A 72,089-nucleotide genomic window follows, 5' to 3' on the forward strand; every position below is an offset into this window, starting at 1 on the left:
AGCTCAAATATGGTGTTTTGTATATAAAAAAAAATGAAACATTCAACTCCAAGCATTTTGACGCCTCACTTGTTAAAATCAAATGAAAAATGTAAGCACGATGGCAATTCATATGCAGATACCCCTAAAAAAGCAGATCGAAAGAGGTGAACATACAAATTTTGATCACAACATGTGATAGTGACTAATCGACAAAATTCAAACCTAAAATGTAATTGAACACTTTTTGTGTGCATCTTCTATTTCATATAATTTTGTATTTGAAGAGCTTGAGTAAGTGTATTTTCCTAAAGGAAATCACTGTACCAAAATGCTCTGTCGGTTTCACCAATTTAGGTGTCAGATTGTTATCATTAAACTTATTTAAGATTAAGTTAAAAATGGTTCATTCAAACGTATTTGTTTAAAGCCTTCCGGTCTGAAAATAAACATATGAAAATCACTTGGCAGTCAGAAATCCACTCTCTCTCTATGACTTTAATTTGTCTAACATATTCTTAATTCTCATCCTATGCAATTATACAAACCATAGATTCGGTAAGCGATAATAATGTTAGCTTTTGGTTTTACACTTCTGGTAATTTCCAGTCATCATCAAAACGATCATTGTAATCAATGTCTGGCTCCTCCTCTTCATCCTCCTCCGTCTACGGAGTAACTTTCTGGAGCAAGTCAATGAGGAAAGTGGGAAGGATAGGGCCACTTGACCACACCGGATCCATGATACCGAAGGCTGTCTTATGCCACCTTTGTCCAGGATTAAAGAGGTAGCGCACCAGAAGATTGGCTAGTCAGATCGCTTGAAGATGGTAAGGTGGTACCCATGGTTCACACATTGAAAGTGTGAAATAAGGTTGCCTCTGCCAGGTGGGAGCAAGGAGAAATCCACCTTGGATTTGGTCATCAGTTGCTCGCCCTCTCCCACCATCTGTTTCAGCATGATGCTGCGAACGCCATTATGATAGACTTCTCCCGGGCCTCGCTATACATTTTAGGCATGTGAATGCTTCAATGTCATCTGTCACCTCTGGCTCCACAGACTACCCATCACCAAGAATTGTGAGGAAAAAACACTCAACTTGGCATATTGTAAAGTCATATTCTAAGATTTTAGTAGTGTTTGTTATGATATAATACTGAGCAACTTATTAGATTTCAGTAAAATACTTCTGAAATCATGAAATCAAACAACTCTCACCTGAATGCTATGTGGTATATGGGGTGGCTTTTGTAGATTCTTTAGGGGTCCAACTTTTCCCAACCCATTAAGGCACTTTAATTGTTACATCTTCCCCGGTAAACACATACCGTCCAGGTATTTTTGTATACAGTATATGAGCTCCCGTTGATTCTATATAAATGCAAGTTAATTGACATTGACAACCTGGCAATACGTGACAGTCCGTTAAGAAAGATACTACATTGTAGAATGGATTAAGCAAGGACCAAGGGGATCAAGAAAATGTGTGTCTGGATTCCTCACCAAAGCTACCTTGTACCCAAGTTTAGCAGCGCACTTGAGGTAGAGCACGACCCTGGTGTCCGTCTCCTTATACTGGTTAGACAGTCACTCATGGATATCGCGCCATTGTCTCTTGGAACATATCATTGTGTAAACAAAAGGAATGTAAACAGAAATCACATTCTCTGAAGCTTAAGTGATTCATGTTACATTCTTTTTGTTCACCTAATTATTCATCCCAGGAGACAATAAGCTCTATCCATGAGCTGCTGTCTAACCAGAAGGACACCAGGGTAGCGCTCTACCTCGAGTATTCCACTATTAAGCTTGGGTACAAAGCAGCTGTGGTAAGGACACCAGACACAGACATTTTCTTGATCTTCTTGCACCATGCTTACTCCGTCACCCTCACTATCCTCCTTGATAAATGGACTGTCGAGCATTGCCAGATTGTGAATGTCGTTGAACTAGCATACAGAATAAAAGGGAGCTGGCTACTGTACCACAATACTTGGACGACATGTGTTTACAGGGGAAGATGTAACAAGTGCCTTCAAGAGTAGGGGCAAAGTCGGACCCCTAAAGAATCTACAAAGCCACCCATGTACCATACAGCATTCAGGAGAGAGTAGTATGACATTGTAATCTCTGCAATATTTTACTGAAATGTGGTAAATTGTTCAATATTACATTATAATGAACACTGCTGAAATCTTACAACATGACTTTGAAATGTGCCAATGTTTTTATCCCCCACTTAAACCTTGGAGATGGGTGGTCTGTAGAGCCAATAAGAGGTGACAGAAGACATTGGAGCATTCACATGCCTAATGTATGACTATTAGAGCTGGAGAAGTCTATTTACAGCAGCATCATCCAAAGCAGATGATGGGAGAGGGCGAACAAATGACGACAAACTCCAATGTGGATTTCTTCATGCGCCCACCTTGCAGAGACAACCTTATCCCACACATTAAATGTGTGACCCATCGCCTTGCCATCTTAAAGAGAGCTGACCAACCAATCTTCTGGTGCTCTGTGTATGACTCCTTTGATTCTGGACAAGGATGGCAGAAGGTAGCCTTTGTTATGATGGAGCCAGTGTGGTCAAGTGGCCCTATCTTTCCGACTTCCCTCATTGACTTGCTTCAGAAAATTACTGAGGAAATGAAGGAGGATGAAGAAGAGGAGCCAGACATTGATTACAATGATCGTTTTGATGATGACTACCGGTATAGAAATTAAAGAAGTGTGAAATGAAAACCTGATATATCGCATAACCGCTTCTGTGGTTTGTACAGTTACACAGGATGAGCATTCAGAATACTTTTTAAGAAAAGTGAAGTCATATTGTGTTACTTTATATTTTTTCAATATACGTTAATTCCATACTTCATGAAAAGCATATACACATGTCACAAACGTTGAAATATATAGATGATGACTGGCGGCGGAGGGAACATACCCAATGTTCCACCCGAAGGGTTTGAAATGCTATTGAGGGATGTTATAAGTGCGGTGCGGTCCTAGGCCTTAATTCTGTCATTTGTCACGTGGAAATGTTTTCCCATGGGAGAACATTACAAGAATGTTCGCCCATGGGCGAACATAACGAATGTACTTCCATCACGTGACTTATGTATATCATTATGTCTTTTGATAATAGCTTGAATATTGCGTCTTATATCAGACAACTTTTAACAGAATTCGAAAGGAAACTTAATTCCAATCAATGTGAACTTGAATTGAATGCATACAGGATGGAAGCACAAAAGCGATTCATATGCAAATATTTCTAAATTAAAGTAGCAGCAATCCACATTGATATACAGTCCCTATTCACAGGCTAGATTTCCGGCTGTCAAATGTAATGTTTCTCTTTTTGTTTTCGGACAATATACTTTAAACAAATACATTTGAATGAACTGCTTTTTTAACCTGAGAATAAATGAAACCATTTTGGCATCTAAATTTTTGAAATCGGCTCGACATGTTGACACAGTGATTGTTTTCTTGAATATATCCCAACTCAAACTCGTTTTAAATATAAAATGAAACGAAATTGAAGGCGCACAAAGAGTGTTAAATTTCAATTCAAGTTTTATCTTTGTCCATTAGTCACTTTTAAGTGTTGTGATCAACATTATTATCATGTGTCACCTCTTTTTAAGGGTATTTGCATATGAATTACCACAGTGCTTACATTCTTATTCTATTTTACCAAGTGAGGGGTGACAATGCTTGAAATTAATTTTCTCTTCAGATTTTATTTAATGTTTTTGATACAAAACAAAAAAGGCCTATTGATTGATTGATTTTGATTGATTTTATTGTTCCACATTTCAAAACATCAAACATGATACGATCGATTGAACATAAGATTGAACATAGCGTCGTAAATTACAAAAAATACAAGAGAAGACAATTTAACAAACATGAAATGTGGGGACCTACTAAAAAGCAAAGCTTGTAATGTATAGGTCCCTGTATATATGAAAGTGTTGGTCTTCTTAAACAACCTAGAAACGAAAACTATGAAAGGAAGGAAAGGGACGTAAAAGAAAAGAGAGCAAAAAGAGCAAAGGAAAGGAATAAAATATACGAAAGCATAGCGAAATACAAAGTAGCCGCCTGTAACGCGTTAACAAGACTCCTTGTCACCCGAGCAACACAGTTACGTAACTGTAAGAATGCGCAAAAACGCACATGATACATAATGATCATTAATTCAGGAATAGCCTTGACATAAATGACTCAGTAAAAAACAAACAAAAGGCAACCATGGAATACATATGATAAACAACGAATCTGATAAAGAAGAGGGAGTTCAAATAAAATTGCATGTTGTATTATTAGATATAAGCCTGCACAAGGGATTTTTTTAGTTTACGTTTAAAACAGTTCAATGACAACGATTCAATAATGTCGGAGTCAAGGCTATTCCAGAATGTTGGACCTGTATGTACTATTGTTTTAAGAGCAAATGCAGTTCTCACGGGAGAAAAGTGAAATGAATTTTCCTGTCTTGTAGGGTAGGAATGTATAACTTTATTTTTTACAAACATGGGAGTGAAAGCATAAGGTAATTCGTCTTTAGTTAACTGGTACATAAATATCCCAAGGGAGTAAGAATATATATCAAAAATCTTTAAGAGGTTATTACTTTTGAACAGAGGGCTTGTCGGTGTTAAATAATTGGTACAATTGATAATCCTTACAGCTCGTTTTTGTATTCTAAAGATAGACTCCAGGCGTATTTTGGAACAATTCCCCCAGGCCAGTATGCTATAATGAAGATACGGCAATAACAAAGTCGAATATAAGGTACGTAATATATATGTGGGGAAAACATGCTTAAGCTTCTGTATAACACCCAAATTTCTTGATAATAACTTACATAAATGATTTGTTTGTTCCTGCCAAGATAATTTACAATCAATTAAAAGACCAAGAAATTTAACTGAATTTGTCTGTTGTAAGTTTACTCCTGTGATTGAAATTGAGCCAGGTAAACAAGTGATTGTATTACTAAACACCATAAAATTAGTTTTGTTTAGATTTAGAGATAGTTTGTTACTTTGAATCCAATCATTGACGTGATTCAACTCAGAGTTAAGCATATCAAGTAACTCAGTAGGATTTTTGTGCGTCAAAAAAAGACTTGAATCGTCCGCAAACAAGAGGAAAGAAAGGAGTGCTGACGACCTGGGCAAATCATTTATGTACACAATAAAAAGAAGTGGTCCCAAAAGGGAGCCTTGTGGAACACCACACGTTATATTTGCTGTGCTTGAATCAGAATCATTAATGTGTACAAATTGTGATCGATTTGTGAGGTAATCTCTGAACCACTCCAAGGCGCTGCCACGAATCCCGTAATGAGACAGTTTGTACAGTAATATTTCATGATCAATTGTGTCGAACGCCTTGGAGTGGTCCAGAAAAACTCCAACAGTGTGAGATTTAGCTTCGATAGCTTGAACAACTTTATCTATTAACAACAAAACAGCGTGAGTAGTCGAATGTTTTTTGCGAAAACCAAATTGAGTGTCTACTAAGATATCATGGTCATTTAAAAACTTGATAGTTCGGGATTAGACAACTTTTTCAAGTACTTTGGAGAATGATGATAAAAGAGATATAGGTCTATAATTGCCCAGGTCGTCCTGTCTGCCTTTCTTAAAAACAGGAATAATCTTGGCAACTTTCATTTTACTAGGAAAAACACCAGTCATTAAAGACAAATTGAATACATGGGTCAAAGGTGCGGCTACTTCATAAATGATTTGTTTAAGAAGAAACATTGAAATACCATCATAGCCTGAGCTTTGTTTAGCTTTAAAATTATTTACAATATCAATGACATCCAATGCATCTACGGGCGTGAAAAATATAGAACTAGGATTGGGATTCACAAGAAATGAATGAAATGTTTTTTCCGTTAAAGGAATATTTCTGGCCAAATTTGACCCAATATTTACAAAATACGTGTTGAATGCTTCAGCAATACCACGGGAGTCATCAATTATCGTTCCATTTTGTATTATTTTATCAATTCCCAGTTTCTTTCCATCATTCTTTTTTAATACATCATTTATAACTTTCCAAGTAGACTTGATATCATTTTTATGGATTTGAAATTGTGCAGAAAAATAATCTTTTTTTGCTTTACGTAGCACAGAAGTCAAAGTATTTCGGTAAGCTGAGTATTTACGTTTTGCTTCTTCTGTACCACTAGACTTATATCTATAAAATAAATTGTTTGCCTATTTGGGCAATGATCTAAAGACAGAATTGTTAGTCACTTTTGTGAGGTATGCAATTTGTCATGTATGTAGCATGAAATATTTGGGCCATTTCCAGAGTAACAGCACTTAATTTTTCATTTTTGGGACATTTCTTGTATCAAATTTGCTTTCATCATGTAAATGACAATCTCAATTGATTCCTCATGCTGTGTTTCGTCTGAAGAAATGTTTTATTTGGCCCTGTATGTTGTGTATAGTTCAAAAGTTGAACTATTTGGGTACTTTTCTTGTATCAAGCATTTTTTAATCATGTAAATAACCATCTCAATCGATTCCTCATGTCACATTTACCCTGAAAAAATGTTTTATTTTTCCTTGTATGTTGGAAACTTCAAAAGTTATAGAAACTAATGATTTTCCTCGCAAATCCAAGATGGCTGCCAATGACCCCCATGTGACACGATTTTCACTTGGAGACAAAAAGAATCAAAAAGACGCCCTAAGGGATACAAAAAGGAGGGTGCACGGGACCCCCAACCCCAATCCTACCAGACTGTTAAGAAAAAGAGGTTAGTTTACTCATGATAGGAGATATGAGATTGTCATGTATATATGTATATAGACTACTTGGGAATATTTCTAGAGTAAACGACACTGGTTTTCCTCACATGTTTGGACTTTTCTTGTATGTAACTTGCTTTAATCATGTAAATAACTCTCTCAAACGATTCCTCATGCCATATTAACTCTGAATTACTGTTTTATTTGTCCCTGTATATTGTGTAATTCAAAATTTAAACTGTTTATGTATTTTTCGGTGAAAATGACACCAAAATGTGCATATTTTTAGGCTTTTCTTGTTTCAGACTTGCTTTAATCACGTAAATAACCATTGCAATCGATTCCTCGTGTCATGTTTACCCTGCAGAAATGCTTTATTTATAATTTTATGCTGTGTAGTTCAAAAGTTATGGAAGATAATGATTTTCCCTGAAAATCCAAGATGGCTGCCAAGATGGCCGCCAATGACCCCCATGGGACACGATTTTTTCTTGGGAACAAAAAAATGCATTAACTAGACACCCTGAGCGTTACAAAAAAGTAAGTTAAAAAAATGTGTTCGGGGGGTGCATGGGGACCCCCCATTCCTACCAGACTAATGCTGGTGTGTGAAAATTGAAAGTATATCGTTTTGAAAATAAGCAAACCTATGTATTGAATAAAAACGTCAGAAATGCGTTTCTCAATGTGTAAGAATCGGCTCTTTTCTGGAGTGCCAGGGAAGGTGGCCGTGTGAGGGTGAAAAGGATTACAAATATTCAAGGTGAATTAAAGTATGATTTACACAAATACTTTAGCAATTTCATGGGTATTAAGAATACAAAAGTAATTGAAGGCACACTATAAAAAGGACCAAAGTTAAGTTCCAAAGTTACCCCATGAGGGTACAGTACCAGGCAAATACCAGGATTAAGTATAATAAACGGGAGTATGCAGATATTAAAAAAGATAACTTCTGCTCCTTACAATTCAATAATGTGAACAGCTACCTGGATTCAAATTTCACATATTACAAATAGATTATGAGGGAAATAGCTGAATACTCGTTAATTGTTGCTGAGGTTTACATAATCACATTCAAAATGAAAAACATAATTTTATATATAATGAAATATTTCGCCTATTATACATGCATTTCGGAACTGATTTTCAAGTTGATGTTACTGGTATAAAAGTGTGAACAGATCACCTCCCCCCCCCCCCAAAAAAAAAGCACTCATAGCTGTATACACCTAAAGCCGCCATTACATTGGTGGCTTTCTATTCCTTTCACCATCAGCGACCATGGTGCCCTTAAGAATAAAATACGATTCTGCAATAACATCGTGTACCGGAGAATGACATTGTGAACTGGAGAATAACATTGTGTACACTGATAAGTGTACGGGCGCGTTTGAATGAGGACTGTTACATAAGTGGCGTAATTACAGCTGACATGCTACATAATAGTGTGTACAAAATGCCAACCTCTGATTCTAGCAACTGTGTAGGAAGGTGAGTGGAGTTCAAACCAAGAAAAAAAATTACGATGTATGTGGAAGGAAGAGATAAAGGCGTACTCGATGTTCACACTCAACCAAAACTATTGTCCTTCCGTACAGTACCACACATCTGCAAAGGGATTATAGAACTTCAAAATGAATTAAATTTAGTGTACACAAATACTTTCACAGATTTATGGGTATCCAGAGTACAAAAATATGTGAAGGCACATGAAAAAGATGCTGTGGACTAAAACCCTCGCGGTTTCATTAAATAATACAGACTTCGTGTGAGCTTTTCTTAGAGGTGTTCTGTTGCTCAGAATGAAAACAAATGCCAACATCAAAACTTATCTTATCTCACAAAGACATTTCACTATCATCAGCATCCCAGCATAAGAATAAAATACAATTCTGCAATAACATTGTGTACGGGAGAATGACAGTGTGAACGGGAGAATAACATTGTATACGATGTGAGTGTATGAGCGCATTTGAATGAGGACTGTTACATAAATAATTCCGGCGTAATTACGGCTGACATGCTACATGTGTGTACAGAATGTCAACCTCTAATTCAAGCAACTGTGCAGGAAGGTGAGTGGAGTTCAAACCCCCCCCCCCTAAAAAAAAACAAAACAAAACAATGTATATAGTATTACAATGAAGAAAGTAGAGATAAAGGCGTACGTGCTGGTCACACTCCCCACAACTATTGCCCTCTCTTACATACAACACACCTGACAAGCTACTCTCCCTTCCTCATCCTCACAGCTGGTGTGCGAAGGTTGAGAATATTTACTTTTGAAAATAAGCAAACTTATGTATTGAACAAAAAGGTCAGAAATGCGTTTCTCAATGTATATGAATCAGCTCTTATCTGGGGTGCTAGGGAAGGTGGCCGTACTATGAGGGTGAAAAGGGATTGCAGGGCTTCAAGGTGTAGTAAAGATTAGTGTACACAAATACTTTGACAAATTTATCGGTATTAAGAGTACAAAATTATGTAAAACTCAATATAAAAGAGATAACAATCAGGTTTCACGGTTGCCCCATGAGGATGATATCAGGCAAGTACCTAGATTGAATATGATAAACTGAAATATGCAGGTGTGACAGAAAAGTAACTTCTGTCCTTTATTACAATTCACTTTTGATGTGAGCAGTCTTCAAATTTCACACATTGCAAATGCATTCTAAATTTCATACACACAGATTATGAGGGAAGTAGGTGAATACTCGTAAATTGTTACTGAAGTTTATATAATCACATTTCGGGACTGTTTTGTAAACAGATCATTCACCTACCCCCCCCCCCCTCCAAAAAAAAAAAGAAAGAAAGAAGGAGAAAGGACACTCATAGCTGTAATACGCATACAGCCACCACGTAGGGCCTATAGGTGGCTTTCACGTTCAATTCACCATGGTGGTCTGTAGACTACAACTTTGATTCAATATTGTATGGTCGCTTTCGTGCTAGCTCCAGTGGATATCTGACCCCATTCCTTGTCATTTCTGACCCGGAACGGTGTGTGACCCCAACGGACCTAGTTCCGGGTCAGTTCTGACTCGGATGTTTTAAGAGTGTATAACATAGGCATGTATTCGACTTTACATGGTAGATAATGGTTAACAAATACAAAATTATACATGATGGATAACGGCAAAATACAAAGTTATGTCTGGAGAAAAAAAAAAGAATTGAGAGGTCCACTGAAAAGCATGCTTGTAAATTGTGAACCACTCAAATGATTCTTGTGAACATATTTGTTTACAAAGACAGGACAGAACAAGACAGGAGAAACACAACGATATTACATGACTTGACAGAAGGGTATACCAATGAAAGTAATAAAGCACAAAAGAATAATGGAAAGGAAGGAAAGAAAGAAAAAAGGAAATGAAAAGAAAAACCAACACCCTGAACATCGGGATCGAAGAGGGAATTGAGGTGCTGCAGAGCTCGAGCAGCTGAGCAAAATGTGTACAAATAAGATAATGTAAAAAATACACATGATGAATTCGATGATTGACGATGAAATAAGGTTCGTTATTACGAAGGTTTGTATGATGCAATCCCCTCGAGTAGTAGCCCTAAGTAGTCCCCTCGAGTAGTTTGTTTTAGAGAAAATGTTTAGTTTGATTTGATTGATTATGTAGCCTTCACCCTGGATATAATACTTTATTGTCTCGTATTTTCCATCATGACCAACATTAATATCAAGATTTAGGATAAACGAACCTTAGGAATAACGAACTTTTTTCATTTCCACATTAATTAACCTTTAGAATAACGAATCTCGTGCCATTTTTGGATTAACAAACCTTCGGAACAACGAACCTTATCTCACTTCCGGAATTGCCAACTTTCGGAACAGCGAAACTTCCGAGGAACGAACCTTCGGAATAACGAACCTTATTTCATTTTTGGATTAAGGAATCTTCGGAATATAGCGAATCCTAGGAAAAGCGAACATTCGAAATAAAGAGCCTTGGAGTAATGAACCTTTGTATTAACGAAACTTTGGAGTAACAAATAATTGTAACTATAGTGCTTTCAAACTAAACATGAAAGTAAACACAACTTTTTTGATTGTTTTGGTATTACACAAAGAAATATGTAAGTGTACCCGGATGCACCTCGTGGAGCATTTGAGCTGTGGAGCTCCATAGTTTATGAATATTTTGATATATTTATAAATATGCATTTATGGGAATATAATATATGGATTATGTATGAGCTGTGGAGCTGTGAAGAGTGACTCTTGCAACGGATTGTATGGCTGGTGTGGAGTGTATTTTGTGGAATCGTGTATTTTTTGCACGTTGATACGAAAGGTAATTATTACGATATTATGCAAATGCGTATGACAGTAACGTATAAGCATTATCAATTGTAGTGAACTGTGAAATGATTAGCGTGTGAATGGGTGATTTATTGTGGTTCATGTCTTATTTCATGGACGATTAAACGAGTCAAATTCAATCGTGGTTCTCTAAAGGCAAGAATATTGTACTCATATTCGTTAACTCCCCGTTTCGCCGTTTCGTATTTCATTTTGTCTTTTCCGTGTTTTAAATCTTTGTATGCGACTTCTGTTGTTGTTGTTGTTGTTGTTGTTGTTTTTGTTATCTATTCAAAATGCTGAACTTTGACGAAACCTAAAAAAATTAAAATGTTGTACAACACATTCTTAAACAAAATTGATGAATAAATAATAGCCGCGATACGTTACAGTTGTGTTGATATTTATCTCAGTATCATTGTGTAACGTCCGATATGCTTATATCTCGAAACATAATTGTATAGCTTATGATCGTGTGGTTTGATATTTTTTGGAAAGAGAGGGATAGAGAGAACGAGAGGAAGAGAGAAAATTGTACAAGGTACAAGTACAGTACAAGCTTGTATGCATGAAAGAAAACACTGCGATGTAAAATGCTGTTGTGAAATATCTTTTTGTACATCAAAAGGATTACACGATATTACAAGATACGTTGTTATAAACTGTAGAAGCCACGTACGACTTCCCTTGTAAAAGAGTAAGAGATGTATCATGAACATGGGAAATATCGAAACGTAGATTACACCAATTGTTTACTTCCTTCTTTTTTTTCTCGCGTAATTTGCTGTTAGTTCTTAGATTTCCGTATCATCCGAAAGCGCCACATAGGGTTAGATTTCCACACTATGCATATAGGATTCATTGGTTTCATGTAAAATGCCGTGACCACGAAAGAGAACTCACACGTCTTAGTCGTATCTTTATGAGCACTCGTTCATGCCTCATAATACAGCACCTTGGAACTCTATTGCTCATTGGGTACTCGATCATTATCTTACGATCAACTTGTTTACTCATTTACACATAATTATGCCTGTAACGATATCACATTTCCGTAGTATCGTGCAAAACATATAACGACTCCGCAATATTATCGCACAAAACACTACAATCTGTTACTTCGCACTTGTAAATAATGCAAATGAGTTTGTGTGTCTACATGTTTGCTTTTCCAACATTGTGTAGAAAACTGACTTAAATCTCGTACGATGAAACGATGAACATGATTAAGTAATGAAATGCTGAAACGACGAAATGATTACACGATGAAAATGATAAAATGATGAAACGATGAAATGATGAAAAGAAGAATATTACTGTCCTAATTCATTCTGACTTGTGATGCCAAGTACTCACATCGTAATGATATTACGTCATGCAAAGTCATAATAAGATTTCCATGATTATACTGCAAACGAGCACAGCTCCACCACACCATGAACTCCACATTGACATAAGCCTTGAAGTTCATACGATATAATATGTCAAGTCATGAACATTCATACATCATACAGCATCTCTGGAACTCCACTGTTCCACGACTCCGCTACTCGGCGGGTACGTGATCATTATTTTATGATCTTACATCGTCTTTACACAAAATAATGACCGTAATGATATCAAATTTCCGTATGTATTATCGTACTATGCGACTCTACGATCTAACTCCACCATTACCATTAATTCACTTCAGGTGTCTCGCTCTCCACAGCTCCACAATTCCCTACTTACATGTATGATGCCTAATCTTACAATCATACATAATTCATATGTATATGCATATACATACATATAATTATTCATATTTCTCAGCTCATTCAAATTCATACGCTAGGTCATCTTGGAGCTCCGCTGCTCGATGCATAATTTGCTATTGGTAATGTTTAATCCTATATACGTTACTGTCATATATTTAAATACTCGTATCAACTATCCGTATCATCGTGCAAAAGTATACGACTCCATGACAACATACACTCCACACTATAGCCATGCAGCAACAACAACAAAAAAGTCTAACTCTCCATAGCTCCACAATTCACTATCAAAAGTGCTTAATCCCATACGTTACTGTCATGCCTATTCACACGCTAATCATCTCCAGGTCATACATTACATCATATACACATTTGCACATACACCATGTACTGATATCAAATACCCTTCCATATCGTGCAAAATCACACGACTCCACAACATACACTCCACACAAGCCATACAATCGGTTACAAATTTAAAGTCACTCTCCACAGCTCCACAGCTCAAACATAATTCATATATATAATATTGACATATATGCATATTCATACATATTCATGAATTAAGCTCATAAATAATAAATATTGATAATGCTTATTTCTTCGTATGTATACTGTCATATGCATTTGCATAATTATATTCGCATCGACCTTACGTGCAATATACACAACCCCACATGCGCTCCATACAAGCCATACAATCCGTTGCAAGAGTCACTCTCCACATCTCCACAGCTCCATAGCTCCACAGCTTATACATAATTCATACAATGTTAACATAAATGCATATTAATACATATTCATGAAATCCACTCATTAATATTCATATGCTAGGTCATCTTGGAGCTCCACAATTCACTACTGATAATACTTAATTCGTTATACGTTGCTGTCATACGCATTTGCATAATACCGTAATAATTGTATGGTATAACGTGCAAAAATACACGACTCCATAACATACATTAAACACTAGCCATACAATCCGTTGCAAGACTTACTCTCCACAGCTCTTCAGCTCATACATAATTTATATAGGGCCTATATTTACATAAATACATGTAAGTACATATTCATGAATTCAGCTCATTAATATTAACGAGCTGTGGAGCTCCACAACTCCACGAGGTGCATCCAGGTACATGTATACTACTTGTGTATTATATAATATATGTATACATAATCTTCATTACCTCCATGACCTCGTTGGGAGCACGATGACGGCCACCGTGGGTTTCACGTCTTTCTTTGCTGTGGAGTAATTGTCAGGCAGTAGGGGTCGCTGCTACACACACATACACACACACACACACACACACAAGACCATACACACATGTTATATATTATATATATATATATATATATATATATATATATATAATTATATATGATATAGTTTATATTACTTGTCATATCTCACAATAATGATTTAATATACTGTGTGCGTAACAGTATGTGCAGTGTGTGTCTATGTGCAAAATGGATAAATGTACGTATGATGATGATGATGATGATCCACATCATTAGTATAGCGCCATATAAAAATCTGTTATAGAAACGTCATGAAAAGGCGCAGTGTGTGTGTATGTGTGTTAAAGACTAAAACAAATACTGGCATAATAGACCCGGATCAGCGATTGGAGAGACAAGTCAGGCCAAACAAGTTTCAAGTTCAAGGTCTGTTTATTTCCATGTAATACACCCGTTTTCTCTCAAGGTCCAGCTGAATGAATACAGTGCCTGCCATTCAAATAGCAAAACCAGGTCCTGTGGGTTTCATTTAGAAGCCCATACAGGGGCAGTCTGTATCAAGCATTCATGGAGTGAAGATGTGTCTTGTCTATATAGCCAGCCTCTTTAACAGTATATCTATATCAGGCCTATACTTAGTGCTACGCAACGATTGATGATTTGGAAGCAACAATGGACTCAAACAAATAAAATTAAGCATTTTGATTTTATCTTATAATCAAAACCGACATAATGAGATTCATCGTAACTATTGATAGACATTTTGTCTGAAAAAAAAAATGCGTTGGAAAGCCTTATGGGATAGTAGTTCCTTGGCGAGGGTTACTATGGGTGGAAAAGCCCAATATTAGGATTAGTCCCTGGTCACCGCTCGAAGTCCGGCAGCTCCAGCCCCTGCTGCAGCGGCTGTACTGGCGGAGACAGCCCCGACAGCTCCAGCCGACTGACAGGCAGCAACCACCCCGCCTGCAGCCATGGAAGCCACCCCTCCCCCGTTAACCATGGCCGCTGCGGACATCATGCTAGCAGCAGTAGATCCAGCGGCGATACCTGAACCTGTAAAGCCGACTGCACCTAAAGCTACCGGCCCTCCAAGAAGCACAGCACCACCGACCGCAGCGCCGAACAGAATGTCAGAGAACTCGAGGGCATTATTCCTGAGGGAAATGAATGCAGAGAAAATATCAAAAGCAAACGTACGTTAAATTCATCAATATGAAAATATTAACAAACCCGGGAGGGGGAAAATTATACACCAGTTTGGATGACTCTTTCAAAAAGACATTTTTTAAAGTTCGGATCAAATGAAGCATATACACCCTCACAAATTCGCAAAATAATGCACACGGTCACGGCTGCCAGGCCTCTTTTCTATTGAAATACATTAAAAAAAATTAAACTAGAAAAGCACTCTTAGAGCCCAAGGCGTCTGCTAAGCAGCTCACATCCTCCCACATTGTGATTTGCATCCTATATGAAAGTCCTTCATTCATACTAATCCTCACTATTATTATCATTATTATTATTGTAACCCTCCCTTGGAGTAGGGTGGGGCTAGATGAAGAATGTTTGACGGGAGTTGAGTCTGTAAAATAGGAGGCGTGGAGCGAAGAAAGGTTAAGAGGATACCGACGTCGGACGAACTGCCATTTATTTACTTAACTTCAACTTCCAACCGGAAGTAAACAAAAAACACAAAATAATAAACAGCAAATCAGCCGCCGTATATGTATAAAGAGTGCGGGGCAAGAATAAAACAAACATATTATTATTAAACACTCTCCTTACTGCCGACTCAAATGTTAAAACACAAAGGAAGACGGTCACTTGTGATGCATCTTTACCTCGAAGATGTTCAGTACCACTCATTAACTATCTTAATTCACTACCTTACTACCTAACCAGCGCATTGGACTTCCCTAATGCTCGTGTACTGTTACAATCTACTTTATTGCATTGATTAAACCATTCTAAATTCAATTATTATCATTTCCCGTTATCCTTATTCGTTATTAATGCGTATATTATTATTACTAATAACCATTACCGTTGTATACTAAATTATGCAACTTGATGACTTCATAAAATCACCTAGTACAAAAATAAACAAACACATGATTCACCTTATTAGCTCGTTGTATAAATAACTTTACGATTGTATTTTCTAACGCAAAGTTTAATCAAACAAACTATCCGTAATTATATAAAAACTGCTTTCCCTGAGTCGCCATATTAACCCAAACAATGCTAGAACAATTTGTTTATTTACTTTAAATGATTGGTTTGCCTGGGTACTATAACTACTCAAGTTTCCAAACAAATACCCGACGTCCGTGTCACTTGACATCCATGCCAATTTAATGGGCTAAAGCTATACGCGACAACTAACAGAAAATAAACATATATGTACAGCAAAGTGACGATAATAACAGGATATTCATCGATCGTAACACAAGCAGAAAAGGGGAAATCATGCTCATATATCTGATTGTAGACGTTTACTCCTAAATCATCTACATAACCATTCAACAGAACTATACAACTGCGAACAAGCCGTCACATTAAACACGTCATTGATGCAACCTTTTATCGTACCATAACATTAAATTCGCTAGACAGCCACATACATTACATTACACATGTACTACGATTACGACGACGCGTTAACTCAAAACTTGTTTCCCCCTTGAAAATGAAAACAACGTAAATTGAACGCGAACAGAATCGGATTCGACTTCTGCAGTCAAACAAAGAATTACATAGACCAAGGAGGTACTAGGCGAGCCCGTTGTTCTCTACGAGTAACCCTTGGCAACGCCTGTGATCCTCTTCGTCCCTCTCTCCCACTCTTCCTCTCTGTCTGTCTGTCTCTCTCTCTCTCTCTCTCCGCGCGGCATACGGTACTTTAGGCAAGATTTACAACATGAGCAAGGGGGGGTGGGTGGTCAGTCCCAACCTCTGTGTACAACTACTTCCACTTAGGCTGCGTTCATGCGAAACTAGAATTGCGTTTCTAAACACGTTTAGTCGCTAAACGTGTTTAGTTGCGTTGCGTTCATGCGATTTTTCCATTTAAACGCGTTTCAAAACGCCGATCTGAAACGCGGAAAAAAGGGCGTTTTGAATCATGATTCTGCCAGAATCACGATCGCAGAAGCCGCATGAACGCAACCGTGATTTCAATCATGATTCTATGACGTCATTGTGCGCTGTGCGCATGCGTGTCTAATGGGGTATCCCACAGCTTCTTGTTCTGTTCGCGCGCTTGTGTACGTCTTATGAATCGTGTGTGTCGGTATCAAACTTGCATTTGTTGGTTTACATCAACGCCACACACCGATTCTATGCTAGTATATAGCTGTTTAATATAATAATACATGTAATTACTCTCCGATTGAGTTGATAATAGTAGTGGCTGCAGCGCTGTGTCTACCAAGGGAAGCAATTGGAGAGACGAAGAATTAAGATTTTTCGATCTGTGGGCAGAGCCTGAATGCCACATCTTATTGAAAAGTATTCACCGAAATATAAACGTAAAGGCCTATAATAAACTGACTGATCAGTTGGCATAAGGTGGTCTGGCTCGAGTTGCAGAGACAAGGTCAAACTGCGCAGTATGCTGCGCAATGGCAAAGAATGAGCAGCGCCAGAATCAGCGTCGCGAAAGTCCGCATGAACGCTCTTCCGCTGAGACCGTGATTTGAAACGCCGTTTTGAATCATGATTCATGTTTGTGATTCTGGCTACGAAATTCGCATGAACGCGGCCTATCACTCACATACCTTTGGAATGATGCACGTCGGTCAGACCCAATGTGCGGATAGTCTATCCACCGCCTTACTCTACCCTTAGGATTGACCGTATGAAACTTTAAGAAAGCAGTTCGCTGGCGTACGTGTAATACATTTATAACATTATTATGAACTGACTCCACAGAGGATCTAGTTCTACAGTTAATACCTCGTACACATCGAATATTATGACATAGAGTGCACTTTTCGAACACTTCTTCCCCTTCAGCAACTTCTACTGAGACTAACTTTTCCCCGAACATCGGTACTTCGAAACGTATCGATAGGCTACATCACGAACCTTGCGAAGCTTCGTCTTGGTTCGACACCTGCACGTTAATATTATACTGTACACGAACTTTCACATAGATGATCGTCATTTCATCCCTCTACTCATCTACGTTTCCCAGTTAAAATGCATATATTCAATATCAACATTTACAGCCAAACTTAGCTGGCTATCACTTCGGCAGGTCTCGGCTCGTAGACTACCCCTTGTGCACTCCTCTCAGCTGAGCGGAACGCACCTTTATTCTTCGCGAACAGTGGATTACTTTCATTCAAGTATAAAACAATGTGATTAACAAATTTAAGACGATTCGCCCATTGTACAGCAATAAGGCATCAATCACCTGCGTCTGCCCTTTCAAATAAAAGAATATCATGCACTTTTAATTTGTATACCAACCGTCGAACGAATAAAATATTCTCTCATAGACTCAGAGTGCGAAATATGTATAACCCTTCGAGTACCCATCGAATATGTTCTCTCGCAGAACTGGCGTTCTGCGGCGAGCTGATACACGACATATATCTAGTCGACGAAAATTATCAAGACACTCGTCAACTTTTGAGAACTAACTTTTCACTTAAATACCGGGCTTACTATCACACACAGGCATGAAAGACTGGGTTCAAAACCATCTACGAAGTCTTACAACAGTAACTTGCATAATCAATTCATAAATAAGTAATACGAAAAGTGTGATTTTACTTGTAAAATAGGAGGCGTGGAGCGAAGAAAGGTTAAGAGGATACCGACGTCGGACGAACTGCGATAAGTCGCCGAGTGGTGTTCCTGACTTCCGGTTTGGGGGAAAGTTATTTGCATATTTGAAAGAATTGGTTAACGCTATAATTAGCATAAAATAAAGGCTGGCAAGAAGGGGTCAGGACCTCGCTTGACCACGTGACAAGTTTGCAAAGGAAGGTTCCAGAACCCCGTGAACCCGTGATCCACATGCGCGGGAAAGGGAAAAGAGAAACTTAAAGAATACAATATTCTTGTCACCAGTCGTCTGGTTACATTATCATTATTATCATTATCATTATTACTATTGTAATCATTGTCGTCATCATTATTATTATTATCATTATTGGCTTCCTTGACGATCAAGAGATACCCTCACGGCCAACGGGCTATCGCTGCCTCAGTCGTACATGTAACTTCTCTCGAAATTCTGGCCAACTACAGCTCAATAACACTGAGGGTAGCAAAAGCAAGCGCGTCATCTTGTGCTCATGATTGACCAATATCAGTCAAGAAAGAAGACAAGAGACCCGCGGGTCTAGCGCTCACCTGAGTATCGCAAGTTCACCTTTCACGCAGTCACTAATCTAAATTATTCACAGCTCTTCCAAAATTTGACCAGGCACTCTCAAGTAGAAGATGAAAATGTACAATAAGGTCCCATTTTTTTAAAGATTCCTTAATTTGGGGGGATTGGGGCCCCCTGGGGCCCTCTGGGTGGGGCATGGTGCTCATTTTGATAAATTGTGATCCTGATCCCCTAGGGATGCTACTTGCCAAGTTTGACGAAAATCCATCATGAGGTTTTCAGGAAGAAGATGAAAATGTACAATTTAGGCCCCCATTTGGACCTTCCCAACCACCCCCCCCCCCTCCCCGAGGGGCACCCCTGGATCTCCTATGAACAAACTTGAAACTACAGTCATTAATGTACTCACTCATAGTATTATCTTAGCTCTATAACTTCTGATACTAGAGAAGATTTTAAAAGATTCCTTCATTTTGGGGGTGTGGGCCCCCCGGGGGCCCCCTGGGTGGGGCATGGTGCCCATTTTAACAAATTGAGATCCTAACCCCTTAGGGATGCTACCTGCCAAGTTTGGTGAAAATGGGTCATGGGGTTCTCAAGAAGATAAAAATGTACAATTTAGGCCCCATTAGGATCCCTCCTCACCCCCCCCCCCCTCCCCTGGGTCCCAAGGGGGGCACCCCTGATTCTGCCATGAACAAACTTGAAACTACAGTCATTAATGTACAAACTCATAGTATTAACTTAGCTCTATCACTTATGGTTCTAGAGAAGAAGATTTTTACAGATTCCTTAATTTTTTTGGGGGGTTGGGCCCCCTGGGGCCCCCTGGGTGGGGCATGGTGCCCATTTTAACAAATTGGGTTCCTAACCCCCTAGGGATGCTAGCTGCCAAGTTTGGTGAAAATGGGTCATGGGATTCTTAAGAAGAAGATGAAAATGTACAATTTAGGCCCCATTAGAACCCCTCCCCACCCCCCTCCCCTGGGTCCCAAGGGGGGCACCCCTGATTCTGCCATGAACAAACTTGAAACTACAGTCATCAATGTACTAACTCATAGTATTAACTTAGCTCTATCACTTCTGGTTCTAGAGAAGAAGATTTTTACAGATTCCTTAATTTTGGGGGGTTTGGGCCCCCCTGGGGGCCCCCTGGGTGGGGCATGGTGCCCATTTTAACAAATTGAGTTCCTAACCCCCTAGGGATGCTACCTGCCAAGTTTGATGAAAATCGGTCTTGGGGTTTTCAAGAAGAAGATGAAAATGTAAAAAGTTTACGCACGACGCACGACGGACGACGGACGACGGACGACGGACGACGGACGACGCACGACGCACGACGCACGACGCACGACGCACGACGCACGACGGACGCCGGACGAAGGGCGATCGCAATAGCTCACTTGAGCCTTTGGCTCAGGTGAGCTAAAAAACGTATAACGACGTAAATAAGCCAGCTCACAGTTAGCACCAGTCTGCATGCAATAACCTCTTGAACCACACATGGAATATAGAGTCTATCTGAAGAGCAGTTGAGCACAGCCAAGCAGAAAGTGGTAATTTACATGCAAGTGCTGCATGAATGTCTTTTGTTGATTTGGTTGAAAAGAATACACATTCACCTGTACATTCCAAATATGCACCTGGTTCATATAAATGAATATTTATAACATAGTCTTCATAAAGACGTTCCATTTTTTTTTTAATCTCTCAGTAACACTCCATTCAAGAGAAAAACTGCAATGACCTTTATCCGCACATGTTCAGATTGTACCTGTGAAATGGCTTATTCATACTACTACTACTACTTCTACTACTACTACTACTACTACTACTACTACTACTACAGACTACTCCTACTACCGCTACACTGCAAAAAGTCGGGTGTATAAAACACTGAGATTGTCGTAAAATCCCGGTGCTAATTTGTGGTGTTAAATTAACACTTTGGGTGTCACTTCAAAATACAAAACCTTTTTTTTTTTCAGATAGGTAATTGGTCACTGTTCTTCTTGTTGATTTTAAACTTCAACAAGACAAATGATAACTTTCCGATGAAATACTTGATTAAAAAATGAAACAAAAAAAAGTTATGAAAACATTTACACCACAGTAACATAAGTTGATGTGGTCTCCTATTGAACATTTGGCGGTTGTTATACCATTTACATTAACACCAGCAATATTAAATCAACACCATGATTGTATAGTGTTATTGTTGAATTAACACCAGTGCAATGTCAAAAATATCACCAGCTGCAGTGTCAAATTAGCACCACCACGTGCCAGGTGAACACTTTTCATACCATCACAACATATTATTCTCCACACCTGTCGGTGTGGTCCTCTATGGATTGACACTTGAACAGTGTTCGGTTTAACACCCATGGTGTTAAATCCAAACGCTACTCTTTTTGCAATGTACTAATAATAATAATGATAATAGCAATAATAATGATAATAATAATAATAATAATAATGATAATAATAATTACAATGATAATAATAATAACTAGAAAAGCACTCTCAGAGCTTGCTCTTGCTCTTCCCAAAGAGTTTTTACTCCTCTCCACCACTGGGGAAAAGTTCTTTAGGCTCTTCCATAGAGATCAGTGATTTCCACCCATAGGTATACATGCTGAAAAATCGCCCGATTTCCCAATATAGAAGCCTTTGCTACGTCATAAACCCTCAGCTGCACGGCGCGCCTCGCCCTAGCAGATACTAGAGCACGCACTTTAGTGCGCGCATGCAAACCTCAAATACGCGCAGCCTAAACTCCCAAGTTCATTGACCCTACCTACCAAAATATCAAAAATCCTTCATAAATTTCCCAAAAATTCTCGGATCACTACCACAAAGTTAATCGTTTGGCACTTGTGCCATTCTCAACCTTTCTTGCAAGTTTCATCCCAATCCGTTAACTACTTTTTGAGTTATTTTGCACACGGACAAACTAACGAACTAACTAACGCACAAACCAACGGTAACGAAAACATAATAGTGGGGGCGCAAGGGATTTTTGGTTCAAAATTTTCCGAAAGCACCAAAATTTGGCACACATGTAGCCCAAACCATACTATTTCGATTTTTGATGGGCGCCAAGAAGGGCGCCCTCTGGGGCGGCCATATTGGCAAAAATCCAACATGGCCGCCATATAGGTTTAAAGGCCACTTGCATTTGAAAACATAAAAGGGTTACAGTCATTTAAAAAGTCAGGTTGAGAGGTTTTCTGGGTCAAGGAATTCGAATCTGAAGTTGTTTTTATGGTCTGAAGTCATTTTTTTTCTTGTAAGGTCATCTTAAGGTCATTTAGGGGTCAATCCATTGTATTCATAACAGTTTATTGAAAAAAATGGCTTGCCCGTGGTCAATATTCCAGGAATGCCAGCCTTAGTAATAGAATTGCATTTGTCGACGGCTGATAAAAGGCGTATTTCTTGTGAAGGGCGCCCTCCGGGGCGGCATATTTGCAAAAATCCAATGCGGTCACCTACGTTTAAAGGCCAGTATAACAATTAAAAACCTTTAAAGTGTTACAATAATTTGAAAAGTCAGCTTTAGAGGTTTTATGGGTCAAGGAATTCGATTCTGAAGTTGTTTTTATGGTCTGATGTCAATTTTTCCTTATAAGGTCTCCCTAAAGGTCATTTGGGGTCAAACCATTATATTCACAATAGGTAATTTAGAAAATGCCTTGCCTATAGTCAATATAGGAGGAATGCCAGCCCTTCTAATAGAATTGCAGTTGTTGAGGGCTGTGGGAGAGGGAGAGGTGGGCTTTCTCACGAGTAACATCAATATGCATGCTTTCGTGTTATTAAAGATTTCAAACACTAGGTATACACTCATGAAGTATAATAACAACCCCTTTCTGAGAGTAATTAGGGTTAACCCTATAAAGCCCAAGGGGGGGGGGGGGGCACATTGTGCCCCCCCTACCAGATTTTCCTTTACCACTCCTTCGCCCTTAATCCGATTTCACCCAAATTTGGTGACTTTTCCTAAAATCTTATTGCGAACATTTTGATATATAATTTAGTTATATTTGATGTTGCTGGTTGCCATGGCAACCACAAACTGACAACCATGTCAGTCAGATTTTGCATCTTTTTTCTGTTCCCATTTCATTAAACAGCATTACAGTGTATGAAATGGGTGTTTCTTGGCTGATATTTGCTGAAGGAGCAAAATTTTAAGTAATTATGGTCCTGGAAAGTTTTTCTTATTATTTTCTTTGTTTTTATGTGACAAAGGCATAAAACAATAGATATAATAGAGATAATTGAAAACAATAATATTTTCTAAAGATTGCCCTTCTATTTTGTGTTATTTTGATTCCTTCACCCAAGTTATGCCTCTAATATCATTAGTTTATCATATTATCAATTTGCAATCTCAAAGTTCCACTATTATGCCAATATGAAATGTCATAACTATACATGTACCAATCCCAAACATTTCATCTCAGGTCTCATTATGTATTTCTATATGCTGATATGAATAGCGCCCCCATGTGGTGACCTTGAGAAATTTCAATCATAACAAATAATAAGATTCTACTTGCTTATCATTTGTGGCAAATATGAAAATGATTGATCTATATTAAAGACATATAGCCTATATATAATGGGGATAAAGAAATTATACAGAAAAATCATGTTTTAAGCATATTTCCTATGTATTTCTTTATATTTTGGTAAATAGCGCCCTCCATGGGTGACCTTGAGAAAATTCAAATGTATGGTCATGTAGAGTATGAGTTACTCTACCCATGTGCCAAATATGACGATGATACATCAAATAATAAAAAAGTTGTATGGGGGGGGCACAATGTGCCCCCCCCCCCCCCCTTGGGCCTGCCAGGGGTCAAAATAGCTTGGGCTTAATAGGGTTAAGGGATCTTACTCAGATCCTTATTTCACAATTAAATTTGAAGACTTGGTAACCTTTCAATTTCATTTTTAATGATTACTTACGGTAATTTTTTTTTCTGCATCATTTCAATTATGGCCTGTTATAATATGGCTACACAAGCTTTTAAGTGAGGTTCTGTCCAAAGCTATGGAATATCATAGTTCATGTCACAATCATTCCATTAATTATTTTTACATTATAGGCGCTAAGAGGAAATGTCCTCACCGACTGGTCATATTTGCGGAATTCTTATTTGCATTTGCTTTAATGATTAGAATTATGGGTAATGCCCTTTCAAAAAGTTTTCAAGATTTGATTATTGGATTATTATTTTCATCTTCATTTGCAAGGAATGCAATAAAAACGTATATAAGAAATAGAATCTTATTGCTACCTAATATATTAGTTTAGCAATAAGGGGGTGGGGGTACTCTCTATATTACCAGCGTCCTTGACGTTGTCACTAAAAAGAGAGGTGTTTTGATTTCTCTGTTGCAGTTCAGGGATCCTCAGTTATAATAGATATTCATAATTCAGATTTAAATTCAATGGAATAATAATTATGAAGATCACTCCTAATCTAGATGAAAAAAGATAAAAATCTGTAGTGTATAAGAGAGTTTTTAGTACATCAGGTTGGCATCAATTTGCTATTTTCGAATTTGTGTTAGAAAGTTCGATTCTAAAGTCCTTATAGGAAATTTTATGCGCCTCCACAGCTAAAATTCTATGCCGGTCAGAGAACATGACGGTACTGGTGACGCCATGTAGGGAACAAGCATATAATTTTATATTTCACAGGTGCCACAGTGGACGCAAATTGGTATGATATCACTAGACTTTATAAGTTGTATCTCGTTGGTCTGAAGACTATAGGTTGCAACTCTACTCTCCGCAACATCTCTACGACGCACGTCTCCTGGAGACGAGCCCAATCTCCAGGATTCGCAGGAGAATCGGACATTTTCGATTTTTGCAGAGACTACTTCCGTCTTCCAGCTTGTCTCCGAGACGTCTCTGCGAAGTCTCCATCACTGTGGCCATGTCGTGGGGACTAAATTTTGTCTGCAACATCTTCGAGATGTCCCCGCATCTTGTGGAGACCGTAATAACATAATGGCGACGAAAGGGAGAAGTTGCTGAGAAAAGACATCTCTGATAAGTCCCTGTGACTGCAAAAGCCGTGCCAACACCCCCGTGACTTCCAAGCAAATAAGTTGTCCCTTTGTTTGAAGACGTCTTGGACGTCGCCCTAGAAATCGCGTTAGTTGTGACAGCGAAAATATTTCTTCGAGACGCTGGCATTGCGACAATGTCTTCCTCCCGTCAGATAGGCCCTCAATCCCCCCCCCCCCCACTTTAAGTTTGCAGCAATATCAAACTACTGACCATGGCTCGTCTGACACCTGCTCTACATTGTGCATTTTCACCTTCATTCATTCATTCATTCATTCATTCTTTCATTATTTTTTTTTCCATTTCCATGTTTTCCACCTCCCAATACATGCCTTGAAACAGCTGTGGTGCAGAAGAATGAAATTTGGTACTGAAGCATTGCGGAGAGTGGCTGATAGTACTACTGTAGTAATTGCCATGTACCTGTGCCATCTTTCCTCCAACTCCACTCCCTGAAGTCAGGAATCACATCATGACCCATGCTGTCATGATTCCAGTAGAAACTCACTTGCAGCAGCACTCATCTTCAAAATGTTGATAGCGTCGCTTGAGCAGATAGAGTGGTTTCTGATGATCTGCTCCCACGTTATGACGAGATGATGCCTACCCTCGTTGACGCTGGCTGCCCCATAAAACTTGTTGCTCATCAGTCCTTGCTGGACATGAGCATGATTATTAAAGTAGTTAATGTGTCAGTGCGTTCTGGTTTGCTGACCCATATTACTTATAGGCAATTTCCATGCCACATCAAAGCAAGTCTGAAGTAATGTCGCATCCTGCCAGTGCCTGATGTTGGGCTCTGGAAGAGAGGTACGCTGTACAGGAAAGAGCTGAAAAGGCCTTTATCTTTTCAATACCACGACCCAACCGTAACTCCCTCAGATCAAAGGGATTAAAAAAAGCACACTATATACCGAAATGTGATGTTATGCTCATCCGTGCGATTGTATACTGTTTTCAGAAAATGCTTTCAGAAGACATTATGTCATCCTTTGTAAGGATATCTTTGCGTAGATCGCATCTAAGTTGTTGGAAAGCTGAAGGGTTGTGAGATCACAATTCCTGTTGAATATTTCAGTCTCGAATCAGGTGCTCAGGATGAGTTATCCGTCTCATTTATTCTTGGATATGTGTGCGCTGATAAATGAGGGCAGTTCTTTATTTTTCAATCTTAATTTTCAGGAAGCCGCTATGCTCTTCCAATCATAATTTGAGATTTGAGTGGTGCCATCACCATCACTTGTCAGAGGACTGCACAGTGTTGCAGCGCAAAAATGTTAAGATTATTTTCTTCAGGATCAGTATCCCATACAACATCAATAGGTGTTCAGTTTCCCTAGTCATTTGCCCTTTCAGTAAAGAAACGGTTTCGTTTGATAAAACGAGAATAAAAAAAGATAAAAAACCTTCAGCTGAATTGTCTTCACCTACTCTTGTAAGATACTGCCATTAAAGGACTTTAATGATCGAATTTAGTTAACTGCCCCTAGAATACTGGTCTGACCTGGATTGAGGAGCTCGATTCCCTGGAAGCTTCGGCCATTGCTTCCTTCACTGAAGAAGCAGACGCTGTCTTGTCAAGGGAGAGCAGGCATACACCAATTTCACCAGGAGGAGAATCATATCGCTTGCCAGCTGGAAAGTTATATAATTGACCATGAAAAGTGACGAGGTGGCTCAGTCGGTATGGTATGGCTTGCGGTCTAAAGACTTGTGTTCCGGCGCGGGTTCCGGAATCCCACTTATCTCAAGTCTATTAGCTTAGCAATGGTGTGTGTTGTCATACCGCCCCCTCTAGTAGAGGCACAACACGCTACACCTCATCACTTGGATATAAAAAGGGGAAGTCCCTTGTGTGAAAGAATCACAAACCCAGACACATGAAAAGATCCCGAATCGGCATTCCGTTATCGGAAAACTCAAGGTGCATAAACCGGTAAAGTGGTCCACCCCAAGTATACAACTGACCAGCATACGGGCTATCCAGCTATCTCGTCAGAAGGAAAAACGAAGACAAAATAAGATTAGGCGTGTTTATTACCCTCTTTGCCATTGCACCCTGATTTGGCACCTTGGAATAGGATGGCGGCCGTATTTAAGCATGTATATATATATATATAAACAAAGAAAGGAAAAACTGACCAGAAACAATTGATACATAGTGAAAACTTTGAGCAAAGAAAATGAGAAAAGAAAATGAAACCGATGGAAGACAGTTTTCTGTGCTCAAAGATTTCAATGTAATTATATAGTATATATACATATATATATATATATATATATCTTAAATATATATTTTTTTCATTTATTTGTCATAATTATTATTGATAATATTGTAGAGGAATGGAACCGCTCTTGGCCCTAATTGACCATTGAAGGAGTATGAAAGAGATGACAAATGGGACAAAATAGGGGTACCAGTGAATTGCAGTTGAATGCTCACAGACGCCATTTCGAAAAATGCACAAAATGCCTGATTTGACCCATATTTGATCTTGAAAGTGACCATGAATTGCAGAAATGATATTTAGAATCACATTCTCTGACCCCGTAAAATCTTCCACATGGGATTCATAACATTAATCAACCTGTTCAATTTGTAACTGCAGTTGACCTTTAACCCTGATGGCGGCCATATTGGATTTCACCAATATGACGGCCCCAAGGGTTTTTAGTCTTGGCGCCCATCAAAAATCGAAAGAGTATCGTCCAAGGGACCTATGAGCCAAATTTGGTGTTTTTGGAAGAATTTGAACCAAACAACCCATTTTGAGCCCTTAGGCCCCCAACTATAACCTCCTCCCTTGGCGGAGGTAATAAACATAAATACAGTATGGATGTAGACGGTGATCCGGATTAGTATATCAACATTTAGTTACACTCTACTCTTTGAGCCATTTCTAACTTTTCCTGAAATTTTAACCAAATCAGTCGAGTTAATTTTAACAAACAAACCAACCAATGCCCACAAAAATGAAAATGACCTCCTTAGCAAAGGTGTGACTACAGAATTATAATTGATTAGAATCTATTTATAACAAAATCAATTAATCAATTAATCTAACAATCAATCAATACCAACTTACCCTGTGATAAGGAGAAGGAAGATGAATGCTGCAAATTTCTTGTCCATGCTGAATTTCGACACTGCAAATAAAATCCAAGTATAAATGTAGGGCTATAAAAAGGAAATTTCATATTTTCATATTTCGCAATAACAAAAGCCCCTAGCTGACTTTGATATCTCCTCCAGAAGACAGGAAAAATATATATCACCCGAAACATAATGGCAGTAACAAGTCTTACCGTCTGTTTAGACGTACAGGACTAATGATAACAATTCAAATGCCACAATATCACTCTATGTTACTGTTAGATCTATATTTTGGTATACTTACATGATTAAAACAGTTGATGTTGCGTATCGCTTTGAACTGATATATAGATTCTTCTCGCTGCACACAGAGCTCTGACTTGCTTGCGATGGTCTTTACAGTTTGTGCGATAGTCTTTCAAAGAAGCTTGGCATTTAACCAATGAGGTTATGACTTCGTGTCGTAACCTGCAACCACGGAGCTACAACACATTGCAATCTTGCAGTAATGTTCTATAGAGGCCTTAGTTCTAGCAGGGAGGTGGGAAGAGACCAGCCTAGTATGTGACGAAATCCTACGTGCACAGCGTTTCGTGGTACAGTGTACAGACGCCCCCAGGGCTCCGCGAGTATTGTGGAATTCCCATGGATGGGAATTCCCCACTACAAACCCATGATGAAAGCCAGACCCAGTATCAGCAGTGCGCATTGATGGCCACACCATGATCGGTATTGTTGTTTAGAGAACCAGTGGCGTATCTAGGGAAAACGGCGCCCGGGGCACCCCAACCCCAACCCCATCCCGGTAGGGACTTTTAAACAAAGTCCACATGATGCTTTTCAAGCACTTAAAAGGGATCTTTTGAGGGTGATTTAAATGTAATGAATTTTGATAGATTTTAGCGAGCGAGCGCAGCGAGCGAGCCGAAATTTTTGTATTTCAGCTTACAAAACATGGAATTCTTGTCATTTTTTGCTTACCAAATCATACAATTCTAATCAAGATATAGTGACGGCCTTATAGATAACGATTTATACCCAAAAACTGAGGACTTTAGAAAATACTCTAAATTAGTGCGCGCGAGTTAGCTGAAATTTGTATATGTCCTCGTCATCATCACGTATTGTTCTTATCTTTTTTTATATATAAATTTTGGCGAGCGAGCGCAGCGAGCGAGCCGAAAATTTTTGTATTTCAGCTTACAAAACATGGAATTCTTGTCATTTTTTGCGTATTAAATCTCACAATTATAGTGACGACCTTATAGATAACGATTTATACCAACAAACTGAGGACTTGAAAAAATTATCTAAATTAGTACGAGCGAGTGAGCCGAAATTTGTATATTTCTGCGTCATCATTACTTTTTTTCTTATCTTTTTTGATTTTTTTTTGCGCCCCCCTCCCCCGTATGTTCGAAACCGTTGGCGTCCTCTTTTGATCCAATCGGCAATCGCTTCAGAACGAATGAAATTGCAGTCGCTGCTCCGTTTAACATTTTTCCTGCTTAATATAAAATGACATGTGTGAACACAATAGACACTGTCATTTTGTCATCATCACGTTTTGTTCTTACCTTCTTTTTTATACAAATTTTGGCGAGCGAGCGCAGCGAGCGAGTCGAAAATTTTTGTATTTCAGCTCACAGAACATGGAATTTTTGTGTGAACACAATAAACATTGTCATTTTGTCCGCGTCATCATCATGTTTGGTTTTTATCTTGTTTGATTTGGTTTTCTCCCCCCCCCCCCCCCCCACCAATTTCCCTCCGCCCTTCCGGGCGAGTTTTTTTTTTTTTCTTCTTCTTCTTCCTTTCTTCATTTCATCATTCTGTCCGCGTCATCGTCACGTTTTGTTGTTATCTTCTCTTTTTTTAATAAAAATTTTGGCGAGCGAGCGCAGCGAGCGAGCCGAAAATTTTTGTATTTCTGCTTACAAATCATGAAACTCTTGTCATTTTTTGCTTATTAAATCTTATAATTCTAATCAAGATATAGCGACGGCCTTATAGATAACGATTTATATCAACAAACTGAGGACTTGAAAAAATACTCTAAGTCAGTACGAGCGAGCCGACATTTGTATATATTCCGCGTCATCATTACGTTTTGTTCTTATCTTGTTTGATTTGGGTTTTTTGCGCCCCCCCCCCCCCCCATGTTCGAAACCCTTGGCGCCTTCTTTTGATCCAATTGCCGATCGCTTCTGAACGAAAGAAATTGCAGCCGCTGCTCCGTGTAACATTTTGCCTGCTAAATATAAAATGACATGTGTGAACACAATAGACACTGTCATTTTGTCATCATCACGTTTTGTTCTTACCTTCTTTTTTATATAAATTTTGGCGAGCGAGCGCAGCGAGGGAGCCGAAAATTTTTGTATTTCAGCTCACAGAACATGGAATTTTTGTGTGAACACAATAAACATTGTCATTTTGTCCGCGTCATCATGTTTTGTCTTTATCTTGTTTGACTTGGTTTTCTTCCCCCGCCCCCCCCCCCCCTCCCCGCCCCCCACCATTCTCCCTCCGCCCTTCCGGGTGAGTTTTTCTTTTCCTTCTTCTTCTTCTTTTCTTTTTTTTTTCTTCTTCTTCTTCTTCGTTTTTTTCTTTTTCTTCTTCTTCTTCGTTTTTTTTTTTCGGTTTTTTTTGCGCCCCCAAGGAGTGGCGCCCGGGGCACGTGCCCCCCTTGCCCCCCCTTAGATACGCCACTGTAGAGAACTGATGGTTGTTTGTTTGACTAACGCTTGCCGTGAATATAAAAAGAAAGAAAGAAAGAAGGTGAATCGTACATCATTAGCTAAAGAAAAACATGATGTGCCTACAGCAATATGCATGCTGAGAATGCACTATCGCGATAATGGGAGCTCATTATACTGCTCTACTTTGGCAAAAGGAAGCAAATGACATCGAGTACAATTGCTGCAAATGAAGAAAATATGTTTTTGGGTAGGCCCTTCAGCATGGAAATTTGTGATGAGAAATAATGGCGGTATTCGTTGCAAGTCATATGGTGATGCATTTATGACAATTCGAAGAATTTTGATATTCCCATAGAAACCGATTATGATGTAACTTGCTTCCTTTTGCCAAAGTATTATAGATTTGTAGCAAACATGAAAAATCTGGCAAAAGGAATCAAGTGACGATCATTATTGGGGATTCCTTTTGCCAAAGTAATATGGATTTGTAGCAAATATAAAAAAGAACTGGCAAAAGTAAGCAAGTGACAATCATAACATGAGAATGTATATTGCTTCCTTTTGCCAAAGCATCATGGATTTGTAGCAAACATAAGAAATTGGCAAAAGGAAGCAAGTGACAATCATATCATAAGGATGTCACTTGCTTCCTTTAGCCGAAGTATTTTAAATTGTGTGCAAATATAAATAATTTGGCAAAAAGAAGCAAGTGACAATCATATCATGAGGTTGTAAAAGTTGCTTCCTTTTGCCAAAGTATTATAGATTTGTAGCAAACATGTAAAATCTGGCAAAATGAAGCAAGTGACAATCATAATTGGGGATTATCATGAGTATGTTACTTGCTTCCTTTTGCCAAAGTATTATGGATTTGTAGCAAACATAAAGAATTAGCAAAAGGAAGCAAGAGACAATCATATACATGAGAATGTTATTTGCTTCCTTTTGCCAAAGTATCATGGATTTGTAGCAAACATAAGAAATTGGCAAAAGGAAGCAAGTGACAATCATATCATAAGGATGTCACTTGCTTCTGTTGGAAGGTAGGCCTCGGGGCGTGTTAATGTGGCAAGATATTATTTTTGTTGTGTAACAAACTACACACCAAACACACTCTCATCATACAGCCATATTCCAACGTCTTGAGTTGTGATTCGACTCGATTTACTAATTGTAATAACGGGCGTTGACAACAGAATATTTAAGTTTCAATACTATACACGCTTTATTGTCGTGTACATCATTATATCACACGCAGGTGATAATTATAGGGTATTTCCCCCAGAATATGAATCAATCAGTGTATTGGTTATTTACGACTCTCCATGAGCAATCACACCAAATTATATTTGGTCAAAACGTTTAAAAGGAGGTCTTAAAATTGAGGGGACATACATATGATTATAATTATTAGGAGCGGTAATACAAATAAAAGGGTGCATAAGTTACGAACCACCGCGACAGTCCGAACAGAGTCCCAAGTCGCTTCCAGCGTAAAATAGCGGCCACGTCACTCTCCAAAGGGGACCTCAATCGCGATCGCGAACTGCAGTGCGCACTGCCACGATGAACTCCGGGTCGAGATGCTGACGTGTACACGTACTGTCTGGAACGGGACCGGTGTTCGCCGCCTCGTCGTCGCCCGGCACTCACATCAATAGCGTTGACATCGATTGTTAAGGATGCGATCCCACTTGGAGATTCACAATAAATTTACGCTAATTCGTGGTGAGCTGGACATACAGTAGATGAAGTTCATCCTTAGTCATTGACGACGGGGTTGACGATGGGAGGAGATGCGAGATGATGAGCTTTGATGCAAGCCTCATGCAGCGTCCGCAAATATGACAGGAATTCAACTCCTCTTCATAACAATTGTTCCACAACTATTTAGAATTAATGTTGCTTGAAAAATGCACCTCACCGATGTGGTGTATTGTATGAACTCCAAGAATTATAGTACAATGTAAAACTGACTCAATACGGGATGGACTTGACTCTGGAAAGTATAATATTACATCTCCCCTTTGTATCGGACGCAGGAGATCGATGGTCTATGTCCATCTCCTTTGGAGGTTGAGGAGCCAGAGTGAGAGAAAAAGCTATGTCCACGGTTAATGTTAGGGAAAGGGGGCTACGTGGCAGGTATTATGGGATAAGCCTACGTGTACCTTTTTACAGAACCGTGGTCAAAGGACTGGTCAGCAAAAATTAGCTCTTTTGATTCTTCTTTTGCCATCGGGGAGCGTCCGGAGAGAGTAACATGATTATATAATACCGATTGAAATAGCTCCCTCTCTCGGCCGGTGACTTATAGTCAGACTAACGGGGTACGTGCTGCTACAAGGAATCCTCCCCCCCCCCCCTAGTACGTAAGTCCTGACCAGCACTGACGTACGACAAAAGGAAAAATAACTGTATGTACACCGTTTTACTACCTGCCAATAACACAATATCAATACGATGGTCATGTAAACCATTGAGGACGGTATGCAGGTTGTTATAAAGCTAACAAAACTTATTGTAAAATACTGTACATAATATGCTATGAGGTCGATCTAACTGAACCGTGTGTTGGTTCAACGTCCTCAAGCGCTGTCCATGCATTATAGCACGGGCTCGATAATAATACAAACAGATGCACATTTGTAACGGAAAGTACAAACAAAGCATATTGTCAAGTATGACACAAAAAAGTGTATGTCATGTTGCTCGTGTCGTTCTGCGATGGCAGCCCCTAAGCGTTATACAATGTACTACATTTAGAGTATCGCAGAAAGCACACAAAGTAATATACATGTACGATAAAAATACGGAAACTTAAATGTATCTGGTTGCAGTGAATCTGCCCGTGGTAAGTTTTCCTTCTACGGGGGCAACTCTGAGATCACGCAAAAGAAACTATTAGATGATAACAAATTATCACAAAAAAAATCCTGTACAAACTGTATACGGCCAAGGCGTACACATATAACATACATACTAATTACCTAAGACGGTCGCATAATATCCACATTAATCAATTAAATCCGCCTTAAAACTTGACATGATTAAGAGTGATGGCAGACGCCTCGTAACTAAATGAAATAACGTTATCCTAACGATACCACATAACGCGCCGGCCATCTGACGTGGCGCCCCGATCTCGTTTGTCGGACCGGTGGATCCGACTTCGCAGCGGGCGTATCCGACGCCGTCGACATCGCTGGGGGAGACTCGAGTGAGGAACGCGTTGTGTCGCGAGGTACTACTACATCGTCCGGCGCGCTGCTGCTCTCGACATGCGCGACTTTTAAGCGATCGACGCTCACCTGCTCTTTCTTGCCATTGATTTCGAGTGTGTAATGCCTAACGTTGCGTCGTAACACTTTGTAAGGCCCATCGTAGGGCTGTTGCAAGGGCTTACGAACTCGATCGACACGGACAAAAACATAAGAACAAGTGTGCAGGTCTGTCGGCACGTGAGTAGTCGTGTGTTGGGAGCGAGGCGGAGTAGGTGTGAATTGAGACATGTGGTTACGTAATCGAGAAACATAGTCGCTCGGGTCGACAGTGGTCTGCTGAGGAGCAACAAACTGAGCGGGCAAACGCAGTGTCGTGCCGTAGACGAGTTCGGCTGGGGAGCACTTGAGGTCATCTTTTACAGTAGAGCGAATGCCCAATAAGATGATCGGGATATGCTCAGTCCAGTGGGAGGGGTCGTTCTTTGCTTTTAGTGCAGCTTTCATCTGGCGGTGAAATCTCTCTATCATCCCGTTTGCTACCGGATGATAGGCGGTAGTGCGAATCCTAGTCGTGCCTAACAACCGCGTTAATTGCTCAAATAGGCGTGATTCGAATTGAACTCCACGGTCTGTGGTGACCGTTTCCGGCGCGCCGTGCACTGCTACCCATCGTTCGACAAACACTTTAGCTACCGTCTCGGCTGTTATGTCGGGTATGGGAACTGCCTCGGGCCACCTCGTATATCGATCTATACAAGTGAAAACGTATGAATTGCCCTGTGAAGTAGGCAGTGGTCCTACTAAATCGATATGAACATGCGCAAATCGTGCGTCAGGTGTACTGAATGTGCCGAGAGGAGCTTTGACGTGTCTATGAACTTTAGACTTCTGGCAAGGAATGCACTCGCGTGCCCACTTTCGAACATCTTTGTTGATGTTTGGCCACACGAACCGAGAAGTGATAGCTAGTTGGCTGGCTTTAACACCAGGATGAGATAAGCCATGGACTGAGTCAAATATCGCGCGCCTGTGGGATTGAGGAACGTACGGACGTGGCTTTTGGGTTGACATATCACAAATAATCTCGCCACCAGTAGAAATGAGAGGCAAACGTTCGAGTTTAAGGCTAGTAAGTGGGTTTCGCAGCTCTGCTTGCAACTCGTCATCGCACTGCTGTGCTTGTGCCATCGATGCGTAGTCTACTGTTTCAGTCGTGTGGAGCGCGTTTACCGCAGGGCGGGAGAGCATGTCGGCTACTACATTTTCTGCCCCTTTTACGTGCCGAATGTCGGTAGTAAACTGGGATATGTAGTCAAGTTGCCGTACTTCGCGCGGGCTGTGACGGTCTGGCTTAGCATTGAACGCGTAAGTCAGGGGTTTGTGGTCTGTATATACACAGAAGTCACGGGCATCAAGCATGTAACGAAAATGCTTGATAGTCAAGTAGATAGCAAGTAACTCTCGTCCGAAAGTACTGTACCTCGTCTCCGCTGCGTTCAACTTGCGAGAGAAAAAGGCGATTGGCTGCCAGGCCCCGTCAGTCAGTTGCTGTACCACGCCCCCGACTGCTCTGTCGGACGCGTCGACCATGATACTCAACGCTGATTGGGTAGAAGGGTAAGCCAATAGTGTGGCCTGTGCAACTTTCTCTGTGATTTCGGCAAATGCCACGTCGCATGCTGGTGTCCAGTGCAGTGGTTTTCGTGAGCGTGTTGCACGATTCCGGAGGAGGTCCGTGAGCGGTGTCAATGTTTCTGCGCAGTTTGGGATAAACCTACGGTAGAAATTGACCAGGCCTAAGAATGCACGCAGCTGCTTGACCGAAGTGGGCGTGGCGCATTGACGTATAGCTTCAACCTTTTCGGGCAGTGGGCTCACACCTTCGCTATTGATGCGGTGGCCCAAGAAATCGAGCGAATCTCTCCCGAATTCACATTTGCTTGGGTTTACTACTACGCCGTACTCTTGCAGTCTTGCGAAAAGCAAACGCAGATGGCGCTCGTGTTCTTCGTGATTCGCGCTTGCCACGAGGAGGTCGTCTATATATGCATAAACGAATGTGAGGCCACGAAGAACTTGGTCAATAAACCGCTGAAATGTCTGAGCTGCGTTGCGTAACCCAAATGGCATACGCAAAAACTCGAATAGGCCAAATGGTGTGCTAATCGCAGTTTTGCAAATGTCATCAGTCTCTACGGGAATCTGATGATACGCCCTTACCAAGTCTATTTTCGAGAAAACGCGCTTGCCGTGCAAATTCGAGGCAAAGTCCTGAATGTGAGGGACGGGGTAACGGTCGGGGATAGTTGCTTATTCAAGGCGCGATAGTCTCCGCACGGCCGCCAATCCCCTTCAGTGCGTTTGGGCACCATGTGTAAAGGTGATGACCACGGGCTGTTGGACGGTCGCACAATGCCGAGCTCGAGCATGTGTTCGAACTCGCGTTTGGCTACGGCTAGTCTGTCAGCTGTCAGTCGTCGTGGTTGTGCACTAACGGGTGGTCCCTTTGTCTCGATATGGTGTGTGATGTTATGTCGAACGTCGCTCTCTTTGTATACCGGTTTGGTTATGTCACTGAAGTCGGTCGTAAGCATGCATCGGTATGGGTCGTTGTCATCGTCGGCTGTCTTATGTAAGCCGACGGGGTTGAGTCCGACGTTAACCGCAGTCTGTCCTGTGACATGCAAGTTTGTTACTGTGTCTATCAGTCGTCGTTGTTGGACATCGACCAAAAAGTGGAAGTGATGCAAAAAATCGGCACCGAGTATCGGTGTAGCCACATCGGCAATTATGAAAACCCATCTAAAATTACGGCGCAAACCCAAATCTAATGTTAATGAACGTTGGCCATATGTGGCTATTTGGGAGCTGTTTGCGGCTCGCAAGTGATAAGAGGATGGATACTTTCGCTCATGTTTGCCGGGTGGGAACACCGACACTGCGGCACCAGTGTCAATCAAAAATTGTTGTTGCGTATTGTTGTCAGTGACGTAGAAGAGGCGACTGTTGCTAAGGGAACCAGTCGGGGTCGTCGCGCCTACCCGCTGGTCGCGTCGTTTCCCTTGTACGAACAAGGTTGAGTGCATCGATGTGCGTTTGCACCAAATCGGTAGTGGTAAAAGCATAGCTGCTGTGTATTAGCTCCGGGCTGATCACTTGACGCTGCCGCCGCAGCGTTCGCTCCTTGGCTTTGCTGGCCGTGCTGGCCGTTGTGTTGCGAGGGGGTCTTAGCGCCCCTGCCTGCCGTGCTACGGCTGCGACTACGTCCTCGCTGCTGCATCTTTTTGACGCTAAACGTCAGATCAATCAACGCACGCTTTACTTCGGCAAGCTCGCTCGTTAGCTGTGCCAACGTCGCTGGAGGCGTAACCCCTCTCGAATTTCCCCCACTACTGCTAACTGGTGCTATTATCGGAGGGCTAGCTGTCATTGTATTGACACCCGGTACGTGGGCATCAACGATCCGATCCGCGAGCTCGGCCAACTCCTGCAAAGTTAGGGCGTCAGAGGTTGATGCTAAAATTAGCCTGACGTTTTGGGGGAGTCTTTGCAGAAACAGCTGCTTCAGAATACCCTTTTCTAGCGTTTGATCGCCTACCAGCTGCTCCATTCTCCGCAGAAGCTGAGAAGGTTTACGATCGCCGAGTTCCTCCTCAGTTAGGAGTCGCTTAACGCGGCGCTGTTCAGATTCGGACATTCGTGCTATGAGAGTTTGTTTCAGTTTGGTATATTGGTTGGCAGAAGGTGGGTTAACAATCAAGTCACGCACATCCTGCGCCACTTCGGGTGACAATGCGGCGATAACATAGGCGTATTTTGTCTCCTCTTTAGAAATGCCGCGCGTGCTAAACTGTGCCTCCGCTTGTGCGAACCAAATTTGGGGGTCGTTTGCCCAAAATGGGGGCAATTTGATAGAAACTGTGCCTATGAGTGAGCGTTCCTCGGGCTCTTTTGCAGGCAAGGCCGCTGGGGATAGAGTTTGCTCCGCACTTTCGGTAGCCATGGTTACAATCTCTTCACGCAAGAATAAAATCGCCTAACGAGGGCGCAAGGTCCTGACCGGAGTGTTATGTGGTATCGGTCACTGCCGCAGCAATTTGCTACTGAATACGAACTATTAGGCCCACAAACAATGGAGAATAATTTGCAAACTTAACAGACAGCAACATACATATTACGTAAGCATAACACAAAAATGCCAACCTATGTGGTATGAACCTATATAGTAGCAAGAATATGCTCAGATAGTATGGTTCACACTAAGTGCGTGTGTGGTTGTCAACTACTACATGGGTATTATAAAGTCATATTATCAAATGGAGTGGAATCACACCTCTTTTAGATCACGTCGGGGTCACCACTTTGTTGGAAGGTAGGCCTCGGGGCGTGTTAATGTGGCAAGATATTATTTTTGTTGTGTAACAAACTACACACCAAACACACTCTCATCATACAGCCATATTCCAACGTCTTGAGTTGTGATTCGACTCGATTTACTAATTGTAATAACTGGCGTTGACAACAGAATATTTAAGTTTCAATACTATACACGCTTGATTGTCGTGTACATCATTATATCACACGCAGGTGATAATTATAGGGTATTTCCCCCAGAATATGAATCAATCAGTGTATTGGTTATTTACGACTCTCCATGAGCAATCACACCAAATTATATTTGGTCAAAACGTTTAAAAGGAGGTCTTAAAATTGAGGGGACATACATATGATTATAATTATTAGGAGCGGTAATACAAATAAAAGGGTGCATAAGTTACGAACCACCGCGACAGTCCGAACAGAGTCCCAAGTCGCTTCCAGCGTAAAATAGCGGCCACGTCACTCTCCAAAGGGGACCTCAATCGCGATCGCGAACTGCAGTGCGCACTGCCACGATGAACTCCGGGTCGAGATGCTGACGTGTACACGTACTGTCTGGAACGGGACCGGTGTTCGCCGCCTCGTCGTCGCCCGGCACTCACATCAATAGCGTTGACATCGATTGTTAAGGATGCGATCCCACTTGGAGATTCACAATAAATTTACGCTAATTCGTGGTGAGCTGGACATAGATGAAGTTCATCCTTAGTCATTGACGACGGGGTTGACGATGGGAGGAGATGCGAGATGATGAGCTTTGATGCAAGCCTCATGCAGCGTCCGCAAATATGACAGGAATTCAACTCCTCTTCATAACAATTGTTCCACAACTATTTAGAATTAATGTTGCTTGAAAAATGCACCTCACCGATGTGGTGTATTGTATGAACTCCAAGAATTATAGTACAATGTAAAACTGACTCAATACGGGATGGACTTGACTCTGGAAAGTATAATATTACATCTCCCCTTTGTATCGGACGCAGGAGATCGATGGTCTATGTCCATCTCCTTTGGAGGTTGAGGAGCCAGAGTGAGAGAAAAAGCTATGTCCACGGTTAATGTTAGGGAAAGGGGGCTACGTGGCAGGTATTATGGGATAAGCCTACGTGTACCTTTTTACAGAACCGTGGTCAAAGGACTGGTCAGCAAAAATTAGCTCTTTTGATTCTTCTTTTGCCATCGGGGAGCGTCCGGAGAGAGTAACATGATTATATAATACCGATTGAAATAGCTCCCTCTCTCGGCCGGTGACTTATAGTCAGACTAACGGGGTACGTGCTGCTACACTTCCTTTAGCCGAAGTATATAGATTGTGTGCAAATATAAATAATTTGGCAAAAAGAAGCAATTGACAATCATATCATGAGGTTGTATAAGGTGCTTCCTTTTGCCAATTTCAGATTTTTAGCAAACATGAAAAATCTGGCAAAAGGAAGCAAGTGACAATCATATCATTAGAATGTTACTTGCTCCCTTTTGCAAAGTATTTTAAGTTGTGTGTGAACATAACTGATTTGGCAAAGGGAAGCAAGTGACAATCATATCATGAGGTTGTTACTTGCTTCCTTTTGCCATTTTTCAAGCAATTTATTTTGTGCACTTGCTTCCTTTTGCCACCCGAATATCTCAGAAATGGGCCAAAATTATAACTTTTGGGTTTTTCAGTTAAATAGAGCATGCCTCAAATATGCCAAATCAATAAAAAAGTCAATATTCATAAAAAAAGTCACTTGCTTCCTTTTGCCAAAGTAGGGCAGTATACCATCAAACATGAAGAAGGGGCGTACTATCAAATACTAAGTAATTATTTTTATGTTTAATCCAATTGGCTATAGGCCTTTATAGCCTACAATAAACAAGCAAAATTATGCGATAAGGTTGTTATTCGTCACATGTTTAGGCCGTAATGGATTATTATGTGGTTATACACCCATGACTATTTCACATGGCACTACTTGTTATTGGGAAAAATATCAAATGCGTTTAAAATCATGAATATATCATTTGTGTGATATACTTTTTCTTTAGATCTAACAAAGACATTTGATTGTACAACATATTATATGCACAGGCCTACATGACAAAAACTAGAATGTTATAAAAAAGAGGAAACTTTAAAATTGGGCAAGAATTATCTATCAAATTGTACACAATTTACAGATATATCACCAACTCCTTCTTCGCAACAACTTGTCCTTTGTGTGTGGTGTCCTTTCGTATTTGTTGATATAGTGTTTACTTTTGTTTCAACCTGTAATAGTAGTCTTCTACTCTGCAAATGTATATCTCTCCTCTGACCAATGCTGACTATAATAAGCCAGTTCGAAGTTTTGAAAGTTTCGGGCATGAGCAGAAAAAGGTCATTCGTACCAACAGGCATGCTGATTTTGAAATTCGCTGGGATAAGCATCTGCATGTGTTGTAGTGATTATTCATGTAATCCTTAGAAATACTGCTTGCCAGCGCATCCACCCGAGAGCAAAAGTGGTATTTGGCAATATCAATAGAAAGAGGCTATTGATATATTCAATGCAAAATAATGAAATGGATGCTTTCTCAGGTGTTAATTTGACGGATCATTCTGATCATCTGGTCTTCGCAAGTTAATTTTTTGTTTGAACAGGATTGATGGATCTCATGAATTGTTACGTGAAGCTTATGCATTATGTCGCTCTGAAAACTAGTGAAGTGCCCCTAACCGACTGAGAGAGAGAGAGAGAGAGAGAGAGAAAAAAAAAAAGGGTCATTCGTACCATTGTGCCCATGAGCTAACTCCGAACTGGCTTTTATCTTGCATCATTACAATGAATCAGCCTGAATGATGCATGGGTCTCATGATAATCTCTTTTCCTGATTATTTTTTTCTCCTCTCATTTTCTCTCTTTCATGATTTCCCAGCAAATGTAATGGGCAAATAATGTGTAAAGATGAATTTGTGTATTCCTTAATTGTAGCATGCGATGTTGTAGGAAATGAATCACATTGGACTTGACTTGAACTATGTAAATCCATATCAGTTCAGTAGACCGTATACGCAAGACGCAAGACTCCGCAGAACAGGAGTATAGGTCTGCGCGTGGCTTCGGCCAGACATACCCATCACGTGAATAATAATTTTTTTAATAATCTCCTTCTTTGTGGCTGCACCTTGTAGGGAACATGTAAAGACCTCATAAGGGAGACACAATTTTCGGCAACCGGAGAGGAAAGTATAGAACGGTGTGTAATCTTTATACCGGAGCCTCGAAATTTTGGACATCGGACATCGTCGACATGCATAAGACGTGATCGAGTGAGATCAAGGAAGTACAAGGTGTACACGAATGTAGACACCTTCTTAGTGAAATCAATCAAGAAGGTAGACAAGGCGAGCAGTATCTCTCTGACTTTTGGATAGAGCTCTTATAGTTTAGGCCTAACCTCCGTGGTTAGATTTAGCACCCAAAATTTGTTGAACCACCAATATTCAGAAATGTGAAATCCACCATTTTGAGTGCTAAATGTAAGATTTTAAAAGAAAATGTTAGAGGAATGACAACATTCAAAATTTTGATTTACGTACACGTGTATATATAGCCTATAAGCAGTGAGGGAACTGGCAGAACAATAAAAGCACATTATACTGCCATACATGCTGACACGTTGACTTGAAACTGCGAATACATCTGCTACTTTAAATCGATGGTAGGAGAGTTGATATAATAAGCCAGTTCGGAGTTCCACTTTGCGCATGAGCAGAAACAAGGTCATTCGGACCAACAAGCACGTTGGTTTTTAAATTTACTGGGATAAGCATCTGTCATGTAATGATTATTCATGTAATCCTTATAAATGCCGCTTGCCAGCGCATCCGCCTGACAGCAAAAGTGGTATTTGGCAATATCAATAGAGAGAGATTGTCAGTACATCCAATGCAAAATAATGAAATGGATGCTTTCTCAAGTGTGAATTGACAGATCATTCTGCTCATCTGGTCTACGCAAGTTTATTCTTTGTTTGAACGGGATTGATGAATCCCATAAATTGTTACGTAAAGCTTCAATACGCATTATGTCGCTCTGAAAATGAGTGCAGTGCCCCTAACCAACTGAGAAAAAAGAAAGGTCATTCGTACCAATGTGCCCATGAGCTAACTCGAAACTGGCTTATTAACGAATATGAAGGACCAATGAGGGCGATATTTAAAAAAAGATGGAACACAAGAAATGTTATATATAGGTGTTTCAAAAAACATTTCCCACTTTTGATTCTTTATAATTCAAAAACTATATATCAGATAACACTGTCATTGATATGAGTGATAGCTGAATAGTGTACAATTTTGTGGAAGGTGGTTTGAATATGAAAGCACAAATCAGTTTCATGAAATCCATGATTAATTTACACAGTTAGGTTCCAGATTTTGCTCTATAAGAGAGTCCAGAATCTAGACTATGCCTATTTAGATCAGTTGACGATGATGCAATCTCAATAAAAGATATACCAGTATGCGAAATCCACTGGAGTTAAATTCAGGGGGGTGTTAATTGAAATCGTAGAAACTAGCTACAGTGAGTATTGCACCCGAATATGTTTTGTTATATTGCTCAAAAAAACCCAAGAATTGCAACTGATGCTATACGGATAATAAGTCAAATCAAATCAAATCAAATTTGTACGGTGCTGAATTTAACAATTTATACAAAGGTTTGGAGGAGTGAAAACATTTTAAAATGTTGGTTTATGCACCACACTTTTTTAGCGTGTATATAGCTGCACAATTACTCCGACCAAAAAGCATTCCATGTTGACTATTACTATCACTTTGGTTTTTTATCTTTCATTTTCGTTAGATCACGGCATGTGTATTATACTTAGATATAAACTGATTATCAAACATTTGCTGAACTGAATTCAACTCCAGTGGATTTCGCATATATTGTATCTTTTATTAAGATTGTCATCATTGTCCAGGGACCGCGGAACGTTTTTCAGTGTGGGGGGCGGGACCGGGGGGGGGGGGGGGGGGGGGGGGGTCAAGGTCAAGGCCGAAGGCATTGTTTTCGGGTTGTCCGTCCGTCCGTAATGAATTTGTGAACAGCGTAACTAAAAAACCTTTCGAGGTATCCTAATGAAACTTGGCATGTATGTGTATTAGGGGTGAAGTTGTGCCTATTAACTTTTGGGTGCACATGCTCAAGGTCAAAGGTCAAAAGGTCAAGGTCAAATACGTTAAATTTCATTATTTCCACCATATCTATGCAATGCCTGAAGATATTTTCTTTAAACTTAGTGTATACATGTATTACCCAATTAAAATTCTCTGGTAAAGGTTTGGGGTCATGGGGTCAAAGGTCAAAAGGTCAAGTAAAAATATTACAAGTCCACTTCTTTCTCCGTAACTTGGAAATTGTTCGAGGTCTCTTCATGGAACATATACATGTACTGACTGGCAGTAATTATCTAGAGAATTTAGGGTTCATGGGGTCAAAGGTCAGGGGTCAAAGGTCAAGGGCAACACTTCCCTAAAGTGTACTAACTCTATAGAGGGGACCAATCAATGGGAGGGTGGCAAGATGGTTCGGTGTAATAATGTCAGAGGTAAATATGGCAGAGGTAAAAATGGCAGAGGTAAAAATGTCAGAGGTAAAAATGTCAGAGGTAATAATGTCAGAGGTAATAATGTCAGAGGTAAAAATGTCAGAGGTAAAAATGTCAGAGGTAATAATGTCAGAGGTATGATGGCAGAGGTAAAAATGGCAGAGGTAAAAATGGCAGAGGTAAAAATGGCAGAGGTATAATATGGCAGAGGTAAAAATGGCAGAGGTAAATATGTCAGAGGTAAAAATGCCAGAGATAGAAATGTCAGAGGTAATAATGTCAGAGGTAAATACAATACAATACAATACAATACAATCAGATCATTTATATAGCGCCCTTACACAGTCAATGACTGGTTTCACAGCACTTTACACCAACATTCAGTTACAGATTGGCATAAAAAAGGAAAGTCTTAAGATTCTTCTTGAAGACATCAAGGGATGGGGAAATGCGGACGAACCGAGGTAAATCATTCCACAATCGCGGTGCAGCCGTCACAAAAGCATTGTCCCCCGCTCTACTGATTGGTTTGGGTACATGGAGTAAGGTGCTATCTGCACTTGAACGTAGTCCAGGGCGAGCAGAACAGTACGAAATGATCAGAGATCTAAGATAAGTTGGAGCTTTCCCTTGAAGACACTTGTATACAATTGTTAAGATCTTGAAAGCAATGCGATGTAAATAATTATGTCAGTAAATAATTATGTCAGTGGTAAAAATGTCAGAGGTAAAGTTGTCAGTGGTCGAAATGGCAGTGGTCAAAATGCCAGAGATAAAAATGTCATTGATAAAAATTTAGTCGTAGAAATGCAAGAGGACGAGGTAAAAGTGACAGAGATTTTTTTTTTTTTTTTCGTCATGTTTCTGACACCTTTCTCGCAATACGCGCTTTTCGTGCCTTCTCCTGAAATAAAGCACGGGGGAGACCGGGGAGAAATGGGACACGGGGAGAAATATGGGACACTCATGTAACTTGAAAAATACTCGTCCAGTCAACAATCCAATTATATCAGTAATAAGATGAGCCTCGGTACACCTGAAAATGGACATATTAACCACTATACAGCTCTACAGGTATCTTGTCAGTAAAATATCAAACTTACTATAGATCTGGTAGGTCATATTAACATGTTAATAGGTATTTTAATAAGTGTGCAAACTTCTGAAAATAGAATTGCTTGATAACAGACATGCAGGTATGAAAAATTGGCAGGGATCTTTTACTGTTTCTGTTACCACTGGGAGAAATTTAATAGGGCAGTGTTACATTTCTCCCCGCAGGACATGTAAATCCTACTTTGGTCATGTTGGTTATCCAATTTCTCTCCAGGTTGTCTCATTTCTCCCCACTTGATGTCCCATTCCCCCCAAATTAGGGGTTAAACAAATCATTAATTACACGAAAATGTTTTATATAATATAGGGGTATCACTAAGTACTCTACTATAAACTTCAGAACCTATACTACATAATTATGATTATGACCTAGTTTGACAAAATATTTTAAAAGTTACAAGGAATCTTTCTTTATGATTCAAAAATGTCCCAATCAAACTCAGAATAATGAGAGTGCTCTAATTTTTTTTAAAACATAATTCCATAAATATTCTTCAAATCTGCAGTTTGGATTTGATAATTCGATAGATACAGTTTGCTCTGGCTAGGTTATTATTCAAAACCTCTTCATACGTTTACCTCTGACGAAATCGCTCTCATTACTTCTGACATTTTTACCTCTTGACATTACCTCTGACATTTTTACCTCTGACTTTTTTTTACCTCTGACATTATTACCGCTGACATTATTACGACCGCCCCCCATACCCCCCCCCCCCCCCTCCTGCTTTGCTACGCCGGTGCTTAGACGGGAACCAGTATGTAAGGTCGGATTCTTTGGAAATTCAAATTCAAGGGTGTTGTGATTTTTTCCCCGATTTTTTGCCTTTTTTTTTTTCTACGAACCAAAAGTGTGGGCCGGGCTGCAGCCCCCCAGCCCCCCGGTTCCGCGGCCCCTGTCGTCAACTGATCTAAATAGGCCTAGAAAATTAACACTCTTTTATAATCATACTGATACACACCTCCATTATGATTATCATACCACGCAACCAGTGCTCGATTTACATTTTTAAAGAGACATTTTCCCCATCATGAGGCCTATAGAAACGTGCATGGTCATGTGGATTGAGAGAATGCAGCAGATTTAATATCGAACACACATCACAGGGGCGGATCCAGGGAGGACCGCAACCGGCGCACGCCCCCCCCCCCCCCCCTTTATTTTTTGTTGAAACGAAATAAATATAAAGAAAAAAATGGGGGGAGGGGTGCGTGCGCCCCCTCCCCTTTAATTTTGTAAACGCCCCCCCCCCCCCCCCCCCCCCCCCTCTTTACGGAATTCCTGGATCCGCCGCTGCATCAGTGAAAGTTTGAGAGAAATAAAAAATTGGATAATTCGTTCAAAAGTTATGAATATTGAAAGTTTTAGTGCCGGTTGGTTATGTTGATTGAATTCGAACGTTCAAAGTGCGCGAAGTTGTGTTACTATAAATGAAATTGAAATTGGTAGGTTGGCACGAATTTTTATTTCTGCACTTTCGGAAATTTTCGAGGAGGGGTATCACACACCAGGGAAGATGGGAACAACTGACATTGGGAAGAGTGCACACACGACAGCACCACGTAATAACGTAGCGAGCGTCCTTACTACCACCAGTGATAGTCCCGTGTGTATAATCTTTTGGGTGGAGACTTTGCTGCGCGTTGTGGCAGGCGTATCGTGTCAACATATGCACCCGTTCCTTGTCAAGTTCGATTCGCATCTCTCTCCGTGCGCCTACAGTATATATAAGCACAGTGTAGGTGCAGTGTGTGGTGATGGTAGCAGTCCTGATTACAAAAATTCAAGCCTCTTCGGGACATTCAAATTGATGACGAATCAGTGACTGGTGCATCCTGGTGAGTAATTTGTGAATATTGGTATCTCAGGACATGTATGGCTCAGAATAAACGAAAACATATTGCTTACATGCTATTTGATAGTCACGATACGCGATACCAAGTAGGCTACATCTGTAAGTGCACTGAATTATGTTTGTTACGATGGTTGTTTCCGATACGCGATACCAAGTAGGCTACATCTGTAAGTGCACTGAATTATGTTTGTTACCGCCGGCGCACTACTTTTACAGCGCTGCTTTTACACGTACATGTACGTTACAGCTCCTGCTTGATACTCGTATAATCTTACTTTACTTACTTTACTTTACTTTTCCGGAACGATGGTGTAGGACAGAGCCTGGTCATCGATCAGGTAGAGTTAGAATCTATCTCTTGATGCTCTCCTTCCAATCAAGCTTTACACACACAACCGACTGTATTCTACGTGTACTTCCGGTTTTCTCGACTTGAATTACAGCTTTAATATGATTTGAAATTTCTCCATTCTTAAGAAATTGCTGTTACTACAACTATTGGTTGTTGCTGCGAAGTTGCCATGTGTTGTTCGCACGACAATAAATGAAAAAAATCTGCAGAAATAGGACCCTTACTGGCATGCGAGACGTGACGTGGCAGGGTGGGTGAAGTTTGCGGGTGACTCCACAGCGCAGTACGTGCACGCGCGACTTACTAGTAGTGGTAGTAGCACTAGGTAGTAGGCCTAGTACAGTGCAGTGCCTACGTACATTGTGTACCTACTTACTTGGAAGAAATTGCTTTGGAGACAGGATAAGTTCGAAATCACTGTTCGTTCCCGATTGTGTTCGCGACATTTCGACAGAGAACAAATAAAGAAAAGAGATGGGCATTCCATGACGATACTGTATATCCAGGTGGGTGAATATTTTCCAGCATATAATTGTCCAGCGCTGTTACCCTTCTAATACAATTAACAGCAGCTCAACTTCTATTGCGTATTTGTGTTATTACCAAAAATGGCCTATGGCAGGAGTTGACAGCTACTGGAGACCAAGAGCATGTATTATGTACCAATACACATACATGTAATGACTATAATCAGTCATAATCAAACACAACACCTTTCCAGTGCTTGTCTAGCCTATTCTTAAAGGCATTTATGGAACAAGCAGAGACCACTTCTTCTGGGAGAGAGTTCCACATACCAACAACTATAATCTTCTACCTGCCTGCTGGCCTGCGCGGTTCGCTCAGCTCCTGACCAAGCAACGACAAGAAGGTCGCTTTATTGTTTTGGTTTGCGAGACAATTAGAAACAATGTATCATTACATGGAATATTAAAGTTGGGAAATCCAAATTTACCCATCAAAGACTATAGTACAGTCCTTGCAAATCATGCACTTTTTATAGGCAGAGGGGGGGGGGGGGGGGGGGCACCCCCCCCCCCCACACTTTTGAAAATGTGTTTGGTAGTTCTAACTTTCCTTGAGTTTTACGATTATATTTTTACATGTTTCAGCTTCTGTACAATAATGTAGGTAAAATGTCTCAGACATATTAAAAACAAGGGGAAAGGTGGTAAAACTACAATATTTGGACAAATATTAACACTAAGGTAACAGTTACTGTTAATTGTCAACTTTTGCATTTCCACTTCTTATCTATTTTCACTAATGGTGGTACATGTATTTTTCACCATGCCGGCACTTTAACCATGGTCGCATGGAGGTACATTTGTAGAGTTCTACCTGCATGGTCCCGGTGTTTTAGCCAAATGCGTACACGGGCGCATGGCGCAAGTTTCCTATAGAGACCTATGCTATCGACTCCTCTTTGGCGCTTACGCTGTGGCCCACTTCCCGGAGTCCGAAGAAGTCCGATCCACTGTAGTCAGTGGTCCGATCGCAGTTCGGCTCATGATTCGGCTGAGGGAGATGACAGCTTTACAGGCCTGTAGCAAACTTCTTTTGTGATGTCATAATAGGAAGCACATGCAGGCACCCTGGTATTGCTACAGACTGCGTGATGCACAGAGAAGACAACGAAGGCAACGTTACATGGCAACACCTACGCGCTTAACTCCTGATTACTGCTAAATTTCGGCAATCTTTGTATCAATACTAACGGTGATCGGCAGTATCATCAACAGCGCCCTCTACACTACCGGGACTATGCACCTTTAACCTACAAATGTACATACACGCCTGTATGATGTGTGTACAGAGTACATACATTGTATACTACAAATACATGTAGTAGCCTACAGGGCTTGACACACACATTTTTTCCAGTAGCCTGTTGGTACCTTCCCCCCCCCAAAAAAAAAAAACAACAAACAAACAAACAAACAAACAAAAACAAACAAACAAATAAACAAAACACACACACACACACACACACACACACAAATTAACAACAACAACAAAACAAACAAGTGTTTATTTTGACATTTTGGTTGCCCAAACAAGAAATGTACAGTATGACTGAAGAGTCATGACAATTTTTACACTTTTTTATTCGTAGTTGCCTGAATGTAGGCCTACCACCAATAGAAAAAACTTTCAGTGGAAATTTGGTGGCCTGCTTGACATTCTTTGTTTTGCCACATCAGATTACCAGACCACAGCTACGTCTGTACATGTAATGTAGAGTCCTGTAGTATAATCAAACTGACATCGCACATTTGATGGGCAGTAGTGATGATAAATGTTGTGTTGACAAATGATTATTATTGTACACCGTATCAACAACAGTGATGCAAATGATACCATGATTCTGCTCTTATCGATATTAACAACTGTATGTATGCTCATTTTCTGTTTTCAGATTGTCTGTGCCCTTTTGACCTCTGAAGTGCCATTGACACCTCCTATTACCTCCAGCGATGGGGTCTAATTATGACAAGGAGCCGTGCTGCGGCATTTCGCTGCTAAAATATGTTCTCTTCATCTTCAATTTCTTTCTCTTGGTGAGTATTCTTTGTCTGTTAAAGTTATCAATTAAAATCTCAATTCCTATGATACTGATTTTGGTATTTTTCACATGAAATATGAAGATTTTTACCTGCTGAGGACGAGGTGACTTTGCTGTAACCAGCACTTGGCGGGTTGAGATGGGGGCACAAGGGATGTGCATCCTCTCTTTTTTGTGAATCACACATCAAACTTTACATTTATACTACAAAATCTAAGAAATTGTCATATCCGTCCCCGTATTTTCAAATTTGCTTTTTGCGTCCCCTTTTATTTTAAATCCTTGATCTGCCATTGCGATTTCCCATAGACACATCTGCTGAGAGGATACTTGGGACTTGTCTTTAATGGGTTTACAATAAGTCAGAGAAGAAAACAAGTTGTGTTTCCTCCAAAAAGTTGCAAGGGGAATAGGCTGGCAGCCTGCTGATACAATCACAATTGACTGTTTATAGTGTCCTCATACACTGTAATGGTAGCCAAGTTTGCTTTCTGGTTCCTGCATTCATGGTGGATTTGCTGGACTTTGTTAAATCTTCGCTACTGATTTAAAGGTTGAATCTGTACCATGTACATGTACAATGTATGTGTACAACATTGTAATATTAAAGGTGAAAGTGTAAATACAGAATTGGAAATTTGTGAGACAATTTCGAGAGTGATAGAATGCGGTCAAAAACCTAAAGCTCAATGGATGAGGAAAGCATTATTGGGATCCCAGTTCAAAAGAAAAAAGCCAAACAATTTTCTGTTCTCACCTTGCATTCTCACAGATATGCAGCTGAAATCTGAACCTTCATACTGCATCACTTTTTTTCGTTCGAGTCAGTAAAGCCCTCTTTGTATTTAATATGAAATATCATTTTCATTTCCTACAGTGTGCATACAGGTACACTATTTAGGCCTACTGAAATACACAAAATTGCATTTTGTACAAACTGTTTGTATCGCTGAAGTTATACAATGTACAATGTATTGTATACAATTCATGATTCAGAGAGCCACTGCAAATTTTACATACTTGAACATAATACATTTATTGGATAGTACATTTTACCTGGGTAGTTTGTACGTACTGTAATGTACAATACATCTCATACACAGATATTAATGCATGTGAGAAGGAAAGGTTTCAGTTTCATAGTGTGCTGCATGTGAAGTGATTTTGTTCAGTGGCGACGAGGAAACTGGCATGATTCTTTTTTTTTTTTTATTGTGGCAGTCAGTATCACTTTGTATCTCCAGTCTCAATTTTAGTCATGTACAACCAGGTAAGCATACATGTTGGTGCATTATAGAATTCAAAGCTACAAAGCTGTACATGTACAGTAGTTAAATTAATGATTGTGGAGTACAGGAAATAACAGAAATTTGCATTATTCACTCATTTTCAGGAAGCATTTATTAACGATCCTGGACTGAAAACAAATTGCTACAAACAAATGGAAAATCTTCTATTCCTGAAATAGTGCCAAGATCATTTGAATTGGGTGCATGCATTCACCGCACAATAGTGCCTGTACTGGTATTAGTGGTACATGTACATGTACACACATGCACTTGATTCATGTACACAAACAATACAGTTGTACTTGTAATGCGCATTCATGTTTGTGCACTTGTCTAAGCTGCACAAATGATTTGTACATTTGAAACTCATTTGAGATCAGAGCTCATATTTGCGACTTGTTTGATGATAAATTTATGAATACAATATTTCTTGCTCGTAACTCGCGAAATTTGGGGAAATAAAAACAAGACAAAAACAAACAAACACTAAATATTGGGTTTACATGGGATATAAAACTCTGTACAGTTTGTACACTATCCCACCACAAAGTGGACATACAGTGTAGTACACATTTTGCAGGGCTGCACACTGACACATTTTTTCTACTGGTCCAACCAGTCTCTTGGACCATTACAGTACTGTAGGTACCAGGGTTTTTCCATTTTTTCTGGTCTATTCCTGAAAAAGTTACTGGTCCAACAGAGATTTTTACTGGTCAGGGACTGTTGTTGTACCACTGCCAGTGTGCAGCAATGCATTCTAGACTACGGTAATACAATTGTACCTTTACACAATCAGCTGTACGTGTACCATGATGTACTTACCGTTCAGATGCTGGGGTTTGTGTTGGTAGTGAAAGGTCATCTTATAGTGACCTTTTGTGTTTGTGTGTTGCTTGTCAGTGAGTCACTACCTTGGGATTTCAAACAAGCTACTGTGATGGGGTGTGATGAGTATCAATGAAGAGTCTAGGGTCATTACCCAGCAAGATTTCAGTCCCCCACACATGGCAGTGTATGCATATTTTAATGCTGTGTGATACATGTACAACAATTCTGTTGTATACAATGTTCCTGTGATGTATTTTTGCAGACATTGTACAATTTGTACTGTACACATACAATGTGTACATATGTGTAATGTTAGCAAGTGCTCAAAAATATACACTGTACTGTACTGTAGGTGTGCCTACAGAAACAGTGAACTTTATGACTGGGCGTACAGCTGTATACACATGCACCAACAATGTACACTTGTACAAAATATACAGTACATTGTATGTGTGTATGTACTGGAGTCATATGTTGCTGAGAAAGTGTGTAATGAACAACACATACATTTGTATAATGCCAATAGGCCTATCTTTCTGCCAAATGCTGGTATACTATCAACAAAACAATGTACATCCTATACAGTGTACATGTATGCACAGCACAGCGGCATAATTTACTGTGCACCATATTTTTGTATTTTGTGTCTTATACAATGTCAGTACATTGTGCAGTGTCATACTACAAGGTGTGCACATGTATAAGATGCATATTTTTTTTTTTTTTACAAATTATTTCATTATTTTTTAAAATGTTTGTTTTATGTACGTTGTACCAGTATTCATTTATTTATTTTTTGTTCTTCCGCATTTGAGACAAAAGACACCAAACAATAGTGACACAGTTGTAATGTCAAATACAACTTTGTACAAAGTTGTACATTGTACATTGTATTTTAACAGCTGTACATGGCATACTATACAGTGTATCACATACAAAGTTACTGTATGTGCTTTGTACAGTATCGTCTACAGAAGTGATACATTGTACGTATGTAAATCACTTGTTCTGCAGTACTGATGTATAGCCTCTGCACGATACAGATGGTACACTGTACATGACCAAGAGATGGACTCTGTGCATACAGTCCCGTGAGCACAGTACGGCTTTGTACATGTACGTGTATGATGAAACCGCATACTGTATGAACAGTCAGAGGGTGTGCAATATCTAATTTTTTTTTTTCTCAATTAAAAAGCTGCTGAGCTGTACATGTACACATACATGTAGGCCCTATGTATAATGCATACTGTGGTTAGAACAGTTTAGAGCAAACAGTCCATGTCAATACATAGCAAACATCCGCAAAAATTCAGTTTGTTGGATCTCTGTGTACTTTGGCAGTCATGCATACACTGTGTAGATCTACATTGTACACTGTACTTGTGTAGCATGAATGTGGGGCTTTGCATTTATTTTGTACATTTTCATTGCATTAGAATGGTTTTCAATTACATAATGTACAGTAGTTTGCAGGAATGTGTGGAATGAATTGAAAGCAAAAGAGCTGAACACATAAACTTGAAGTTATCTTCCATCTGAAGGGGAATTTACCCCAAATGTATCTTAGGATTGAGTGACTGCAGTGTTAATAGTCACTCAGTGTTTGAGGAAAATCAGAGTCAGACATTCCCTTCAAAAGTGATCTCTAAGAGAGGGAAAATCTTAAGTGCTGCCATTGCTAGATACACTTCTAATAGACTACATACGAACTGTACAGTATGTTACGTGTACAAAATGTATGTTTGTAATGTCAAGTGCTATAGAAATTATGGCATTTTAAATGTAGATGCCAATGATGACATTTTTTTAAAGGCTGGTTAGTGTCACTAATTGTTGAAAGTGTGCATTTTCATTATTCTGAGTTTTTTATTTACATGTATCTTAATTTTATGATTATTGAAAGTATATTTTTTGTTTATGATTATTCCATTTCTTTATTTAAAAGACAGTTCTGAAATTTTAAAGCTTTCAGTATTTTTGTTCCTCTTTTTTTTGGGCAAACTTTCTCTTTTTTTATTTTCAATTCTTTGTATCAAAATTAAGTGGATTGTGAACTAGAGCATCCTTCCAAAATCATAACACATGGATGAGTACCGGTATTGCTATCTCATGTACAGTACATTCCATAAACACCAGTTGTATATGTACAAGATTGTAATGTCACAATAGGGTCAAAACCTGCAGTGGACCCAACATGCAGCTTGTCTGGCAGAGCTGTCTCCACCCCATCCCACCCCTCACACCCCACCCCTCACACGCCACCCCTCACCCAACCTCAGCCCACCCTGCATCCCAACCCCATCCTTCACCCCAACCCCGCCCCACCCTGCACCCCAATCCCATCCCTCATCCCAACCCTCACCCCTCATCCCAACCCTCATCCCAACCCCATCCTCATCCCAAACCCACCCCTCACCTCACCCCAACCCCACCCCTCAACTCAACCCCACCCCATCCCTCACCCCATCCCAATCCCTTACCCCATCCCACCCCTCACCCCATTCCCACCCCTCATCCCTTCCCCACCCCTCACCCCATTCCCACCCCTCATCCCTTCTCTACCCCTCTCCCCTCACCCCAACCCTCACCCCCATCCCACCCCTTCCTCAACCCCACCCCTTACCCTCAATCCCACCCCTTACCCCAACCCCACCCCTTATCCCAACCCCACGCTTACCCCAACCCTACCCCTTACCCTAACCCCACCCTTACCCCAACCCCACTCCCAGAATATATCAACACCACCACCACTACTTCCAGCCACAGCTCTTTACAGGATGAAAATTGTGATGGTCATCCAGCTGTTCTATACACGTATTCAAAAGCAGGAATGGCATCATAATCTCGTGGTATCCCTGCCAGCGAGATGCATCCCTGGTGATGTTGTGTCTTCTCTTCGGTCCGTTCCTGTCGTCCACCGCATACCGCGGATAGTTTATTGCCCAAATCAGGTGTCTATATCGGTCTCGTTATTGCCGCCCTTGAGATAACCAGTGCAGGGTTGGATGCTTGGAGTGGGAGGTATACATACAGTACAGTACTTAAATACATTCTGGTATTCAATGTACTTGCTACCCTCTCTCTTACTCTCTCCCCCTCTCTTTCTTTCTTTCTTTCTTTCTTTCTTTCTTTCTTTCTTTCTCTCTCCCTCTGTCTCTGGTAAACATACAGAGGTACACCCTGTAAACATACATTTAAAGGGATGGTTGCATAGTTTTCAGATTTTAACTTTTTATGAGATCATTAGAAACCATGTAAGAAATAGTAAAGAGCATACAACTCTCAAAGAGGAACTCAAAGTTGATTTGATGAATATCGGTTTTGAAATGGCAGAGATATCTAAAACAAAGTGGTCCTAATAAAAGGTGGAACCCACTTTTCAGGCCATAATAGGCAGGCATTGCCATAGCCATCATGTCCCAAAATGGGCTGTGTGTATTCCAAATGTGCAGGCTTTCAGGAGCTTTCGGTACATTGTACATGTAGTTCCAACTACAGCGCTCAGTTTTTTAGTTCACAGTGTGAATGGAAATCTCAAGTACTGTAAAAAAATTGGATATTTTCGTGCGACTAATTTTTCGTGCTTGGCCGGGGAAGAAAAGTTTCGCGTGTTTTTAATTATGCGGAATCAAGACATCAAACTGTACTGGAACATACAATGTATGGCAAGGAAAAATATTTGCGTACTTTCATATTTGCGCTAGTTTCTGGTTGCGCAAAATGCACGAAAATTTCCACTTTTACAGTATCCCATCTTTAATGACACAATGTGTTTGTAGTGTGAATGAGTTTTTAGATTGGAGCAACACTCTTTTAAAAAACACTTGTGGGGCCCCATTTTAATAAGGATGGCAAGTCTTGCTAAAATAGCAACTTCCCTTTGAATGGCTACAGCCATTCAGGACGCTGGAGTTTTGTAGCTACCATGACATTTGCCATTATTCCTGCACAAGTTGCCGTCCTAACATCTCATTATGAAATGGAGCCCTGGACCCAAGACTGGCCAAACATACTGTAATGGGAGAATTATAGATTGCAAAACAGGTTTGATCCAAGTTTACTTTCAGAATTTATAAACCATTGTAGAATACAAAAATAACTTGACTGGAAAATTAATTGCATTTTTTGAGTAAGCATATGACAGAGCTGTTTTGTGTAAGCCTACTTGTAAATCTGAAATTCTTGTAGACACCAAACATCTACTATAGCTAGTCCTTTGTTTACCTTTGCCCCAATAAAAAAGAAACAAAACAAATTGACTAGTACAAAAACAGCATATCAGAAAGTGTGCTTGTGAAAGCCATTCACTTTTTACTTTGAGACTTGAGGCAAGACTAGACCCAAACGAAGCAGGGAACCCGCAGATCGCAGATCGGCTTAGAAGGAGAAATATGATGCCATTCCAAGGCGTTACTTATCTGAGATAAACTATGCCATAACTCAGCAATCCCCACCCTCTGGTGGCGAACAGTACAAGGCAGTTATAGCACAGTTGTGCTACAATTCAGAATACGTATCGTAGATGCATGATGTACAGTCTATTCCTGTACTCACAAACTACATGTACGCTGTAAGATACAGTTTGTTTTGTATGGTATCAGAGCTACCAAGTCTCACGCATTCTGCGTGAGACTCAAGCATTTAGGGGCCGTCTCACGATCTCACGCATGGCACCCATTTTTCTCAAGCATCGGGCGAAGTCTGCAACTTGGGCCTATAATAAGGAGCATATCTCAAAGGATTAGAGTAATAGTTGCAATTGAAGGTTTATTTTCCTTTTGTCTTTCAAAATAAGTAAAAAAATAGTCACTTAAGTATGCACCTGATCGCACCATTAAGAGCTAAGAATTGAAGAAGCTCCCTACCGTGGGAGGCCACAGGGGGAAAAACCCCTCCCACACCCTCGCTCGCGCGCACATTCGCTCGCCGAAATGCCGAGTCATGAAAATCTCACTCATAAATTTTTTTTGAACTTGGCATCCCTGTGGTATGTCTGTGTATACAGTGTACACAATGTATGATAAAAGGGTTATGGAGCTGTAGTTTTCCCAATTTGAACTGCATGAAATAGGGCATACATTGTACATAGCCAGTGTGTCCTGGAAGTTGAATTTCTGTTAAACATCATCTTACAGCGACAATGTTGAAATGTGTGATAGCACAAGAAATGTGGCAACTCAACTATAAAATGACATTGACATCAGAGGCAATAAATTTAATAGACTTTCAGTATTGGAATACTTTGGTATTAGAAATTTGTGACATGACTGCCAAAGTTGGTCACAAACCTCTTTCAGATCCCCAAGGTGCAGTGATACAAGTACAGTGTACATTGTAAACTGACCCTTTAAATTTGGTTCTTGGGGATGTATTTTATCTATTAAACAAACAGTACAATACATAAGGAAACTTGTATGTGTATTTGACTTTCTTGCATGTCTTTAACTATTGAGTTAAAAAATATTGCATGATAGACTGAGACATTAGAAAGTACTTTCTTATTCATAATGATAACATTATTATTATCATTATCATTATTATTATCATTATTTTGGCGATTGTCATTTGATGGGCAGTCTCCAGTTGGGTACATAATTTTGTAATTAAGTACAAATCTTGTTAAGGTGTGTTTTAAATGTTGATGGTCATTTTATAATTGTGTACATATATGAGTAGGCCTATACAGTAAACCCTTTGTGTGCTTCAAGTACAAGTACTGATTGGCACGGAAAATGCCATTGGTCAATTCCATTGTGACTTATGGGACAAAGTGACAATTTTTGGCAATTTCAAACCAGTATTTTGAGAAAATAGTTGCATCAAATGCATTTTTCTCAGTTCATGGTTAGATCCATCATATCACAGTTTATGAAAACACCATACTTAGTTTGAAAAGTATCATTGCATTACGTACAGCAACGAAAAATTGCTGTCGTGACTTATGGGACATCTGAGGACCACCGTTTTTCACGTGGGAAAGTAAGTTCTGAAATATTCTTACACACAGAGACTCTGGAAAGATATTTTCTTTCCTGAATGTAGCAAAGGGTTGGTGCTTACCCTGAGCCAAGTGGTATGAATATCTACTCATTGGTACAGTAGCAGGATAGGGAAACCCAGTGTGACTGATGGGACACAAAAACGTGACTTATGGGACGCTATCAACTACCACATTTTGAGATTGAGAGAATAATATTTACTGATGCCGGAACAAGTTCTAGAACATCATAAAACCAATCTATGACCAAAGAACATTCAGAAAATAAGCCATCTGAGAATTACACAAGCTGTATTATGGTCATAATAGTGTATTAGAAATGATACATAAATTCTGCAAAAATTGGCAATTTTCATGAAAAATGAAGGTTTTTTCGGACATAACTCCACTCCACGTTCACCGATGTTCACAAATGAGGTATCAAAATATCTGTTGTGAAAGGCTGCTTTGAGTAAACAATACCAGATCATCTAATTAAGCTTCATTAATCATCTATACTCAATAGTTTGATTATCATAAAATGCAACCTTTCCGTGGAATTGACCCATTGCATTGTTGATTTGCTACACTTGTACAGTCCCTGGCATAGAAGGGTTAATAAGTGGCATACTATTTAACGTTTGCTTCTCTTCCAGCTTGGCGGTGCCGGCGTGCTTGGAGTGGGCATCTGGACGATGATTTCCAAGTTTGACTACGCCGAGGTGCTCTGCACCTACGGCTACACCATCGCCACCTACACCCTCATCGGCTCGGGGGCGGTGGTCATCATCATCGCGGCGACTGGTTGCTATGGAGCTGTGCAGGAGGTCAAGAACTGCCTCCTGCTGGTAAGTGACATCATTCTTTAAACATCTCTCACCTCATCTTTGCAGGCCTCCAGTTCCATTTGATTTGGGTCATGGTTATTTGGCCTAGACCCTCAAATTTTTGAAAGAGGCGGTCATACTGTAGTCAGTTAGGAGGGCATCGAGGCCAAAGTCGAATTTTTCTTGGGGGGGGGGGGGAGTTGGAGGGAGTGTCAGAAAAAAAATCATCTTGATATTGAATGAATTAACAAACATCTATGAATTTCACCATTTTTACAAAGTGTATATATGATATTCAAGGGGGAGAAACTACAGCTGTACATGTAGTTCATATTTGATTTGTATTGGATGGAAGTTTGTTGAATCTGCACAAATCAGAAAAAAAAAATAGCCTTAAAAACTTTGCCAATTTGAGACGAAAACATTAATCAGTATAATGTTTGCCAATTCACTGAGCAGTTACAGTGTATGTTTAGTGATTAAGAGATTTTGATGATTTTTGCAACCCCAGAATGAACAATGGTACAAATATGGACCCTACCAGTAGGGTCCATGGTACAAAGGACCAGAACTGAGGCATTTTATCTCGTAATGTACGGTAGAGAATTCAGCCATTGGCTGCGCATTAGCCATTGGCTGAATTTGCGTAATATGAGAGGCCGTTCCGCGCGCAATCGCCATCTTCGTTCCAGCGCAATGTTCGATCGCGAAGCGATTTTTATCTGACCGAAAAATCGGAAAATATCATCGAAATCTGCGGAAATACGGAACTGAATTCGTGCTCTCTTACAAGCGTGATTATCGTTCTCAGCATGGATGAACCAGCTGACAAATCGGAGAAGGCAAAAGCCAAAAAAGATACCGAGCTGTGTGAGCCTAAGGCCAGCCCAGCTCCGGCAGCAAAGAAGAAGGCTGCAGGCAAAACTCTGTCTAGCGGCGGGAGGCCTAAGGCATCCCGCCCCGCGGCTTCGGGGAAGGCACAGCCGAACCCGCCCGCACCAGCTGCTACCGCTCCCAACCCGACTGTGACTACAGCGGAAAATAGCACGGAGGTTATGTCCCGCATTGGGAAACTCGAGTCAATGTTCGAAAAAATGATCGAGACTTTGAGTACTCCTCATCATGGAGAACAACATGCCAACACGCCGCGGGATTGTTTTAGTGAATATGGCGACTGCGACACACAAAGGGGAAGCAGCTCACCACCCGTCATAGAATTGGCGGATAATCGCAGCGTGGCTGATTTCCTATCGGCAAACCGCGATGACGCGGTCAGCTTGTTTTCGGACGTAGGCCTACAGGAGGCAGATAAAGACAAACGGCCAGAATTCAAGATACCACGAATGGCTCAGAAATTCGTGGCTCCGTCCGGGATAGGGGAACCACTAGATGAGGATGTCGCGGACACCATTGTGTATATGATGGGACAAAAACTTGACCAGAAATCTCTCGACGAAGCAGCAACTCGCTACCCCTGCCCATCTAACTGCACATGTCTAGAAACCCCTAAAGTGAACAGCACTATCTGGGAGAACATCTCGACGGGGACGAGACACAGGGATCTGAAACTACAAATGATCCAATCATCCCTCTTGAAAGGGATAAACGCGTTTGCTCGTACCCTTCCAGCAACTTTGTCTGAAGCTCAGCAGGATGCTATGGCTTTTCTCTGCGATGCAAACTTCTCCCTCAACTGCATGAGAAAGGACAGCATAAAGCCTGACATGAACTCAAATTTCCACCACCTGTGCAAGCCCTCTCACAAAGTGACAAAGTACTTGTTTGGAGATGACCTGGGGCGCCAAGTGAAAGAGATCCAAGAACAAAGGAAAACAATGTCAGGCATGATGAAATCACGCTTCACACGAGAGCAATCACGGTTCCAGCCGTACAAGAAACCGGATGTGACATCTCGCCGTCAATACACGTCGACTGGGTTCACCCGCCCGTTGGGGAGGGGTTATGACCGCCGAACATCACATTCCAACCCCATGGCCGGTTCATCTGCACAGCCTTTTTTAGGGAAGGCTTGGAGGGGGAGACCTCGAGATCCTCCTCACACTTACACACCGACAGCAGCAAGGGAGGGTGGCAACAAGCAGCCAACCTACCACAGGCAGAGCCAAAGCCAGGGGAGGAAATAGAACAGGTAGGTGACTATGAACACAACATAGACAACGATCTAGTTACAACACCAGCTGTCGTCGGAGGTCGTCTGAAGCCATTTTTCCCTGCTTGGGAAAATATCACGAGAGACTCACACATTATTCAAGCAGTTCAAGGCTATACAATAGAATTTGACCCAGAAAAATTTCCCCCTTCTCGAGAAAAACCTCTGCGTTCTTACAAGCGGAATGCTGAAGAAACAGCCAAGATTGACCATGAGATTCTTGTTCTGGAAGAAAAACAGGTCATTGAAAAATGTGCCCATGAAGAAGGGGAATTTATTTCAGAGGTTTTCACGAGACCAAAAAAGAACGGAGGAGTTCGATTAATTCTTGACCTGTCCGAACTCAACAAAAGTGTTCAGTACCAACACTTTAAAATGGATAATATTCAATCTGGTATTCTACTCCTCTCAAAAGGGTGTTATATGGCTTCAGTAGACCTCCGTGATGCATACTACACAATTCCCATTCACTTAGACTCTCGTAAATATCTCCGCTTCGTATGGAGAAACCAATTGTGGCAGTTCAAAGCTTTGCCAAATGGCTTATCTTCCGCCCCAAGACTGTTCACCAAAATACTGAAACCAGTGCTTGCCTTACTAAGACAACAGGGGCACACAGTTTTGTCGTACTTGGACGACACACTGATAATTGGGAACAATAAAGCAGACACTCGCTCAGCAGTGCAAGCCACCACTGACCTTTTGACTAGTCTAGGGTTCATTATTCACTCAGAGAAATCGGTACTTGAACCATCCCGTGAGATTGAATTTCTGGGTTTCCATTTAAATACATCTGAAATGAGAATCACCCTCCCAGCCAGTAAAAGCAATGACATTCAAGATGCATGTCGATCCTTGCTTGCTAATAACAAACCTAGTATCCGGGAGGTAGCTAAAGTCATTGGGAAGATTGTGGCTGCCTTACCAGCATCTCAGTACGGCCCCTTGCATTACAGGCAGCTGGAAAGGGAAAAAATCAGAGCCCTGAGAAAACAGAAAGGACATTTCGATAGACATATGAGCCTATCAAATAGAGCCAAGGCGGAACTAGTTTGGTGGTCATCCCATGCACATCTCGTGTCTAAACCCCTGTACCCAGGGAAAGTATCAAAAGAAATAAGAACAGATGCTAGTGGACAAGGTTGGGGTGCCACAGACCTGCAATCCAAGACAGGGGGTAGATGGAATGCTCAAGAATTAGCAAGAGCAGCAGGTAATGAAATAAACTATCTGGAAATGCTAGCAGCCGGTTTGGGACTCAAAAGCTTCTGTTCAAATGTCAGAGATGCACATATACTGTTGAGATTAGACAACACCACAGCGGTGACATACTTGAATAACATGGGCGGCGTCAAGTCTGAAGCATGTAACGAAATGGCGTTGCAAATTTGGGATTGGTGCAGTAGACGACAAATTTGGATAACAGCATCTCACTTGGCAGGCTCTAAGAACACAGAAGCTGATACGATGTCAAGGAAATTCAATGACAATATAGAATGGATGCTAGACAAGACAATATTCAATGAGATAGTGCAGAGGTATGGGTTACCAAATGTAGACCTTTTTGCCACCAGACTGAATGCCCAGCTCCCAACATACGTCTCCTGGAGACCAGATCCAGAGGCATGGGCAGTAGACGCATTCACTATTGACTGGGGACCCCTAGTATTTTATGCGTTTCCCCCATTTAGCTTGGTTGCAAAGTGTCTCCAAAAAATCAGACAAGATGGCGCTAGGGGAATTTTGATAGTGCCAAATTGGCCAACACAGCCCTGGTATACCGTACTACGTAACATGCTATTGGAGGAGCCCTGGGTATTGCGAAAACACCAGTTGTTAACCCAACCCATTACAGGTAGACCCCATCCACTTACACATCTCTCCCTCTTATGTTGCAGGGTTGGAGCAAACATTTCATAGCTCAAGGACTGACGGAGGAGACTGCTGATATAATGGCAGCGTCTTGGAGGAAATCCACCAAGGAGCAGTATATGGTGTATATTAGGAAGTGGCAAAGGTTTTGTCATGAGCGTCACTTATGTTGGACCCATACGAAGGTGGGAAATTTGTTTGCGTTTTTTAATTCTATGTACAAAAATGGAGCAAGCTACAGCACCTTGAATACATCAAGGAGCGCACTAGCATCAGTTGTTCTTCTACGGGACGAGAAATACACCATTTCTACACATCCTTGGATTTGCCGGTACTTCAGGGGCATTTTTAATCTCCGACCACCCACTCCGAGATACAGCTTCATATGGGATGTGGGCAAGGTGCTGAGCTACCTCAGACAAGTAACTCCAGCTCATAAGATTTCGCTGTGTCAACTGACACACAAAGTATGTTTTTTACTAGCGTTGACTTCTGCCCAAAGAGTGCAAACACTTTCATACCTAACCCTTGACAATGTGAAGGCGTCCAAAGATTGTGTGGAAATAGCAGTGGCTGATTTGATAAAGCAGAGTCAACCTGGGAATGTGGGAGTGAAAGTAACACTAAAAGCCTTTCCCGAGGATAAGAAACTCTGTGTTGTACACTATGTTAAAGAATACATTAACAGAACAAGCACATTGAGGAAGGAGGTGAATGCACTATTTGTCACCTACAAGCAACCCCATGGGAAGGCATCAAAGCAAACCATCGCTCGATGGATAAAAACTGTGTTGAGAGCATCAGGTATCGACACCGATCTCTTCAAAGCACATTCAACGAGATCGGCGGCAACCTCATCTGCCAAGAGGAATCATTTTCCAATAGCAGACATTCTCAAGCATGCTGGGTGGAAAAATGAATCCACGTTCAGGAATTTTTACCTGAAACCGGCATCCCAGGCAACATCTTTTGGACAAGCAGTTCTGGGACAACAGACCTCTAGGAAGGGACAAGATTCAGTCCTGTAAACATAGGTAAAGTTGCCCAAAAACTTTCTCTGACAATATATTCTGTGAAAAATGACTACTGTGAAAATCTTTGAAGTCTCATATTACGCAAATTCAGCCAATGGCTAATGCGCAGCCAATGGCTGAATTCTCTACCGTACATTACGAGATAAAATAGAAAATTAAATGAAAAACATTGAAATTTAATTTGTATTTTATGAGTAATGGGAGGATAGAGAATTCAGCACCCTCCGCTCCCTCCCTTACTCTGAACAGCCTTAAATGTGGCTTATACAAGATCTATTTTATCTCGAAATATTTTTTCACAGTAGTCATCAGCTTTTAAAGATGGCGATTGCGCGCGGAACGGCCTCTCATATTACGCAAATTCAGCCAATGGCTAATGCGCAGCCAATGGCTAATGCGCAGCCAATGGCTGAATTCTCTATCCTCCCATTACTCATAAAATACAAATTAAATTTCAATGTTTTTCATTTAATTTTCTATTATATTCATCTACAGTTGTAGCCATTCCTGTGTCCAAGGGTTTGATCTATACATCATGGCCTCTAGTATCAGGACACTGGTTCTGAAACTGAAATTACATTTGTAGCAAATTTTGTCTTTTTATCAAATAACAGAATAATCTTTAATATGATATGGTTTTAAAAGTATACATGCCACGTATATTTTTTTTTTTCCAGACAATCATTTTAACTCCACCTCATCCCTGAAATTATTTCATAGTGATGTACAGTATGCTCCCTTTTAATAATAGAATGCTCGAATATTAACACGTTGAGGACGAGTCCCAAGTATACTCGGGCAGGTGTCTATAATGGGAAATATGTGTTGTAGCAAAATCAGTCCATCCGCATTGGGTTATAGTACAATAAAACAATCCCTCCTGTCTGTCTGTGTATTGAACTAGAAATGTATCTTACACCATGAAATTGTGACTATGTGTTCCTGTAACACGCACGTGGCCACCATGATATCATTGTCGTACAGAAAGATACAGCATTATTTTTTTTTTCCACAGTGAAGTTCATTTTGTGGAGAGACCAATGTGGCCAACCTGTGGCAAGCTAAACTGAAAAATTAGAGCTGTTCGGTGTGAAATGGAGTTCTTGATTCCTCATACAGTGTGTGATGTTCAGACTGTGACACAACATTTGCTCCTGTAACAATTGCTCTGATCTTTTTCTCTCAAAGAACTTTAGGGTTAGGGTTAGGGTTGTGATAGGGTTACAGGTTTAGTAATAGACATGAGGATAAGGATTGGGTCAGGGTTATGCTCGTGGATATGTTTTATGTTTGGCTAATAGCGTGCAGATTTTCATACGAGCAATTGTCGCAGGATCAAATGTCATGAGACTGTTTAACACTTTAAGTACCTTTTTCTCCTCTCACACCCCAACAGTATTTTTTCCTGCTTCTCTTCCTCTTCCTGGTCGAGCTCGGACTTGGAGTCTTTGTCTACTACTACAGAGGGATGGTAGGTTCCATTCATGTGTAGCACTTGCTGCTCCGATAGCTACGTTCACGTGCAGGATTAATATAGTTTTTAACATCGTGATGCAAAAATTGAATTTATTTCCCTTTGTTCACACATGGTTAAAAAAAAAAAATTAAAAATCACTTTCTGGCAAATGAAGCACATTGAATCCAGAATGTGCGTGCCAATTGCAAATGGCCAGAGTGTGACGTGGGACACCTGATTATGCAAACCTAGTGTGAAAAGTTGAAGTTTGGGGTTTGAAAAATTAATGATTTCTTCATGTGCCTTCATACACTCTGCACAGGACAAATTATCGTGAAAATTGTGACAAAAAAATCAAGCTGGACTGACTTTTGCAAGGTATTGCATAACACGAGTGTTGGAGTATGCAGAACTTTTGTTGAAAGGGAGGAATATCCTATACCATAATCCATAAAGGGATTGTTAGGTGAAAGGTGAAAGGTCATGACCAAAGTTCATTGGATTGAAATTGGTTTATGTCATTTTCAATCTCCAAGATATTAAACTAGGCAGCAAGAAATGCAGGTGAGTGTGCGAAGCAATTATTAGATTCAGCCAGAAATTCACTGGTTAGGGAAGAAGTTGAATCAGTAAGTGAAATGGTGTTCAGGATAGAAATGAATTAGAGATTGTATCATGAAAGAAGGAAAGACATTATTCAGATTGTATCATGTATGAGAAGTGTTTTCTTCCTAAAATAGGGACTGAAAGTCAAATGAATGTACCTGATCTTTAACCCATGGCAACCATTGTGTCGTCCAGATTGAAACTGAGCTGGAGAACTGTATGACCACCACCCTCGTCGAGGATTACGGTATGGATGGGAAGGAGGCCTACAGTGAGACGGTCGACAAGGTCCATGCCACTGTGAGTTCTCTGACCTCTGTCTGCGCTTTATTTTCCAATGACAAAATTCTATCAGGTCTCTGTCAGTCAATTCAATTCAAATCAATTCAATGTAATTTTATTTAATTTAATTTGATTCAATCTAATCTAATTCAATTCAATTTAATCTAATTTAATTCAATTCAATTCAATTCAGTTAAATTTTAATTGTGCAATAAAAAAGAAAATTACAGAGAATTCTATGCGGGAATTCTACATATGTATTAAAATGGTGGTGCTTGAAAAGTCGAAAACATGAAAAGCACATGATAAATAAATAAATGGACTTTAAATACAAAGTCAAACTGGAAGAATCAATCATGTAGAATATAGAACTCAATGGACATTATGTGAAACTCCAGAAATCTGTACCTGTTGCCTACGTAACCGATGCGAATCCCAGTCCCCCCCCCCCCCCCCCCCCCCATGCATATACTGTAGACAAGAACTTTAATATGCGTGCACTGAAATTTCATGAATCTTGGCTCTCGCAAAATTCGCAAAGTGAAATGCACACAAACATTTCTAGTTTTGTAGGAGTCCCCAAATCCCTATAATGGGTGTACCCATGGGACTATAAAGGCACATTGCTATTCTTGATTGGACTGACGTGTCTGCAGCTAGTACACATATGTAGGTCCAGGTCAGATGGATGACTGAACGCCAATAAAAAAAAAAGCTTGGCGAGTTCGGCTGAGTGTGTAGGGACAAAAAGAGTTAAATGAGTATCCCAAACAATTATTGAACATTAATTTTGACAAATCTTGTCAGCATTCAAAATTAATTGTAATGCACAACCACATTGACAGAATGAGAAGCAAGTGTTATTCCTTAAAAAAAAAGAAAAGCAAAGTTGTTGTTTTTCTAACTTCAAGACAATATACATTGTGTGTGTGTGATGGCAGGCAATATTTGTGGATATTTTGTCATTGCAGGAAAGTGTGCACATCACATGGAGAATTTGCGAGAATAAAACCACCACATATTGCGTGGAGGGTGCAGTACATTTGTACATTTGTTGCACTGTGTTTTGTTTTTTTTCCTGTTTGTGTTGACCCCAGTTGAAGTGCTGTGGAGGCCAGAGCTATGAAGACTGGGCGGAGAGCAAGTGGAAGCTGGAAGGGAAGGCTGGAAACCGGACCACTCCCCCCAGCTGCTGTAAGACCAGGAGCGAGTACTGCTCTGTTAGGACACACCCATCGAATATCTACCACCGGGTAAGACAGTAGGTGGGACTAAAGAAGTGACGACCATTGTTGTACTCTTAGGGCGGTGATTTGTCCCAGTTGGTAGTGCGTGGGTCGAGTCTCACTGAGCAGTGTTGTGTGTATCCCATCCCCTCTAGTAAGAGCCAAAACACTCTGTCCCTTAGATAGGACATTAAATGGAGGTCCCATGTGTACTGCTCTGTCAGGGCACACCCATCGAATATCTACCACCGGGTGAGACAGTAGGAGGGACTAAAAGAAGTAAGGGCCATTGTAGTTTGGCAGTGATTTGGTTCAGTTGCTAGTGATGGGTCGAGTCTCACTGAGCAGTGTCATGAGTGTAGCATTATGTCCCCTCTAGTAAGAGCCAAAACACTCTGTCCTCAGATAGGATGTCAAAGTGGAGGTCTCTTGTGTGAGTTAGCCACGACTCACGCATGTGAAAGATCCCACTTTATTCATTCATAGCCAGGAGCAGGGTGCTATCTTGGTGAAGTGGTCCCCCTTCCTACTCACACAAGAAAACAGGCAAATGATGCAAACCCCTTGTGGTTTGCCCCTGGTCACTAACAATAGTCAGCAAACAGTGTCAACCAATGTTTCAATGAATGAGGACCATTGTAGAAACTTGGATGAAAAACAGCAATGCAATGCATTCAGGGTATGGTTTATTACATCAGTATTGTAGGCCAATGGCTATTAAGTGTGATTAATGTAATAAATTTTGATGAGTTGAGAATCATACAAACAACTATAGCTAGTACAATATTCACACTGAAAATAAAATAGAGCAAATGGCAGCAGAGTTTGTGTACGACTCTTGAGTTCTTATTTGCAGACTTGAAAAAAGATTTTGAAATCAATCAATCCCAACTATACAAACATGGTGACTTTTGAAGACAAAAATATCATGTCTCACCCCTCCCCCACCCCCCCCCCCAAAAAAAAAGAACAACAACAACTGTCACAAACACACAAAACCACCACAAACACACACAAGTGGAAAAAAATATTTATTTTGCATTAATACAGATGATAGATGATTGTGTTTGAGAGGAAAGTGTAAATTACAAGTATTTCAGGTGATTGGCTGACTTAAGGGTGCTCTGGTAAATTTGTTCACAAAAACTGAAGGAGGCACAGTACCTCACTCCTCTATTAATGTCCTCATCTAGTGTGCTCATCTTGGAATCCTTGAATATTGTGACTTTTTGCTTCTCTTTTGCTGGTGACCCATCAATCAGACCAATTTTACTTTATTTACTACCCAAGCCGCCTGCAACATGGAATAAACTGCTGCTTTAAATATCAATCTCGGTGGTATGATAGACTATGCCCAACTTCCACCTGCTGTATCACTGCTATCGCTCATCAGAAAGTACCAAAGTTTGATGTCATAGCCATTCATCACCATGGGAACTGCTTCTAAACTGCCTCACGACGCCAAAATAACTGTTATCGCAACAGTTGCTATATAAACAGAGCGTGTGCCTATTTCCAACCCAGTGCCCAAGCCCTTGTGCAAGTATGTCTTGAACCAGCTCTAAGCTGTAACAAAAGACTGTGACATCATCACATCGGTACTCTATAGAAGTTGAAGGAATGAATACTTGGTTTACAACCTGTATCTTTTAACTGTTGTCCATGATTGTTCCCATACAGGGGTGCGTGGCCGGACTGTCGCACACCATAGAGGACCACCTTATTATCCTTGGTGCTGCCTGTTTGGCCATCGCAGGTGTTGAGGTAAGTCATTCTGGTCTAATCCAGATCATACAGTTTTCATTATCATCTGTGTCTATATGTTCATTTTTTTTTTTTTTTGATATCCCTCACTAATAAGATCCTGTATGGTATAATTGGTCATCATAGCATTATGTTACCAAACAATGTTACAATGATGTTGATGTTGTTGAGTACAGAATGCTATAAATGATGAGAATGTGCTATTCTGTGAAATCATTTATGGTGTAGTGCACTATACCATGTTATTGATGAGTGGCTTTTCAGCAACAGTGTGTAAAAATCACCATCAGTCTACATAGGGTTCAAGGTGTGTGACTTTTGCCCTGTGACAGAGCTTTAGTGAGTGTTTGATATACAAATGGGAATTTGTTGCGCCATTGAAGGAGTCCGGTGTGTGAGTGCGGCAAGTGCAGAAGAAAATATTGAGTCAATTTTTCTCTTCTTTCTTCCATCTCCAGATCATGGGGCTGATATTTTCCATGTGCCTTTACTGTCACCTGCGATACGAGGATGAGGAGCCATTTTGAGCTTCCTGCTGGTCGTCATGGAAACACCATTCTCAACTTTTTGTTTCCTGAATGAGCAGGCAGTTTATGTATGCAACTGTTCGACAACTCAACTTCCCCAATGTGCGTCTTCTATATTGCTTTTGTAGCTGTAATCTGTCGTTCAAACATTTGATAAAAATCGTTTGGCCAGTTACTCTTCAGACTTTGTTTTTCAGAGTTGTGAGATTCGATGCTGACAAGATTCTGCTGTGCTCCTTTGGTACAGAGAAATTGGATGCCAGACTTTGGAATTTTTGAAGGCGGAAAGCAAGGAAAATACTTTAAAAAAAAAACACACAATTGACACTTGTACAATTTTTATTTTAGGAAATTTGTGTCGAGTGTTGAGTGTCAAAGAAGGGAAACATATCTGCTTGGACTGTGTAATAGCTGTGTACAGCTTGTGTGAGGAGTATTCATTTGAAGCTAGAAAGACTAGATGTTTATCTCAACTTATCTTTGAATTCTTTTATATACACATTTTACATTTTTGAATGATTGAAAGCATTTTTAAGCACGTTTGTGTGATTTGTATGAAACAATCTACGCAGCTCCTTAAAGGGGATGGCTAGTAACTGATCAGTGGGAATCAGGGGGAATGCTGGGGGATGATTGCTCCAATTCTTATGGGATTCATTTTAGGGCACATTATATATCTATTGTTGTGTGAAAATTATTTGCTTCAGAACAGTCTCATATTCAAGCAATGTGCAGTTCAATGCCCCGTCACTGTATGGGCATGCTAACCTGGAAACATTAAACTGCACATTACTTGAATATGTGACCATTCTTAAGCAAATAATTTTCACACAACAATAGATATATAGTGTACTCCTAAATGAATCCCACAAGGATTGGAACAATCATCCCCCAGCACTCCCACTGATTCCCACTGATCAGTTACTACCCATCCCCTTAAACCCTCCGTGTGTCACATTTATTACCTGTCCATAGGTTTGTGTGTGAAATTTTTGCACATTTGACTCATTAGCTTAGAAAGGCTTAATGTAAACAGAGGTATTAAAGGGATAGGTACAGTTTGGGTTGAGACGGGGCTACAGGTTTCTAACATTTTTTGATGATGATATTTTGAGATAATGTGAAACCTATTATGAACATGTTAGAGCATATAATTTGAAGAGGAATTCATTTTTTTTTTTTTTCAAAATGAAAATTGGTTTTGAAATGGCTGAGATATCCACAAAAAAAAGCAATCTTAATGAAGATGGGACCCACCTTTTATATGTATCGCTTTGTATGGCTTTATTTTTGGATATCTCAGCCATTTCAAAAATGATTTTCATTCTAAAATGAACTTTGAATTCCTCTTAGAATCATATGCTCTTTCACATTTTATAAAGTGGTTTCATATCATCTTGCAAAAAAAAAAAAAAAAAAAAAAAATTAAAGGCTGAATCTTCAACTCAACCAATGCTAGAACATCCCTTTAAGTCAGCTAGAATACCCATAAATGTATCCATGAAAAGACTCCGAAGACTCCTTGATTGTCTTTTCTTATACATTCTCTCCAACAACAATAACAAAAAAAAAAGTTGGTGCTATCTTTTATAAACAATACCTATCATGTCTTTGATAATGCTTTAACACATATGTATTGGGGCAAGTTTGTTTGTTTGGTTTTTTTTTCTTTCTTTCTAACATGTTGAAAATAATGCCAATAGTAGTACTATGGTAATGGCTAGAAGGTCTTGTTCTCTAGTAACGAAGAGGAATTGTGAGTGATAAGAAAGTTCATAATGGAAGCAGCATGGGCCACCGTT

General features: G+C 40.3%; 5 protein-coding genes across 6 annotated transcripts; 3 read left to right on the top strand and 2 right to left on the bottom strand.

The window, feature by feature from the left end:
• Positions 1–14,959: 14,959 nt before the first annotated feature.
• Positions 14,960–29,065, bottom strand: LOC139734266 (uncharacterized). The gene is made up of 3 exons (XM_071645062.1): positions 28,949–29,065; positions 28,637–28,697; positions 14,960–15,263 (listed from the first exon to the last, which is right to left on the bottom strand). Exons 2-3 carry the CDS (start codon positions 28,681–28,683, stop codon positions 14,960–14,962), a joined length of 351 nt encoding a protein of 116 aa, XP_071501163.1. The 5' UTR covers positions 28,684–28,697; positions 28,949–29,065.
• Positions 29,066–37,607: 8,542 nt separating this feature from the next.
• LOC139734267 (uncharacterized) lies at positions 37,608–38,573 on the bottom strand. The gene has a single exon (XM_071645063.1). The coding sequence runs from the start codon at positions 38,571–38,573 to the stop codon at positions 37,608–37,610; it is 966 nt and encodes a 321-aa protein (XP_071501164.1).
• An 8,793-nt stretch (positions 38,574–47,366) lies between these two features.
• LOC139734259 (CD151 antigen-like) lies at positions 47,367–70,928 on the top strand. 2 transcript variants are annotated; one of them, XM_071645055.1, is made up of 8 exons: positions 47,367–47,488; positions 50,277–50,418; positions 59,180–59,371; positions 65,823–65,897; positions 66,684–66,788; positions 67,868–68,023; positions 69,677–69,760; positions 70,219–70,928. In XM_071645055.1, exons 2-8 carry the CDS (start codon positions 50,335–50,337, stop codon positions 70,285–70,287), a joined length of 765 nt encoding a protein of 254 aa, XP_071501156.1. In that variant the 5' UTR covers positions 47,367–47,488; positions 50,277–50,334; the 3' UTR covers positions 70,288–70,928. The 2 variants fall into 2 exon arrangements, with proteins under 2 accessions (XP_071501156.1, XP_071501157.1); XM_071645056.1 differs by lacking the exon at positions 47,367–47,488 and adding an exon at positions 47,825–47,843.
• On the top strand, positions 59,965–63,554 carry LOC139734261 (uncharacterized). Its single transcript, XM_071645058.1, has 2 exons — positions 59,965–61,499; positions 63,419–63,554. The coding sequence occupies exon 1, from the start codon at positions 60,163–60,165 to the stop codon at positions 61,492–61,494; it is 1,332 nt and encodes a 443-aa protein (XP_071501159.1). The 5' UTR covers positions 59,965–60,162; the 3' UTR covers positions 61,495–61,499; positions 63,419–63,554.
• Positions 61,490–64,759, top strand: LOC139734262 (uncharacterized). Its single transcript, XM_071645059.1, has one exon. The coding sequence runs from the start codon at positions 63,410–63,412 to the stop codon at positions 64,418–64,420; it is 1,011 nt and encodes a 336-aa protein (XP_071501160.1). The 5' UTR covers positions 61,490–63,409; the 3' UTR covers positions 64,421–64,759.
• Positions 70,929–72,089: the final 1,161 nt, after the last annotated feature.

Source organism: Diadema antillarum, unplaced genomic scaffold (assembly GCF_040938485.1).
Source record: "Diadema antillarum isolate AM-2024a unplaced genomic scaffold, OU_Dant_1.0 seq00000519_RagTag, whole genome shotgun sequence".
NCBI classification, from domain to species: Eukaryota; Metazoa; Echinodermata; class Echinoidea; order Diadematoida; family Diadematidae; genus Diadema; species Diadema antillarum.

Bases quoted from the DNA above. Each gene is read 5' to 3' on its own strand.
- LOC139734266 (XM_071645062.1), bottom strand. From the start codon at position 28,683: ATGGACAAGAAATTTGCAGCATTCATCTTCCTTCTCCTTATCACAGG. The intron at 15,264-28,636 runs GTAAGTTGGTAT...CATTTCCCTCAG, and splicing joins TTCCTTCTCCTTATCACAGG to GAATAATGCCCTCGAGTTCT.
- LOC139734267 (XM_071645063.1), bottom strand. From the start codon at position 38,573: ATGGCTACCGAAAGTGCGGAGCAAACTCTATCCCCAGCGGCCTTGCCT.
- LOC139734259 (XM_071645055.1), top strand. From the start codon at position 50,335: ATGGGGTCTAATTATGACAAGGAGCCGTGCTGCGGCATTTCGCTGCTA. The intron at 66,789-67,867 runs GTGAGTTCTCTG...TGTTGACCCCAG, and splicing joins TCGACAAGGTCCATGCCACT to TTGAAGTGCTGTGGAGGCCA. The intron at 68,024-69,676 runs GTAAGACAGTAG...GTTCCCATACAG, and splicing joins CATCGAATATCTACCACCGG to GGGTGCGTGGCCGGACTGTC.
- LOC139734261 (XM_071645058.1), top strand. From the start codon at position 60,163: ATGGATGAACCAGCTGACAAATCGGAGAAGGCAAAAGCCAAAAAAGAT.
- LOC139734262 (XM_071645059.1), top strand. From the start codon at position 63,410: ATGTTGCAGGGTTGGAGCAAACATTTCATAGCTCAAGGACTGACGGAG.